The sequence below is a fragment of the Benincasa hispida genome, chromosome 9, assembly GCF_009727055.1.
Source record: "Benincasa hispida cultivar B227 chromosome 9, ASM972705v1, whole genome shotgun sequence".
Lineage (NCBI taxonomy): Eukaryota > Viridiplantae > Streptophyta > Magnoliopsida > Cucurbitales > Cucurbitaceae > Benincasa > Benincasa hispida.
This window is the reverse complement of record NC_052357.1, coordinates 45,653,007-45,725,095: the sequence shown is the minus strand read 5'-3', so window position 1 is coordinate 45,725,095 and position 72,089 is coordinate 45,653,007. Positions and strand designations below refer to the sequence as shown.

Sequence of the window (72,089 nt, the reverse complement as noted above, 5' to 3'; positions counted from 1 at the left end):
CACCCCGAGCTCTAACATTCATCGGACCACAGAGGTCTAAATGTACAAGCTTTAAGGCTTCCTTGGCTTTGTAACCTTTTCCAGTAAAAGTTTGTTTCGTCATCTTGCCTTCGAGGCATGATTCACATCCCAACAAGGAGTTTTCTTCTATACTCTTTAGAAGTCCACTTTGCACCAACTTCTCAATCCTATTGAAGTTGATGTAACCTAACCTAATATACCAAAGATGGGCGTTTTCCTTAGGAGAAACCTTTGGTCTTTTAGCTGTTGTTGTCGTACTGAATATTTCAGTATTAAACAAGGCTTTTATGACTAATGGCCTTAGTACATATAAGTTATTTTCCGTTGAACCAAAACCAATCTCCATTCCATTCTTGAAAATAAATACTTTATTCTCAGAAAAGGAGACCGTATAGCCTTGTTCAATGAGACAAGAAACCAAGATTAAGTTCCTCTTAAAATAAGGAACTACTAAAACATTATCCAGTAATAGATAATGTTTCTTATCAACAAATAACTTCATCCTGCCTATAGCAACAGCTGAAACAACCTCACTGGTACCAACTCGAAGAGTCATCTCTCCTTGTGGCAACGTTTGCCAAGAACACAATCCTTGGTAAGAGGAACTGACATGATTGGTAGCACCTGAATCTAGGATCCAGGCTGAATCATCATTCTTTACCAGACACGTCTCCCAGACCAATAAATCATATTTACTATCTTGTCTCCTCTTTTGGGGAGTAGTGGGATTGAGGTCGTTTGCCACGAAATTCGTTTCACACAATTTTTTCCACTGTAAGTAGTCGGCATTTTAAAAGCTTTAAACGGAAATAGTAACAAGTTGCTGAAAAGAAAAACACATTGACCTGGTTATGTTTTAAGCAAATACCCGTTGTAAAACAAAACAACATCCAATAAGGTTTTAGAAAAACTAATATGAACCCTGTGTGACATCTAGTTTCGCAATGACACTTCAAAGGTTTAGGACAAAAGGCGTCAAAGGGAGATCAATTATCCCTCCTCTGAATTGAGAAGTTCTCAACCAGTCATTAATACCAAAACAACTCTTACTCCTATAACGACTAGCCATCATTGATTTGGCCAAGAGATCATTAACTTACTTAACAATCTCCTGTAAGTGTGACCTGCCATTTTAGGCCCTAGAGGTCTATCCCAAAAGGCCAATCCAAAAAGAAATATCTGATTGGGGTAAAACCTAATGCAACCCTATCCATTTTTGGAGTTCATCTTGATCTTGACCAATTGCACAAAACCCATCTGAATGGGGACGCTTAAAGGCGAAACGAGGTAGTACAGAATGATCTCATGGTGTGAACCAATGATAGAGACCATAGGACGTGTTGACACACACCCTTCACCCACTTACTAAAAACACTCTCTCCGTCCACCTTGATATTGACTCATGCAAACACAATCCGAAGGGGGATGCTTCCAAGGCACAATGAGGCCAAGCATGAATCTCACGGTGTGAACATACAAGGAGAAACGTGAGTGGAATCATAGACATATCAGATACGCCTCTTCCTCCCACTGAGTATTTTATAACCTAGGGTTTAGCTTACTTAGAAAAAAAACGGCTAAGGATCTTAACTAAGTGACTTTTAGGTTTGCCCAAGAGTAACTTTTACCTTGGATAGTAAACAACTTTTGATCATCATCCATTAAACTCTTTAACGGAGTCTTTGACCAAATCATCGTATGCTTGTTGAAATACTATCTAATTCACCTTTCCAGGTAGGTTCCTAGGTAGGGGTGTTACGTTTCCATCAACTTAAGAACGCCAGCCTAGAGAGAACCCGCCTTAGACAAAAGGTCCTTTATAGATAGATGCACAACAAATTTAATCTTTTATTTCAACCAATTTAATCCTATTAAACCAATTTTAAAAGATTAATCTAGGTTGCTAAACTCTTTAGAACCATTTGAACTTAGGTCTATCTCAATCCAATTTTAAAACCCTTTTAAAAAACTTGAGTTCACCCTAAGTCCGCATGCAACTCTATCTTATTGATTTTAGGTCTACTTTCCTTTACAACACTTATAAACGGAAACCAACCACAACAATGCCAAGCTAACACATGCAAAGCATTCATAACGCTTGTAAGCAGCCTAAGTGTCATGCTCAATGCATCGTCCATTCATTGCTACTTCTTTTATATAACAGTTATACAAAACAGCAATGGAACAAGCAAAACATGCTTCCATTCACCCTTAGACTATAACATTTATAATAAAAGGATGATGCATGATAATGCTCACTGCATGCAAAATATAACTCTTATATTTCATGATGCATGCACATACTTTCAATGAATTTCTTCATGCTCGATTATAACAATTATAATACATAATGCATGAATAATTGCACAACCTAAGGTGGGTTTTAAACTATATGTCAAACACTTTGGCATATAAGCACCACATATCACATGTATAGAAAACCAATGTTTATAAACCAGGTAAAATTGCCTTAAAAACACAAAATTAAAGCTAACTATTACAAAGACAAGAAGTCTCCAGTTCAAACAGGCGAACCGGGTCTTGAACCGCTCGGGCAAAGCATCGCGTCTCCAACCATCGTGTACTAAACTTCCCATGATCGTCTACGCGATAAAACAAACGTTTCATTCTATCGCTTACCAACACTCCCAGAGCTAAACAATCGTTCAGCAAATACTACACGGTCTTTTAGCTATTACTACACGATCGTGTACCTTTTACTAAGCAATGAAGCCTGAGGTACACGATCTCTTAGCGCGCTCCGCACAAAGCCCACCTTCCACGATCGTCTAAATGATTATGATGCTGCGAAGCACCATCTCCTAAGCGATCGCTTAGCTAGCGCCTCTGTATCGCATACGTGTGGTCGTGTAGGTAGTAACTAAGCGATGAAGCTTGCTAACTACACAATCGTCTAGCGCCACCTACGCGATTGGGCAACCAACACGATTGAGCAACCAACACTACGCGATAGAGTAAACGATTTACCCCATCGCTTAGCATTAGCTAAACAAACGTTTAGAAAATACTACATGATCATTTAGAAAAATCTAACGATCGCTTAGTTAAATCCCAACGATCGTTTACCTGAGGCTAAATGATATGATCAACACTTGGTCTTCTTCTTCGTTGAGAACCGCATCTCCATGCTTCGAAACTTCATCACAAACGACTCGACTAACTCAAACTCTTTGAATTACAGACTCGATTGCAAAGTTAATTACACCCAAAAAAACAGAGGCCCTAACAAATTAACACTTTGTGAAGACAGAAAGCTTTAACCAAAAGCAATTAAACTCGAAACATTCATCAACTCATCACAAATGCAGAAAAAAATTAACCACAAATGCAGAAACTCAACGCGACTGTCAAATGAAGTTCAAAACAGAGTTGTAATTTGGAATATCAGAACAACCTGGCTCTGATACCAATTGAAGGAAATCGAACTCGAGATTTCCATGAGAGCAAAAAAAATATCATTCCAAATTACAATCATAAATGAACATTACAATTACAATCGTACATAAAACATACAGTTATGCAATCTATATAGAAATTACAGCATGAAACAAGAACTGAACAAGGAGAAAATCTACGAAAGTTTGTCGACTCGTCTCCACGCTTCTTGCTCACGAATGCTCGAACACAGCAACCTCGAACGCTCGAACAACCTGACCGCTTCGCAGCACGAACACCGCACACTGGAACCCAGGGATTGCCTTGATCACGAACACTCCAGCAAGAACACGAACACTCCAGCAAGAACACGAACGACCTCTACAGAACCTCGACGGTGTCGAGTTGAGTATGACACCACCAAGAAGGGTACCTTGGTACTGTCGGTGTGAGAATTCAGAGGGTGGGCTCTGTGTGGACTTGGTATGAGGCAGACGAAGAAGGAATGAACAATCGCGTACACGATTGGGCAAGTGGGAGAAGACAGAGGCATGTCATATAGGCCGATGCCTAATCGTTTAGCAAAAGCTAAGCGATCGTCTAGCAAAAGCTAAGCGATCGTTTAGCTCATCGTTTAATTCAGTGTCTGTCGCCTACAAAACACTACACGATCGTTTACTTCGCTCAAGTTGTCGCTTAGTAAAACGGTATTTACTTGACAATCCGTGAGATACGTTTTTCTGAGAGATATCTCAAAATAATTTTTGCCAAAAAACTTACGAAAATTAGGAAAACAATTTTTCTATTATCTCACGGTTACCATGAACCACCAATAACCTCCCACTCAATTGGTTATTAGAGAAAAAGATTTAATTATAAAATAATTAATATTATTATAAATATAAATGATAACTAACTTATAATACTATATTTATAACCTATAGTTTTAATATTTCATCTCATGAAATATATAGACCATAGTTCTTTTTCTATTCCATGATACTTAATGTAAATCTCATTTACATCAATCCTCCACTAGATGTATCTCATACATCATACCCATTATATCATATATAATCAAAATACCTCTTGTCAATTTGAACATTTCAAATCAACACCAAGAACTGATCCTCAACTGAATCCATTAAGCTACCAAGGGGACCTCATGGACCTGTAACTCGAAGCTCCAATGGTACATGAATAACTGACTAAACTCTTTAGTCACGGGATCCACCATCCATTAACTGCCAGGCACTCCACTAAAGACCGATAGCTGAACTCTCCTTACCACAGATATATTATGTGTCCATCTTAACCAATGAGCAGTGCGACAACCCTTCACATATCGCTCGTAAGTACAGTTGGGCCAATAACCATTATGCCCCTATAGTTACATCTGTCTTCTTAAGTACCACTGATCCCTCTAATGAACATAAGTCATAGTCCTACTATGACTGAGTATTCTCTTCCAAAGAGAAGTTGTGGCCACTATGTTTAAGCCCCGGAATCAGCCCTTAAGGGAGCAATCTCTCTACTTATCCCTGCTTTGGAAAATGAGTGAATTCTATCTTGTGGATTGAGTTCCCAGCTCCCAGATCAGACAAGTCCCCAAAAGGGTAGGCATGTTGAGTTGGCAATCTGGCCACTCTCACCCATACTAATCAAAGGATCACCCTCAAAGGAAGGAGTTCTCAAAAAACTTAGGATTGAGGTCATGTGACCTATAGTCGTTTAGGTGAGATGTAAGTCTTTAGTATCAACGGCGTTATATACAGAGTCTAGTCATCTCATGGTTCAGGTCTTATACAAACTCTTTGTATAGGACACCCCCGCTCGCATATCTCCACAAGAATGGTCAGGATCTACCATCTGTAGTAGTTTACAACACTTGCAAACCTCTATAAAGTGGGTCGTATCCATAGTGTCACTAGGATCAGGTATCCCACCTTAATCCTTGTACTACAGACCTATTTAGGTTATCACTTAAGGCATGATCCATTTGTATATCATATATACATGCTTAAGTTCACATAAGATAACCAAGGAGCTTTGTTTATTGGATATGAGTAAATGTCAGAATTAAATAACATTTATTTTATTCATCAAACAATGTGTATCTTTACAAAACAATGAGACTCCGGGAGAATTAGGACACCAAACCTAACTCATTGTGGAGATGATAATGATGAGTGTGGAAGAGTGGAAGGAGGGGATGAACACGAGCATTCTGAGCACGAGGATGCTGAATGTTGAAGGGTGGAAGGAGGGACATACACATCTAGTGATGATATGTTCCATGATGCGGTAGGGACGTACGCGATGAGGATGAGTTGAATCCACCTGATGTCCATGTTGCGGACTTCTACAGAGAGCAATCTATGGATGAGGAGTGTCTTAAGTGTTCTGCCCACAGGGAGGGAGCTAATCCCGACGATTCTATTTATTCTTACTTGTGGACCATTGACAACTCACTATCGAGGTTGGATGGCCGTATATCGAGTTTAGATAGGCGTGTATCCAATATAGAGGAAAACATGACAAACATGAAAGGACAATTGTTGGCTGTTCTGTCACTGTTGCAGTCTATGTGCAAGGTTTGCATTTACTATCATTTTATGTCTTTACATGTTTGTGAACTCATCATTTTTCTTTACTAATTTTAGGGTTCCACGGTTAATGAGGAGACGACAAGGTCGCCCATCCCATATTGGGATCCCGATACACTAATGTGACTATCTGATACTCTCATCCCCCTGTAGAGCCTCAAATACAACCACTTCACCTACTCCTATCCCCCCCCCTCTAAAGCCCGATACCACCACAACATCACCAAACTGACGTTGAACCTATAGAGGTCGACGTCCCATAAACAGAACCCGACATGTCTGCCTTACTCACCATGCCACATACAGAGGCTGACATGTCTGACATCCCAGAAGCCGACACTTCTAGTAGTGTTACGACCACAGAAGAAGTTACACTAGTGAGTAATTTATTGATCAGTAATCTTTGTTTATATTTTTATATTTCTTGATGAGTAACTTTTTGTTATCTGTTTATGTAGGAATCTCAAAGAACTACTCGTAAGAGGAAAGCTATTGATAAATATACACCTCCAACTCAAGTAAAGAAGAAAAGTGTGGTTAAGCATCCTCTCCCAGGTGTAGCTACGTCACTATCCAGAGCGATTATCACATACAACATAGCACATGATGTTTCGCACAATATCGTTAATGATGGGTTGGATCTCAGACGAGAATACTGACAACGAGGTTCGAGAGAATTCCTTTAAACCACTTGCCAAGCAATTCTTCAAGGAATTGATTTCCTCGAGTTCATGGGTCAAGTGTGATGTAAGTTTCCTAGTCTTGACTTCTTTACAGTTGGATATCTTGTACTTTTACTGACATTTTTTTGTGGAGACCATAAATACTTTATTTTATTTTATGAAAGAAAAATTTTATACACGGCTTGACATGTGCATACACAAGTTCACCATCTTGCCAATTGGTGTAACAGTAAATTTTGATATATTTTGTTGTGCAGAGTCATTTTACTATGGTATATTTCGTTACTTAACTTTTCATTTTATTTGGCAGAGTCACCTTAATGCTCGTGGCGACGTATTTAAACGAATAAAGAATAAGACACTTCTAGAGGTTGCCCTAGCATGGGAGGATGAAGACACGTACAAGAACTACGTCACCGGTAAATTTGATGTCAAATGGGCAGATGTGGATTTCATTTATACGGCAATGAATATCAGTGAGCACTGGATGCTCCTTGCAATGGACATTAACAGAGGCCACATATTCATGTTCAATTCACTTTCGTCATACACACCAATGACAAAGCCGGTGAATTGGCTAGAGCCATTGACTATCACAGTACCGTCCTTACTTCATTACTGTGACATGGATCGTTCAAAGTCGGATCTATCTGCAGCCCGTTGGAAAATCTCGCGACCTATGAACGTCGACATACAGCATGGGTCGCTTGATTGTGGCATCTTTACACTAAAATTACTAGAACACCTGGTGACTGGTGCTGATCCGTCCATAATCACTCAGGAGAAAATGAGCGAATATAGGATGCAGTTAGCGTGTCAATTGTGGGCGAACACTCTATATTTTTTATGTATATAGAACATGTATTTTTTATTGTATTTTTTGTGTATGTAAAAACATGTACTTTTTATGTATGTAAAACATGTATTTTTTATGTATGTGGAACATGTATAAAATAATTTTATCAAAGTTCAAAGTTCAAAGTTCAATATTATACATTTTATCAAAACATGTATAATTGAGCTACTACTCTTTTCATTATATCAATGGTATATAAAACATTATATCAAAGTTCAAGATTCAAAGTTCAAACATTGAGAGAGCGAGATTTTGAGAGAGAGAGAGATTAAGAGAGAGAGATTTTGATAGAGAATGAGATTTTGAGAGAGAGCGAGAGCGAGACTCTGAAAAAATAGAAAGTATGTTACAACATGAAGATTGCTATTATAGAAATACTCCAGCTTGTTATTGTTTCTTGTTTACAAGATGAAAGTATGAAGTATGAAGTGTTACAAGTATGAAAAAGTATGAAGTATGTTACAAGTATGAAAAACTAGAAAAATTGTTACAAGATGAAGTATGTTACAAGTATGACGTATGAAAAACTAATCGATGGTATTTATTACAAATTAAATGTTACAAGTTAGTTATAAACTAAACTAGATGAGAGGTGTTTGTGTCACGGTTTTTGGCATTTTCAGCACATTACATAGTTGTGAACGGTTCGCTACAATTTTGTCGGTTATGCCCATAATTCCCACACCGACAATATTTCATTTGTCTATGAAATTCTCCTCTGGATGGTATTCTTCTCACTCTCTGTCGCTTGGCTTGTGCCACAAACTTTGGAGGAAGGATAGTATTTTCTACATATCCAGGAGCTCTCTTCCATTCAGATATGTGGCCAAGTGGATTTATAGGCTCCGTATATGCAGACATTAGAGAGTTCATGTGAACCCTAAGCCCTAATTTCTCTACTTGAGTATGTTTCCTACTGAGACCAGTGTGTTGTGTAGGTTGATGTGGAAATTAATGTGTAATTGTAGAGAAAAGGTTGAAAACTTAAAAGAAAATTTTGAATTTGAAAGCTTGACTCTTGGGTAAAGCTTGAAAAAAATTGGCTAACTGTAAGCCATGCGTTGGAAGCTAGAAAATTGGCTAAGTGGTGTGTCATGCGTTGGCCATGCTCATTTTAGAGGTTATTTGGGCGTTGAAGGAAGCCAAAGTGTGGCCAAGAGAAAAGCTATGTGTGGGAAAGCATGCGGCAACCAATGTCTTGAGAGGTTAGCAAAGCAAGTAGCAGCCTCAAGTGTGCACAGGCAGGGGCGCTAGGTGTTGGAGTTGCACGCACTGGGCGATCATGTAGTAGTGAGCGGCACTACACGATGAGGTAGATGATCATGTAGCAAATGAGCAGCGCTACACGATGGGGTATGCGATCATCTAGTAAGTGAGCGGCACTACAAGATGAGGTAGGCGATCGTATAGTAAATATGTGGAGCTAAGCGATGTGGTAGGTGATTGTGTAGTAATTGTGCGGAGCTCAGCGATGCGGTAGGCGATCGTGTGGTAAAGTGTGGCACTAAACGATGAGGAGGATCGCGTTAAACGATAGCGCTATGCGTTAGATGATAGCATTAAGCGATGGGGCGTTGGAACTACACGATCAACATCAGTGCTAGACAATGACGTTGGGTGATGGCGCTACGCGATGGGCGTTGCGCTAAACAATAGTTGTGATGGGTTAGACGATAGCCATGATGTGCTAGACGATGGGCATCAACGCTACACGATGGGCATCAGTGTACTATGTGTTGGGCGAGATCAACGGGTGACAAGCATCAGCTAAACGATGGGGACGGTAAGCTAAACGATTGGACTGGTTTGATAGGCATTAATCACCGATTAAAATTACCAGATTTCCTTAGCACCGGATTTAACTCTATGAAAGTTGAAGGTGTCGGGCTAGCATTTCATGAGAGGCGGTGGAATGCAGTATAAAAGTTCTAAAAGTTGTCAGTGACTAAATATTTACAATGTTTTAAAGAAAGATTATTCTCATTCTAGCTAGTTTTACAAAGTAATTTCCAAGCAAACCATGAGTTATGTTTTAAACGCATGCCATGTATGAAAGTTTATTGAAAAATTATTTATGTGTGTTTAAATACACCAAGTATGCGTTAGTATTTTTAAAGACATGTTTTCTATGTGTTATGCTTTACATGTTTTAAAGAGAAAGTCATTTTATGACTAGTTTTACTTGAAACTCAATACCGAAGGACATTTGAGAAGGTATCCGACCAGCTCGATACTGAAGGACAAATTTTGAGAAGGTCTCTGAGAAAAAGTACCTAAGGTATGATGGTACTTAGTATGGCCACGTGCACATAGGTAGTTAAAGTGAGAGATTGAGCAAAAGGGTTCTCTCTTGACTAGTAGTTGACGTTGGGATTTAACCACAGTAGGGTTATTCTCAACTAAGGAACAGTTTTAATGTTTTTTTATCAGCTTTATTCTTGGAAAATGTTTATACTGTAGTACAAGGTTACTGTAGAAATTTATATTTCAGTTTAATCTCCTTGTTGAAACTTTTGAATGAGAATCAGTTTTCTTTCTTGAGTCACTCACTAGGCTAGCAAGCTCACCCCGTTTTCAAATGTTTTCCTTTCCCCCAGGTAGCGGTCAAAACCTCAGGAAGTAGCTTTACATCTGCTCTACCACTAAAGGACAAAGATATTGTAACCCATCTGTTAGGTGGTTACTGTAAATATTGTACACATGTTACAGTTGTTCATATAGGGACTAAGGTTTTGGGCATCGGAACTTGTGAAACTAGATCTCTCTAAATATGTTGTGTGTTTAAACTTAATGTATTTGGCCTAAGAGGCATCCGCTGTGTATGAGTTACATGTTGGTATCAGAATTATTTCTGCTAGAGTTATTAGGCAGTAAGTATCAATAAAAAGGATTGATAACTGCTGCAATCATGTTCTCTCATAGGCTTAGAGAGTAGTCTTGGACGGGATGTGATAGTTTGGTATCAAAGCATAAGTTTCTGGTATAGTTGAGGAATTAGTTTATACCAGCTTAGTATCGAAGTATAAGTTCTGGGAAGGTTAAAGAGTTAGTTGATACCAGTTGATATCAAAGCATAAGATTTTGGGTGAAAGAGAGAGTTCATGCATCAGATTAAGTCCCATAAGTAAGTCCCTAACATGTGTACTTATTAATTAGGCAAAGATGCCAAGGAAAAGTGGCAAGCTGAGCAGGCAAACTGAGGAGAGGAATGTTGACCCTACCAGTGGAGGCCCTAAAGTTAGACAACACCCAGATCCGAAGGGGAAGAGAGTTAGAGACCCAGCAGGGCAAGAGACGACTTCTGCAAATGAGTCGAGTACCTCACGGGTAGATGTAGATCCCCAAATGGAGGATCGAGTATTTGATAGAATCGCCCAGAGATTGGTGGCGAGTGTAGGATCGATCTAGACCGATCCAGAAAAGAAATTCAGCATCGAGAGGCTGAAAGCTTTAGGTGGCACGACATTCGATGGAGCCACAGATCCAGTAGATGCTGAGGTCTGGTTGAACTTGATTGAGCAATGTTTTAATGTTATGAGATGCTCTGAGGACCGTAAGGTCGAGTTAGCAGCATTCTTGCTACAGAAAGGGGCTGAGAAATGGTGGAAAGTAATAGAGGCCAGGAGAAGCAGTCCAGAAGCTATGACATGGCCTGAGTTCAGACAAGTATTTAAGGATAAATACTACCCTAGTGCTTTTAAAGAAGCAAAAAGGGAGGAATTTCTTAGGCTAACTCAGGGATCAATGACGATTGCTGAGTACGAGCAAAGATTTACAGAGTTATCTCAGTATGCCCTTCTGATCATTGCGAAAGAGAAGAAGAGATGTAGGAGATTTGAGAATGGCCTAAAAAGAAAGATACGTACACCCGTTACCTCTACGGCTAATTGGGTGAATTTCACTCAATTAGTTGAGACCGCTATCAGAGTTGAGCGGAGTGTAGCGAGGGTAGATATACTCTAGCCAGGTGTGGAACAGTTCAGGACTCTTGAAGAAACGAGAGGTAAGAGTTTTAGACCCCCGATCTCTAGACAATCAAGCATGAGAAGTTTTGGAGGCTCGAGCCAAAGGGTTCGAGTTGAAAAAGCTCAAGACCTACAGCTTCACCGAGTGGTAGATCGGTACCAGGTCATGCTAGCGAGTCAGTAGCTAGTACAGGAAGGAGACCACTATGCGCAAACTGTGGTAAGCACTATACAGGAGTATGTTATGACGACAGGAATGTTTGTTTCCAGTGTGGACAAGCGGGGCACTTCAAGAAAGATTGTCCCCAACTAGGTCATGGAGTACAGGGTGAACAAAGAGGAGTTACCCAGGTTGTAGACCAACCTAGAGCGACTAGAGCCAGAGGTGAGGGATCTGGCGCAGGTAAGCAAAAAGGGGTAGCTGAACGACCCTAACAGCAACAGCAATAGTAGCAACAACAGGGTAGAGTATACACTGTGACACACCAGGAAGCGGAAGAGGCTTCAGATGTCGTAACTGGTACGATAACTTTATATAATCAGTCCGCTTATGCATTATTTGATCCTGGTGCTATGCACCCATTCATATCTAGCATGTGTGCATTGCATATAGATAGAGTGCTTGAGCGTATGAATGAGGATTTGTTTATCTCTACGTCTGTAGGAGATACTCTAGTTGTACATGAGTATTACAGGAATTGTGAAGTAATTCTTGGGAATCAGAGTTTATGGGTTAACTTGATTCCACTAGAGTTACTAGAGTTTGATGTTACCTTAGGCATGGATTTCCTAAGTAAACACTATGCCACGGTGGATTGTTTTAAGAAAGAAATAGTTTTTTAGGAAACTGGGTGAAAAAGAGATAACCCTGGTAGGAAGTAAAAGAATACTTCCAAGAAGTTTAATATCAGCAGTGAAGGCTAGGAAACTGCTGATAAGGGATGTGAAGCTTATTTAGCCTATGTGGCAGTTTCACAGGATAGGAAGCTGAGACCGGAGGATGTACCTGTGGTACAAGAATTCTTAGATGTGTTCCCTGAAGAGTTACCAGGCTTACCACCTGATAGGGAAGTAGAGTTTACTATTGAGTTCGTTCCAGTTATAGCGCCTATATCCCAGGCACTAGGATGGCGCCAACAGAACTGAAGGAGTTAAAAGTTCAGTTACAGGAATTTGTGGATAAGGGATACATTAGACCCAGTGTATCGCCTTAGGGAGTGCCAGTCTTGTTTGTTAAGAAGAAAAACGGTACTCTCAGATTATGTATAGACTATAGACAGTTGAATAAGGTGACCATTAAGAATAAGTACTCGTTGCCTCGTATAGATGATCTATTCGATCAGTTAAAGGGAGCCACAATGTTCTCTAAGATAGATTTGAGATCAGGTTATCACCAATTGAAGGTGAAGGAAACAGATGTTCCAAAGACTGCTTTCAGAACTAGGTATGGACATTATAAGTTCCTAGTAATGCCATTTGGGTTGACGAATGCTCCTGCGGTATTTATGGACTTGATGAATAGGATATTTCATCCTTATCTGGATCAAGTTGTGATAGTTTTCATAGACGATATACTAGTATATTCTAGTAGTACAGATAAGCACAAGGAACATCTGAGGTTAGTGTTGCAAATGCTAAGAGAAAAGAAGTTATATGCGAAGTTTAGTAAGTGTGATTTTTGGTTAAACCAAGTCTTATTCCTTGGGCATATAGTTTCAGCTGACGGAGTCAGTGTAGATTCCCAAAAGATAGAAGCAATAGTTAAATGGGAACGATCCATGACTTTAACAAAAGTACGCAGTTTTATGGGTTTAACAGGTTACTACAGGAGATTCGTGGAGGGCTTTTCTAAGATAGCTCTACCATTGACAAACCTGACCAGAAAAGATGCGAAGTTTGAGTGGTCGCCAGAATGCGAGACAGTTTCCAAGAGTTGAAACAGAGGTTAGTGTCAGCACCGGTGTTAACTTTACTTACACCAGGTAAAGAGTTTGAGGCTTTTTGTGATGCATACCGACAAGGGTTAAGATGTGTGCTGATTCAGAAAGGAAAGGTAGTGGCCTATGCTTCTCGTCAGTTAAAGAAGCATGAATGTAACTATTCTACGCACGATTTAGAGTTAGCAGCAATTGTGTTGGCTCTAAAATTGTGGAGACATTACCTGTTTGGTGAATGTTGTCATATATTCACTGATTATAAGATTCTGAAGTATATCTTTGATCAGAAAGAGCTAAACTTGAGACAGAGAAGATGGTTCGAGTTGATAAAATATTATGACTGTACAATTGACTACTACCCAGGTAAAGTGAATGTGGTGGCTGATGCTCTAAGTAGAAAGACCAGATTAGCTAGAGTTGTTATCTATACAGTAAGAGGTGTACTGATACATGAGTTGTATAGTGCTAAAGCAACATTATCAATGGGTCAGACAAGAGGTTTGATAGCTTCATTTCAAGTACGTCCTACTCTCGTAGATGATATTCTACGTGAACAGTTAAAAGATTTTGATCTTCAGATGTTAGCTGAAGAAGTAGGTAAAGGTCTGAGGACGAACTACCAATTAAGAGCAAACAGAGTGCTATTAAAAGAAGGTAGGGTAAGTGTACCTAATACCTTAGCACTTAAACAGGCTATTCTAGAAGAGGCACATAGTTCGACTTATGCTATGCATCCAAGCAGTATGAAGATGTACAGAACATTAAATAAATCGTACTGGTGGCCTGGTATGAAAAGAGAAATAGCAGAGTATGTTGACAGATGTTTAGTATGTCAACAAGTTAAGCCTGAACGACAAAGGCCAGCAGGATTGCTTAATCCACTCCAAGTACTAGAGTGGAAATGGGAGCATGTTACGATTGATTTCCTATTTGGGTTACCTAGGATACCAGCAAGCTATGATGGTATATGGGTAATTGTTGATAGATTGACAAAGACAGCTACGTTTTTACCTGTTAAAGTTACTTTTACCCTAGACCAGTTAGCTAAGCTGTATGTTGATCAAATTGTGAGTCAGTTTAGGGCTCCAGTTTCGATTGTATCAGACCGAGATTCCAGGTTTACATCGAAGTTTCGACCTAGCTTACAGAAAGCTATAGGTACCAAGCTATATTTCAGTACAGCTTTTCATCCACAGACGGATGGTCAGTCTGAGCGGACAATTCAGACAATAGAGGACATGCTAAGGGATGTGTATTGCAGTTCAAGGGCAGTAGGGATACACATCTGTCGTTGATCGAATTTGCATATAACAACAGTTACCATTCAAATATCGGAATGGCACCATATGAGGCTCTATACGGAAGATCATGTAGAACTTCGATATGTTGGAATGAGGTCGGTGAAAGGAAATTACTAGGCCCAGAACTTGTTCAGCAGACATCAGACAGTGTTAAGATTATAAGGGAAAATCTTAAGACAGCTTGAGACAGGCAAAAAAGTTATGCCGACAAGTAGAGAAGAGAATTGGAATTTGAAGTTGGTGATAAAGTATTTCTTAAGTTGTTTCCGTGGAAAGGAATACTCAGGTTTGGTAGGAAAGGGAATTTAAGCCCGAGGTATATTGAACCTTACAAGATAATAGAAAGAGTTGGCCCAATGGCATATAGGTTGGAATTACCTCTAGAGTTATCTCGTATCCATGATGTGTTTCATGTGGCAATGCTAAGAAAGTATGTGTCAGATCCTACCCATGTGTTGCCTGAGCAATCAGTGCAGTTGAAAGAGAATTTGTCCTATGAAGAGGAACCAGTGGAGATTCTTGATAGAAAAAAACAAGTCTTAAGGAATAAGACAATACCATTGGTAAAGATACTATGGAGAAACCATAGCACTGAAGAAGCTACATGGGAAGCTAAAGAGAAAATAAGAAACAAGTATCCGCAGTTTTTTAATTGACGGACTTGTAGCAAAATTTCGAGGATGAAATTTTCATAAGGGGGAGGTAAATGTGAACCCTGAGCCCTAATTTCTCTACTTGAGTATGTTCACTACTAAGACCAGTGTGGTGAGTAGGTTGATGTGGAAATTAATGTGTAATTGTAGAGAAAAGGGTGAAAACTTAGAAGAAAAATTTGAATTTGAAAGCTTGACTCTTGGGTAAAACTTGAAAAAAGTTGGCTAACTATAACCCATGCATTGGAAGCTAGAAAATTGGCTAAGTGTTGTGTCATGTGTTAGCCATGCTCATTTTAGAGGTTATTTGGGCGTTGAAGGAAGCCAAAGTGTGACCAAGAGAAAAGCTATGTGTGGGAAAGCATGCGGAAGCCAATGTCTTGAGAGGTTAGCAAAGCATGCAACAGCCTCAAGTGTGCACGGTCATGGGCGTTGGTTGTTGGAGTTGTGCATGTTGGGCGATCATGTAGCAATGAGTGGCGCTACACGATGGGGTATGTGATCGTCTAGTAAGTGAGCGACACTACACGATGAGGTAGGCGATCGTTTAGGTGGGCGTTGAGCGATCGTATAGTAAATGTGCGGAGCTAAGCGATCGTGTAGTAATTGTGTGGAGCTCAGCGATGCAGTAGGCGATCATGCGGTAAAGTACGACGCTAGACGATGCGGAGGATCGCACTAAACGATAGCGCTATGCGTTAGACGATAGCGTAAAGCGATGGGGCATTGGAACTACACGATCGGCAACAGCGCTAGAAGATGACAATGGGCGATGGCGCTACGCGATAGGCGTGTGTGCTAAACGATAGTCGTGCTGTGTTAGACGATAGTCGTGCTGTGCTAGACGATGGGCGTCAGCGCTACATGATGGGCATCAGTGTACTATGCGTTGGACGAGATCGTTGATGCGTTATTTTATACGGTGGAAATATGGAATGAAATACGGTGATGAAAATGCATTGAGCAATCAAGCTTTCTCAGCAGAATCCAAGTATAAACTCCACTGAGTTTCTTGGTAAGTCCAAGGTCGAACTCAAGGACTTGGGAAAATGGTATGCGGTGATAATTTTTCAAAAGACTTTACGGTAACCGGTAACTCAAATGCGGTAATGAAATAAATAACTGTGGCGGATTTAAGAAAAGTTTAATTATGCGATAGACGCATTGAGTATGAGGATGAACAAGTTGAGAAGGTCTTCAAGTAGCGTTACCTAGGAATGCGTCAGACTATGTGTTCATGCTACACCCATGCACAGCAAGTCATTTTCCAATGCAAATGCAGCACTCCTAAGTCTAGAACGCATGTGTTGAATGCAAAAGTGTCCATAGAGCTTATTTTTAAGTCTCTACTCTTTTCCTATGCGATTATGCAAAACGCACACAAAGACAAAGTGACCGCACATAATCATATCCTATCTCTAAGATGCATGCGATGCGGTAATAGCAAACAATGCTTATTCCTAAGCTCCTATCTCTTGATTATGTGTTCTAATCTGACTCTCTCAAGCCTAGATTCTAACCTGACTTTCCCAAGCCTAGATCCTGTCCTTAGACTACCCGAGTATCTCTAATGGATGAATGAAGCATACATAATACAAGATAACCGCATAGAATGAAGATCCCCAGTTATACTAGCTAAGTGCTTCTCAACCCATTCAACAGATTTAGCTACTCAAGCATACTAAATAGAGAGTGAACAAATATAGAGAAGGAAATTCCATTTCCATAAATGAGTTTGAGTACACAACAACAATGGAAGATAAAGGTAGAGAGCCTGGTAGCATTCCCTTGCTGCCCAAGGCCTTTACACTGGCAACTCTATTCGTTTCAAAAGATATTCCTGCTTCCATAGGAGTTGGCCCTCTCTCTGATCTTGATGCTCCCGTCACTCTCCCGAGCTCACCAGGATGATCTACCGGCACAACCTCTTTCTCTCGCTTCCGCCTTAAAATAAAAGAAAACTATGAACAAAAACTTGTTGAACCAGCCGAACTTGTGAACCCCTTTTCTGAAGGATGCCCTTGGTATTTATAGAGCTTCAGGGTGAAGGGCGGCTTCTCTCTTATGATTGCACAGATGGGATGGCTTTAATTCTCTGATTGATGCATCGATTATTTGTCACCGAAAAGCTGTGTACTTGCTACAGTAGATCGTTAGCGGCTTGTCAACTTAATTCGGATTCGACCATCATTAGCTTTCTGTCCCATCGTGATTAATTATGCCTTTCACCTAGATGCGCCCACCAAGTTGCAGTGACTCTAGGCGGCAATCCTTCTTGAGAAGATGTTTGCGAGCACAAATCACCACAAATCCTTGCGATAATGCTGCACTCGACCGTTGATTTCTTGTGATCGCGTTTTTTTCCTTGCGTCAATGCATATTCTGCATAAAAATACAAAAATTAACTGTTTCTATGCGATGACTGCATGCGGCTGCAATGTTATGAATTTTATGCTTTTTGGACGCAATCTAACATATTTTATCAACGCAAGCCAACATTGTTTAAGAACTTAGCACTGTAATAACGTGCATTTCTGCCCGTTATCAATCGTCGAGTGACAAGCATCAGCATGAAGTCACTAAATGATGGGGGTGGTGAGCTAAACAATTGGATTAGTTTGATCGGCATTAATCATCGATTAAAATTACCAGATGTCCTTAGCACCGGATTTAACTCTATGAAAGTTGAAGGTGTCGGGCTAGAATTTCATGAGAGGCAATGGAAAGCAGTATAAAAAGGAGAGGTCAAACTTCAAACGATGAGTGTGATCAATTCCTCCATGCAAATTTAGAGTTCTTGGTGTCGTTGGAAAGCTCTGAAAGTCTACTTTCAGAGGCGATGCTGCTGAAAGAAGTTATCATCGGATTAAGGCCGGAGAAGGAGAAAAAGGACTAGAGGTTCTGTTCTTAGGTGAATCTGGGCCATCTTTAAAGAGTTGAGTCTCTAGGACAGACCACGAGTATGAAGCTGAAATTTTCAAGTAAGATTTCTAAGACGATTCTTAACAAGTTTTTAGAAGGAAATTTCTTGAGATGAGCTCCAGAATTCGAGTTATTAATTTCGTTAAATGAATCTAAAATTTTATGAACAAGCAGGCAGCTACTTAAGTTGAATAAGCTGACAGCTCGAAGGAAACGCTTGGACAGACCAAGAGCTGAGTTTTTCCATGCGTTGGGCCTGCTGTGTAGGCTGGGGAGAGCTTGTAGTGGAGTCTTGGATGCATAAGCAGCCTTAAGGATGACCATATGCAGCTGTAAGAACACTTAGAGAGAAAAGTGTTGGTTGCATAAGTGGTGTTGCGTTTGTGAAGAGCGGTTGGAAGCTTTGCATGAGCCAAATCTCAAAGAAATTCCTAAGTATCTAAACCTACATCAACGTGCGTTGTTGTAAAATTCTTCAAGAGGAAGGCTAAATACAAAGTTTACTTAAGGGTTCGTCTCAAAAGGGAGACTTATGGTAGTAGCTAATATATACTTTTGCGTCCACAGGATTGACACCAGTAATAGAAGCATATCAACCCTTGAGGAATAGTTCTAAAAGTTGTGAGTGACTAAATATTTACAATGTTTTAAAGAAACCATGTTTTAAAGAAGGATTATTCTCATGCTAGCTAGTTTTACAAAGTAATTTCCAAACAAACCATGAGTTATATTTTAAATGCATGCCATTTATGAAAGTTTATTGAAAAACTATTTTTGTGTGTTTAAATACACCAAGCATGCATTAGTATCTTTAAAGACATGTTTTCTATGCGTTATGCTTTACATGCTTTAAAGAGAAAGTCATTTTATAACTAGTTTTACTTGAAACTCGATAACGAAGGACATTTGAGAAGGTATCCGACCAGCTCGATACTGAAGGACAAGTTTTGAGAAGGTATCTGAGTAAAAGTACCTAAGGTATGACGGTACTTAGTATGGCCACGTTCATGTAGGTAGTCAAAGTCAGAGATTGAACAAAAGGGTTCTCTCTTGACTAGCAGTTGACGTTGGGATTTAACCACAGTAGGGTTATTCTCAACTAAGGAACAGTTTTAATGTTTTCTGATAAAAACAGCTTTATATGATTTATGCTTGGAAAATGTTTATACTACAGTACAAGGTTACTGTAGAAATTTATATTTCAGTTTAATCTCTTTGTTGAGACTTTTGCATGAGAATCAATTTTCTTTCTTGAGTCACTCACTAGGCTAGCAAGCTCACCCAGTTTTCAAATGTTTTCCTTTCCCTCAGGTAGCGGTCAAAACCTCAGGAGGTAGTTCTGCATCTGCTCTACCACTAAAGGACAAAGATATTGTAACCCATCTGTTATGTGGTTATTGTAAATATTGTACACATGTTACAGTTGTTCATATAGGGACTAAGGTTTTTGGCATCGAGATTTGTGAAACTAGTAATGTAATCTCTCTAAATATGTTGTATATTTAAACTTAATGTATTTGGCCTAAGAGGCATCCGCTGTGTATGATTTGCATGTTGGTATCAGAGTTATTTCCACTAGAGTTATTAGGCAATAAGTGTCAGTAAAAAGGATTAATAACTACTGCAGTCATATCCTCTCCTAGGCTCAGAGAGTAGTCTGGGACGGGGTGTGACAGTCCACTGTATAAAATCGACTGCAAAGATTCTGGATGGGTATATTTCGTTCCTTGGCAACAACAATTGCATGCGAACACGAGATACCAAGTGAGTCGAATTCCTTACACATGCATTCCTTCGTGTGAAGATTGACAATACCGTCCAATCGATTATCTCGCACGTGGACCCAATAACAATCAATAGGCTCAACCCATTATCGTCTGTCCTTATCGACCTCACTTGCCAATCGGGTTTCAAAGTAGTCAGAGTGCAATGTCATTCGAGATGCCTAGTAATTCCTCCATTCGTAGAACCACGATTGGAGCATTCCTCTAACATGTTCAATTAAGCATACTATAGACAATAGTCAATACTCTTTAGTTAATGAATTGAAACACTCTACACTGTTGGATGTCATGTTATCATATCTTCGTTCTATTTGGTAAACTCGTGCCCACCTTTGAAGACCGATGTCTTCCAGATATTTCGTGACAGCACCATCTTGAAAACTGCGGAGTTCGTCCCAATTTGTCTAGAACTCTATCATGCGAAATGCCCTTACTGCATCTCTAAATATCCCAACAACCATGCTATCCTTAAAGTTTGTAACAAGATTTTGTTCTATGTGCCATGTGCACAATCCATGAAATATCATGGGAAAAAATGCATGAATAGCATTGCTGATAGATACCATCCGATCAGACACAAACACCAGATTATCGGGTTCTCCAATATTGCATTTCAAGTTTGACATAAACCATTTCCATGATCGATCAGTTTCATTGTCCACTATTGCATATGCTAGTGGGTATAATTGATTGTTCTCGTGTTGGGATTGATGTCCTAATTCTCCCGGAGTCTCGTTGTTTTATAAAGATACACATTGTTCAATGAATAAAATAACTGTTATTTAATTCTAGCATTTACTCATATCCAAAAAACAAAGCTCCTTGGTTATCTTATGTGAACTTAAACATGTATATGTGACCTACAAGTGAATCATGCCTTAAGTGATAACCTAAATAGGTCTGTAGTATAAGGATTAAGGTGGGATACCTGATCCTGGTGGCACTACGGATACGGCCCACTTTGTAGAGGTTTGCAAGTGTTGTAAACTACTACAGATGGTTGATCCTGACCATTCATGTGGAGACGTGGAGTGGGGGTGTCCTATAAAAAGAGTTTGTATAAGACCTGGACCACAAGATGACTAGACTCTGTATATAACGCCATTGATACTAGAGACTTACATCTCACCTAAACGATCATAGGTGACACGACCTCAATCCTGCGTGTTTTGGGAACTCCTGCCTTGAGGGCGGTCCTTTGATTCGTATAGGAGAGAGTGGTCAGATTGCCAACTCAATTATGCCTACCTTTTCAGGGACTTGTCTGATTTGGGAAGCTGGGAACTCAATCCACAAGATAGAATTCACTCTCTTTCCAAAGTAGGGATAAGTAGAGAGATTACTCCCTTAAAGGTTGATTCCGGAGCTTGAATATATAGTGGCCACAACTTCTCTTTGGAAGAGAGACTCAGTCATAGTAGGACTATGACTTATGTTCATTAGAGGGATCAGTGGTACTTAAGGAGACAGATGTACTACAAGGGCATAACGTTTATTATGGCTCAGCTGTACTTACGAGCGATCTGTGAAGGGTTGTCGCACTGCTCATTGGTTAAGATGGACACATAAATATCTTTAGTAAGGAGAGTTCAGCTGTTGGTCTTTAGTGGAGTGCCTGGCAGTTAACAGATGGTGGATCCCGTGACTAAAGAGTTTATTCAGTTATTCACGTACCGTTGGAGCTTCGAGCTATAGGTCCATAGGTCCCTTGGTAGCTCAATGGATTTGGTTGAGGATAAGTTCTTGGTGTTGATTTAAAAATGTTCAAATTGACAAGAGGTATTTTGATTATATATGATATATATCGGTATGATGTATGAGATACATTAGTGAAGGATTGATGTAAATGAGATTTGTATTAAGTACCATAGAATAGAAAAAGAACTATGGTTTATATGTTTTCATGAGATGAAATATTAAAACTATAGGTTATAAACATAGTATGATAAGTTGGTTATCATTTATGTTTATAATAATATTATATTGGATAATTAATTCTTTTTCTTTTAATAACCAAAGTAGTGGATGGTTTATTGAATCATGGTAACCGTGAGTTTAAAAGAAATTGGTTTTTCTATTTAAAAAAAAAGGAAGTTTTTACAAAAGATTGAAAAAAAAAGTTTTGAGTTTTCTCCTCCACGCAAAAGAAAGTCACGAAGTCATCAAGTAAATTCGGATTTACTAAACGACGGCTGGGCGAGCTAAACGATCATGCAGAGTAGAGTTAAACAATCATGCAGTATTTACTAAAAGATCGCATAGTTTTGCTAGACGATCCCTGGCCCAAGGTAAACGATCGTGTAGTGTCTATAGGCGACAGACCGAGCTGAATGATGAGCTAAACGATCGCATAGCTTTTTGCTAGACGATCGCTTAGTTTTATCTAAACGATTGGGCATCGACCTATGCTATAGGTCTCCGCCATCTCCCACTTGCCCAGTCATGTACGCGATCGGTGTTTCCTCCTTCTTCTGCCTCATACCAAGTTCAAACAGAGCTCACCCACTCAACTCGACACCGTTGAGGTTTCTTGGAGGCCGTTCATGGTGCTGTGGAGGCCATTCGTGTTGCGGAAGAGTTCGTGGTCGAGGAGATCATTGAGAACGAGCGTGAAGTGTTTGTGTTGTGTTCGTGCGGTGTTGCGGTCGTGTAGATCGGGCGTTCGAGATTGCTATTGTTCGAGCGTTCGTTCGCAACGGAGTATGGAGACACTTCTACCATTGTGTGTAGAGTTTGATCTCTTTATGCATTTGTAGTTGTTCATGCTGTAATATCTGCATTTGAATTGTATAACCGCTTGTTTGAAGTCAACTGTAAATATATGTTCATTCATGATTGTAATTTGGAATAGTCTTGTTCCGTTGCTCATGGAAATCTCGCTTCCGACTTCCTACATCCCATCCATAGAAACCACAACCAACATGATGCCTTTGTATTTTTCTTTCTAGTGCGACCCATCAACAATTATCACAGGCTGACAGCTTGTGAAACCTCTAATACAAGGCCCTAATGCCATAAACATATACTTGAAATGTACCTCATCTTCAAGTTCGATCTCAAAGACTGTACTCGGATTCTCTATTTTTAACGCTTCTCCATAAGCATGTAGTATGGAGTATGAGTATTCTGGAGTACCTCTAGTGAGATTAGACGCGGCTTCCCTTGCACACCACGCTTTATCATAACTTATGTTCATGCCATAATCTCTCCTCATATCCTCAATGATATGACAAGGTTTATAAATACGTCATATTCCCTAAACTTATCTTTAATCAACTGACCAACAATTGTAGTAGTTCCTTGTCTATGGTCATGATTCAGAATTCCAATGGAACATGTGTGCGAACTGCAGTACTTTATGATCTTGAATATATCAGACCCTTTCATTTTCACTGCACGAAGGCTCCACTTACAAGTCTCCCCAATACATTTGACAGTGAACATAGATTTGGTTGACTTCCTGACCCTAAATTCAAAATTTTTGTTGATGGACAAAATAGATAATCTCATTTTCAAGTCCTTTTTGCTCAAAAATAGTTGACCAACTTCAACATCCTCTGTCCCAGATGAAGAAGTACCAGGCATAATCAACTCTGCCCTATGCTTGAAGACACGGATGGTGGAACCACTGAAGCTGCTGTAGAACGACGTCACAATCCATTTCATTCAATCATGTTGGTTGCTCATTAACATCCACTGAAAGACCATAACTTTGCTCTGGATGACCATAATCCATATAATCGAATCTAAATGGTCTCTCATTACCAACAACTGAAGTACCACCCAATTCTAAATTCAATCTTGCTGGATTAGTGCAATCATTGTCTAGTGATAATGTTGATGGTACAGTGTTGTAGACAATGGAATATCATCCTCTTCCTGACGAAACTGATATGATTCCTCGTATTGTCTGTTCACAGTCATATCATTATAACTCACATTTCCAAACCCCATTCTAATATTTTCGTCCTCATTCGATTTCAGCGTTACAGATAACTGAAGTCTACTAAGGTCTTCTCAGAAAAGAAGGAAGCAAACATCATTATCATTCCTTTTTTATTGTGGAAGGGCTTCATATTCAAGCTTATATTTAACTCTCAGTATAAGATCAAACTCTGAAGTGACATTTGTAACCCTGTAAATGTAAGATTTAAGTTCTTCATACTTCAATGAAACAGGCACAATGATTCCTGTCAACTGTCCCCCAATATACGAACTTTCATTCTCATCTCAATCACCTCCATATCAAATAAGTAGACACTTTTCTGTCATCCTACAAAGCAAGAGAACATTTGTCATTAAGTTGTACAAGCAATTGAAGTGTACTCTCGCTCTCTCTTAATCTCGCTCTCTCTCTCTTAATCTCGCTCTCTCTTAGTCTCGCTCTCTCTCATAATCTCACTCTCTCTCTTAATCTCGCTCTCTCTCATAATCTCGTTGTCTCTCTTAATCTCGCTCTCTCTCTTACTCTTGCTCTTTCTTACTCTCGTTCTATCTCTCACTCTCTCTCTCCCAAAATAATTAAACAGACTCAAAATAATGAAACACCTTTCTGAAAAACCTATTCCGTTATAAAAAAGTCTCGTCTTGGAAATCCCCGTTCGAAAAATCACCGTTCAATAAAACAACGTCGAAAACCAGAGAAGTAATCACCGTTGAAATGGAGTTTAGAGTTTAAAGAAATCACCATTGTATTATGTTTAGGTATTATTGATTTGAGGCTTCCGTCGTGAAATTGTCAAATCATTCATACACTGACGAGCAATCACATCAAACCAGGGAATCTCAAGCGTGAGCGAGAGTGTTTAATCAGACGAGAGCGAGACTTACCTCGTGAGACTGGTGTAAGGACAATTTACGTAATTTGGTATGGTGACGAAAAAAATGGGTCATCCATGAAAATTTCCCAGCCTTCAACCGCAAACCGCCCTTCACATTAAACCCGCACTTACACCTTTTCTCACAGTTCTCTTTCTTTCTCTCTCTTTCTCTAATCAGTCTTTGTCAAGCAGGCCACAACGCTGGCGTCGCGGCTTCCTTCTCTGACCAGCAGCGGCACCATCGTACTTTGTCGCTAATAGCCACTGCTTAGGATGGGGAGTCCATTCCTCGCTCTCTCGTTTTGTTTCTCTCTCTACCCAATCTCCCTCACAGTTCCCTCTCATTGCAAACAGCAATTGTTGCCACCCTTAGCCACCGTGCCACCGCCATCCATAGCCATCACTGTCGCCGGTTTGTGATTTTATTCTTGGCAGCTTAGTTAGCTTAGTTAGTTAATGTTTAAATTGAACTTTCAATTTTGTTGAATTAAATGCTGAAATGGAGCCGGGGATGGAAAAATATTTCTGAGAGTTTTAGTTTCTTAGGTCGTGTTAGATTATTTGTTGCTGACATTAGTGGTGGTGTTGTTTACCTTGAGCAATTTTTTCACATGGCTTGATGTTGTTGTTAAGTTCGAGAATCTTTATAATTGATTAAAGTATGTTTTTCACCTGATTTTGAGTGGTTGATTTTTATATAATTTTTTTCATATAGGTATTTGGTGTTGTCCACCTATTTAAATTCATAGGTTTGTGGTATGGAATGAAATTTAAAGTTGCAATGTTATCAAACTTTCATAAATGTCGTTTCAAAAGTACTCATAAAATAGAAATCTTTAAAAAGTTGTACAGAAAATTTACTTGTAATGATGAAGTGATGAATAGTGCAATTATGTAAATTGACTTCTAATGATTATTCTACACCAAGAAAAATTTTGGAACCTTTATAGAAGTTCAAAGGTAGTGTTGCAAGTCAACATTTAAAAGAATGGGTATTTTTTTTTTTTAATAAAGGACATAATTCGGGAGTATTTTTTTTAAAAAAAAAAAAAAATTGAGCCTATATTTTGGTACACTTGGAAACCACATACAAGTTGAGGCTTTGTAGCTTTCAAGAGGCGACCCTTATGTTAAAGGTTTGAGTTTTGGGTGAAATTTTAACCTTTGCTCCTCGTCTTACCATAAAAAGTGGTGTCAAACTCAATTCTGACACCACAAATTATATATATAATTTGAGAATAATCTTGTAGTCCACCTTATGTAATAGGCTAATCATTATAGCTATTGTCTAATTTTTCAATTAAGAGTGTAAATTAATGAAAGAAGTTGTTGTACATTGAGTAAATAATGATAAAAAAAGAATCATATTTGTATGTGGTTGTCAATGTACACCTTAAATTTGGCACATTTTGCAACTTGTTCCAAATCATAGTTGACTCATGTGGGGTTCAATTTTGTTGCTGATTTTCTATTGTATGATCCTGATTTTCCTATTATTTTATTGTTTGAGCATGAATTTTGCTTTCTATTTTCTAATTCTTCATACCAGTTCCAACCATGGCGAACACACTTGTCACTAAGGCTATGAGTTCTTAAGGTAAGGCTTCTAAACTTTCTAACTCTATTGATGAATCTTATGAAATCAAAATTCCACTATGAAAGGAAACTTTTTAGAGCTCTCAAATCATTACTTAACTCGAGAGACCTATTCATATAAGATATAGTCATCGCCTCTTTGGTAATATATCTTGCTTGAACGTTGTTAATCTTTAGTTTCATCTTTAAATCTATTTTCCCTTCTTTGACTATACAGATCTTTCCCTTAGTCTTAATTTTTGTTTTGGTTTTTTTGTAATAGATGGGATAATAGTGCTTCATCTTTGACTTGTTTGTTTTGATTTTGGCTGCTTAGAGCAATTGTTGTTGGCAATTTGCCTCCTTTTTTGTTGTTTGGTTCTGGCAAGGGAGGGCAATTGAATTAATCTTTATGTTTAGTGGCATTTCAATGAAATGAACTTTTGCTCTGAACTACATGAATTAGTGGCCTTTTAATGTTCTTAATGTTTATGCAAATTTTTACTTCACATATGTTCTTTGCTATCTAAATAATTTGTGGTTAGGATTTAGGCATTCAATATATTATTGAGAAGTGTAGTAAGAAAATACGGTGTGCTTAAATGCTAATGGTTCTAATGTGGAGATAAAATTTAGGTTTTAAAGAATCAACCAGAGTTGGGGATCGTAGTCCTAAAAACACGTGGACTATTCATTGATCCAAGTTGGTAGTGAGTTTGTCTTTCTCAATGGAAATTATTTACTAGTTCTATCATTTCTTAATGGCTAATCTTTTCAATCATGCAAACAATTTTCATTCTATATAAAGTATTATAGTTCAATTAATTTAGGGCTAAAATGTTTCTATTTGATCTTTTCATAATATGGAAAATTGTAAACAATTTTCTCCTACCAAAAGATTGAGAAGAAGAAACACCTTAACGTGGTTAGAGAGGAAAATGGTCACGTATCAGATAACACTAAACCAAATTTAACTCATCTAAAAGTAAGTCACATTTTGTTACTAAGTTTCTCTTGGCTAAAATTTTATTTTACACATATCTTCTTGCAGTAAGACCTCTCCGAACTTTTTGTTTCTACTTCTACTGTTACTTATACCTTCTTTATTTGATTTTTTTCATGGAAATTAACACATTGTTTCTACTTTCTTAGGGCCCATTTGTATTGACTTTCTAAATGTTTATAAATAATTTTTTTTTGCACTTATAAACACTTATTTAAACACTTGGAAAGTCAATCCAAACACACCCTTAGTCTTTTCAGAAAGAAATGAGATGTGCAACTTATTTAATTTGTATTTTTCTTTTAATCTATGTTATTTTTCATTCATGAATTGTAATACTTTGATGTTTAATTTCTAAATTTGAACTTTGAGATTAAAGTGTGGGAGGGGAGTATCTAAAGTATAGTTTCTAAATTTAAGGTTGAGTTTGAAATTGGTTCGAGTTGAATTTTAAAGTTTGATGTTGAGTTTTGACATATTTATGACTCATAATTTCTAAATTTAAGTTTAAATATAAATTGTGTCTTGAAAAGGGGGAGGCGGTGAGTAAAAGTGAGTGTTTAGGCTTTATTTGAAGTTATTGAATATTACTATGTTTAAGTTTTATATTGAGTTTAAGATTGATATATATAGATAGATGCATAGTTATCTTTAAGTTTTGTTTTAATTATTTAGTAGCACTGAAACTATTTAAATTTGTACTTTGTAGGTATCTCAGGGTTTATGTTCAAGGAAATAAGTAGAGAAGAATCAATATATGGTTTGTGGATATTATGTAATTGTAGATTTGTACTTTGTAGGATATTTCAGTTTTGTGGATATATGTTATTGTAATTAATTTTGTGAAACTAATTGTATGTTATATAAGACAATTAATTAAAAGTAAAGTTGTTGTTTGGCAAGAGTTGTTGATTTGTAGTTGTGTTACAAATTTTATGTTAGTGATTTGGTGTATTCTGTTGTTTGTGTATAAAGTATAGGTTAGATACCATGAGTTACTTCTTAAAATAAATGAAATTTCAAGTTGAAAGCTTGTTTGGGATCGATTATATGTTGCATATATGAGGGGTCCCTAATGATCCAGATTTTTTTTCTCACATTGGTATAGTTGATGGGTAAAATGTGTCAAGAACGTGTATGGTTGATATTAAAAATCGTCAATGAAAACATATGTTCATAGACAATAAAATAATTTTCTTGACATGCAAAAATGTCAATAAAAAAAGCCTTCTTGACGTTTTTAAAAATAGTTGATGGACAAAAAATGTCAAAAACAATATTTTCTTGACGTTCGAAAAGTATCAAGAAAATGAGTTTTCTTAACGATTTTTTCATATAATTGTTGGGTAAAAAAGGTCAAAGTATCCTTTCTTGATGGTCAAAAACGTTAAGAAAGGGTTTTCAGTGACGTTTTTAGACCACTTGATGGTCAGACTTTTTTTCTATTAGCTTTCTTGACCTTTTTTCAACATCAATGTAGACATTTTTAGACATTTTTTGTCCATCAACAAAAACCAAATTTGAAGTAATGGTTTTTTATATAATAATTAATTATTTTATATATGCAATATTTAGTTATTCATTACGTGAAAATCCAAAGTTATTTCATGACATTTGAACAGTATGTAATAGACACACAGTTGGATCATGTTTCAAGTAATAACCTAAAGGGTCTATAGTATATGGATTAAGTTTGGATGTGTCTTATCCTGGTAACACTATGAATACGACTCACTTTGTAATTGTTACAAATGTTGTAAGTGTTACAAAAGATCTGATCCAAATCGTTTATGTAAAGACATGCGAGTGGGGATATCTTATACAATGAGTTTGTATATGACCAGACTACGTAATCTCTCATTGTAACGCTATTAATTGAAGTGATTAATATTTCATAGGATAATCATGTGGCTCTATCTCAATCTTAAGTGAGTTATGGACTCTTGTCTATGAGGACAATCCTTTGATTTGTATGAGTGAGAGTGGTGCAAGACATCGACTTAATAAGCCTACAATTTTGGGGATTTGTCCGAGTAGGAAGCTTGGAACATAGCTACACAAGATGGAATTTGCACTTTCCCATCTTTAAGGTAAGTAGAGGAGTAGTTCTCTTAAGTGTTGATTCTGGGTCTTGAACAAAGGGTACCCGCCCTCTCACTTGTCCGAGAGGGACTTGATTTATGGTAGGATAATGAACAAATTGTTCATTAGAGGGATCAATGGTACTTAAAGAGTTAGAGATAATTATAGGGGTGAAACGGTAATTTATATGGGTCTTTGCATTTATCATAAATAGATTATTCATTAGAGGGTTCAGATTGCTTGGGAAGGATCGACTTACTAGTAATAGTTAAATCCCTGGATGCAACATGTTCAACAGTGCAAAGAGTGCAACTATAGGTCTTAGTTCATGAATGTTGGTTAATTTAATTAATTGATCTAAGATCATTGGACCTTTTAATCTATAGGTCCATTAAGTCCCCTTCTAACTCACAATAGGTAAACAAAGACCAATAGTTTTGAAAGAACTTGAATTGTTCAAGTTTATTAAGGGAACAATATTAATTGTATATGATACAATTAATATAATATATATAGGTGCATTATAATATAAAGTTAATTTTAAATAAGAATCAAAATTAAATTATATGTAATAAATTTATTGTATTTGAATAAGATTCAAATAATAATTAATATGTATAAGCAAATAATAATTAATATGTATAAGATTCATATTAAAATAATATGAATTAGATTCATAATAAAACTATAGATTAAAAGTTAATATCAATAAGATTCATATTAAAAAAAAACTATAGGTCATGAGAGAGAGATATATTTGAATAAGATCAAATATTTAATTAAATATTAGGTATTTAATTTTGTAAATTAATTAATTATTTAATTAATTTAAGTTAGTTATTAATTATTGTAATTAATAATTAAGTTAATTAAATTAAATTAAATTAAATGGAAGTGGGTGGTTTTATTTTTTTTTATTTTTTTTATTTTTTTTTTTTTGAAAAATTCATCCCACTTCTCATTAAAAGAAAGTGGTCAGTTTTTCTCTTAAAAAAGTTAGTTTGTAGAGAAAAAATAATGCATCAAATTGATACCTCTCTCAAGTTTCAATAAAGAAAAAATGTTCTCTCTGCAAAATTCTTCTCCACAACAGAAAAATTCCCTTTTTCCTTTTCAAAAGAAGTTCTCACAAACTTGTTATTGCCAAGAGAATGGCGGGGAAGACATTTTGGAGGCGTCTCTGTACGCGAGAGATTGGTTGCAAAGAAGAATGACGACATATAGAAGATTTGAAGAAGTGTTCTTTAAATGTATGTTTCTTCTTCCATCTAATTTCATGCTTAACTTACTACACATCAATGTATGTTTCTTCTTTTCTATGTTGTAATTTTTAAAACAAAATCAAAGTAAAGCTATTACTAGCTTCCACTATAGAATTCGATCCCTTCAATTGGTATTAGAGTCAAATCGTACTTTTGACTTTATTTTGAATTTTACACAAAATTGAAGATGGATGCATTATTTGAATTTTACACAAAATTGAAGGTGGGTGCAGTTTACTGTGCATATAAGTTGTATGGTTTGTTTTGCATAATAGATGTTTACAAGTATTGGTACATTAGATTTACAACTTTGTTACATTGATTTGATCAATGTAAGGGTCGATGTATTGGGCATTTGTTATGTAAATCCAATCTATAAGTCTGGGTCGTTCTTGATGAAGTGTTTGCCATGAAAAAAGCCAAAATATAGGTGAAAGACGGACTTCGAAGTGCAAACCCAAGAGGTTTCTATGCAAATTTCTTCCATCCATCACCTTTTGTGTGTCATTAAAAGCTTCTGACAATCATTCGTCATTGTTTGTACGTCATGGAAAAATCACAGTTTTCAAATTAATGTAATTTAATTTTTATTTTTATTAGGGTGTCAATTTTTGGTCTATTATTGCTATAATATATTTTTAATATGCATGAGATGTTTAATTATATTAACTATATGTTGCATAGCCATACAGATTTAAATCTCACCATAAGTTAAGCATGTCATGCATCATATTTAAATATAAGTGTTAAATTATATGATAACATGTTTTATATCTTTCATTAGTTTCAATATAAGAGTTATATTAATTAATGAAAATGTATGATCATACATTATTCTTAAATATAAATGTTATATTTAAAGTTTAGCACTTTAGTTTATTTCCTAAAATATGTATATGCATGATTATACTATATAGTTTGCATGTTTATAATATAAGAGTTATATTATATGGTTTTAATGTATGATTTAAAACATGTCTACTATATAGTTTTTCATTAATATTTATATAAGAGTTATGTATATTAATGAAATTGATATACATAAAATATGATTGTTATTATTTAGCATATAATAGTTATATTTAGTAATAATAATATCAAGGTAATTCATATAATAATTTCTAATTCATTAGTATAGATATAAAAGTTATATTGTATGTTTAATTAATGAAAGACTTAGAATAAAGTTGCATGTTAACCTAATAAGATTAGAATAAGATTAATAAAATATTACCTATAAAAGAACCCTGTATAGAAAGGTTCTGTCTAGGATTAGGTACTTAAACTGGCCGTAAGAGAACATCCCTAACTGGGAACTGACCTAGGAGTTGAATTAGTCAATATTTTATTAAACGTGCAATAATGGTTTAATTTACTGAAATGTTTAATGAATTAAAATATTATAGTAAAACTATCCAATATAAATGTTATATTGGGAAAAAAATATTCACTTAGATAAATATGTTAGCTTAATTTACCTAAGTATTGACCCTCAATTTTAAAATAATTAATAGGAGGAAAAAAAATATGTATATGATATATCATTTTCTCTTACACTCTCTGTATAAATTCATATTGTGAGATTCATGTTTGGGCTCATGTGGGCCAAGCGCGACATCCCTTCGAAAGGTGTTTGCATGGGTCAATATCAAGGTGAATGGAGAAAGTATTTATAGTAAGTGGGAGAAGAACATGTGTCAACATATTCTATGGTCTCCTTCAATGATGGACAACGTGAGACTTCATGCTCGGTCTCATGTCTCTTTGGGCGTGATCTCCCTTCGGAAGGTGTTTGCATGGAGTCAGTATCAGGGTAAACTCCAGAAATGGATAGGGTCCTAAAGTTTTTGCACCATTATTGTCCTTCCCTTCGGCAAGCTTATTGGGCAGAACTATAGGATCTAAAATGAAGGGTCACAATTACAAGAAATCATTAAGCAAGTTAATGATTTTTTGACCGAATAAATGATAACTAATCGTTATAGAAATAAGAGTTATAATAGTGTAATGATTGGTTGAGAATGTCTCAATCCAGTGAAGAAATAATTGATCACCCGTTGGTAATGTTTATTCTAAAACACTAGACTATAATAGCAATAGAAATAATTAATTAATATAAATGAGATCCATATTGAATCTACATGTTTTTTTTAAAAAAAATTTATGTCGAACTGAATAATTGACTGCATACTATCAAATAACATATTTTATATATTTTAAGATTTTGTCTATTTCTCTCACGTGTTTTAATTTTTTTTTACCAATATAAGTCAAATAAATAGATAAAAATTATTACTTGGAAAATGTCATTGACACTAAATGGCAATTCAATTCTTTAAGTTTGTCTTTGAGTTGGGAAATGTTCTTAAAATACTATTGTCAATTCATTATATGATTGATGAATCATAAACTGAGAGAACTTATATTTATCTTTTAATAGGCATATTAAATGTAAAATTTAGAGGATAAAAGATCAGACAACAACATAGGATGTTGAAGTCAATATAAGTTTAATTTAGATAATTATCTAAATACTCTCAAGATTAAGTATTATGATAGTCCAAGAAAATATAACTTCTGTAATTGAAGCTTATAAGGAAATTGTTTCCAAATTAACCCGAGAAGTTGTACTATGAGGAATTTTAGAAATATCTAAAAATAGAAGAATATAATAATAAAGGTAAATTTGATTTAATGAGTTCTTGGTGGAGAATAAAGATTTGCACCAAGATAGATGGATATGGATTCACTATTAAAAATTATATTCATTACAAGTAAATTGTATTTTATTGGAAAATAGGTAGAATAGTTTCTACAAGTTGGTACCAGGAAGCTCATCTCAGTTAAAATAGTGAGATATATTATAATATCATTACTTATTTATGTTGAAAATTGTGTTTTTATCATTATATGAGAAATTCAATTTCTCCTAACTTTATTACTACATAATTTATAGAGTATGAATGGTAATAAAGCATATTTTCAAAAGTTGATTGAAAATATGTTCAGTCTTAATAAGTACAATTTCCGTTTTAAAAGTTAACTTGTCTATCTACTATACTGAGAGATTAAGGATTTAGGAATCCAGAACGAAAGACAAATTCTTTTCTCCTTAAAGATACTTTTGTTGGCACTTAAAGTTGATTATGATCAATTTTAATGACTATTACAGGTAATTCTATAAAGGTTAGAGTTAAGCTACTTTAAAGATCTTGTCTTTCATACATGAGTAGTATGAAGAATGTAAGAGTCATCTTAACATCATAAATATGCCATCAATATGATTGATGAATGTTTTATGTATAAGTATCTTCATTTAATGCAAGCTTAAGTCTCATTCTCTTTGAAATGTTCAAAAAGAAATAGATTAAAGTTTAAATCAATTAGGTATGTCTATCAAGACATTATGATCAGATAATAATAGTTTGTACAGGATTTTATTGTACTATGCCTAATTGAAAAAGATGGGATTAGATCCCAACTCAAGTATTAGATGCAATTTTGGGTAAAATTGTCAAGTAATAGGAGAAATTTGACCTTGTTATGATGAGTACTTTGTTAAACAAGTCACATCATTTAGAATTTACACACTGATGTCAAGCTCTACTTAGGACATGCAATAGAAATTGCATTTTGAACATTATTTCTTTTAAACTATTTGAGAAATAATTTTGGATTATAGAAGTATTGTAAAATAGTTTACGACGTTTCAGGATTTGGGTATTTCAATATATTTGTACCAAAACAAACCCAATAAATACATAAATGTTTAAAGATATGCCTAAATATAGGTTGTCCTTTAGGAGTTACAAAATGGTTTTTTGTTCAATTTCAAATAAAATAATGTATTTGTGTGACAAATACTGTTTTATTAGGAATGACTAATAAAAGGCTAGAAACCTGTAAAAAAATATTAAATAGTGTTGATGAATTGATTCCAAGTAAGCCACTTGATCGTTAACAAGTGATGTTAATCATTTAATTACATTTGAGAGTAAAATGAATTCTAATTGTTAACTAGAGAAGTCTTCATTGTAGAGAGAGTTATGAGATGATTCAACCCTTACAAAGACTTACTTGTAGTCAATATTGTCATGTTGATGACAAGATGAAGACTTATTAACATCAAAGGTAGTGGGAGAGTTATGAAATAACTCAACCTTTACAATAACTTAATGGAAGTTAAAGTTGTCATATTAGATGACAAGAATTAAAGGGTGTTGACATGAAGGCAATATGTCAAAGTCATAAATCATGAGATAAAGTCTGTGTACTTCATCTCAGTCTGGATTTGTGGATTTTTTTATGGGGTAAAACCTATAGGATATGAATTGCTTTACAAAAGAGACTTAAAAGTGTAGAATATGAAGATACAAATTTTCAAAGTGAGATTTTTGGCAAAAGGTGAAAATTATGGCTCAACTAGTGAGAGAAATTAGACTCTGAGTCAATTTTTTCACTTGTTGCTTTAATAGTCTTTATGCATTATTGATTCATTGTTGCATGTGAGATATATAAAAATGAATTAATTATTTTATGAAAAAAGTTTAATGCGTCTACACAAATCAAGAAATTTTTCAAAGAATGAATTGCAAAAGGTTTTCAAAATTGTACATATTCATAAGAGAAATGAATTATATATTTAGAATCTTTGAATATAAAGGGTTTGATAAAAGTATCATAGCCCATGAATTTGATAAATAATAATGTTCTTGTACTGACAAGAAAATTTATTAAATGATAAATGGGAAATTTTTCATATTTAATATTGATGTCTTATTGCTCATTATGAATGAAGTAAAATTTCAATATAAAAGTTTGACTACCTAGCCAATTTTAAATGAATGATTTGAAATAGTATTGTATATTGGATGTCCAAATAGAACTTTTATAAGGACATAATGTTAAACTTGTCTCCAGCATTTTACATTTACAAAAATTGTTTGTTAAATGTTTGATGCATTAACTTCAAATAGAATGATAGAGTGAAGTTGATAAAGTCTAAGGAAAAGTTTCTTATGACACCTCAAGTGTTGAGAATATATGATTAATTATCTTCTTTAAGTTGGAGAAAATTAATAAATGAGACTAAATTTGTTGGATTTTATGCCCTAAAACTCGTAGATAGTAAATACAATTAATTGACTATCATCAATAAGGAGATATCAATATTATTTCAATAAATGTTATTGATTGTGTTGTATTCTATTTTGTCTTAATAACTTTAAATCCAATAAACTAATATCCTAGACTATCTTATGAGTCTTGAACTGTATATGGAGACATACAGGGATCAATGTTCAAGACACGACCTAAAAGGTCTATAGTATAGGGATAAGGTTGGATACCTTATCCTAGTGACACTATGGATACAACCCACTTTGTATTTGATACAAATGCATGATCCAACGCATTCGTGTAGGTGGCATGCGAGTGGGGGTATTCTATGTAATGAATTTGCATAAGACTAGACCGCGAAATAGTAACCACTAAATGTAACACCGTTGACTAATTAGGTTTCTATTTCAATAGGATGATCTAGGCAACTTAGTCTTAATCCTAAATGTATTATGAACTCCTGTTCATGAGGGATTATCCTTTGATTTGTATGGGTGAGAGTGACCAATTTGCCGACTCAATAAGTCTACCATTTTGGGGACAAGACCAAGTGGGGAGCTGGGAACATAGTAATACAAGATGAAGTTCACTCCTTCCTGACATTAAAGTAAGTAGATGAGTGTTCCTTTAAGAGGTATCTTCGGGACTTGAACAAAGGGTCATACCCTCTCATTGGCCCGAGAGGGATTCCTGTTTAATGGTTAGACCATAAACAGGTTGTTCATTAGAGGAGCACCGGTATTTAAGGATACAAGATACAAAGGTAACCCAAGGGTAAAACGGTAATTTGACCTAGTTGATGTTGCGAACACTCGTGAAGGACTAACTTGTTGTTATGGTCTATATCTGTAACTTGTTGTTATGGTCTATATCTGTGGATACAGAAATATATCTGCAGTGAGAAGAGTATGGTTGTGGGACTGTAGTGGAGTGTACTCACAGTTAATGAATATTAATTAATTTGATTAATGAGTTTAGCCAAATAATCTCATATTGTTTGAGCGGATATTAATGAGGAATGATTTGAATTGTTCAATAAGAAAATTTATATCAATATGATTAATATATAATTAATTATAGATGTGATCTTTAATTGAAATTATATTAGAGTGAAATATTTGAATGAGATTCAAATATTTAATTAATGTAAATTAGATTCATGAAGAATTAATTAATTATAATGTTAGAGAGATGGAAGCATATAAACATGTGATGTTTATAATATTAATTAATTAATTAACTATATATTAAATTAGATTTAATATATGATTTAATAAATATGCCGATTAATCAAATAAGAAGTTATTTAATTAATTAACATCAATGGTGAAAAGGGAAATACTTGGAGAAGTGGTAAATCCTTCAACATATATACTCATCCTATTAGCCCATTTAGAGCCAACATTCAATTTGTGTTTACAAACATACTAGAAAATATAAATATACATAACATATATTGAGGCCAATCTTAAACATGGAACCTCAAATGTTGCTGTCAGTCCAATTTCCCTTAAAATATTTACATTTTTGGAACGACAGGATGAATGTCTAATTTTGAAAAGTAATTTTGAATTATATTCCAACCTAATTTTTATTCCAAAAATGTCTAAATCTAAAATATTTGATTGAAATACATTATAATTATTTGAACATGCATACCGATATATCCCTAACTACGATCAACAAAATGACACCAAATATGTATATACTTAAATATAGAATCTAATAAAAAAAAATCAAAACTAACCAAATCAAATCTACTAAAAACTGAGAAAATAAAATCTAATAATCTAAAACTCTAAATCAAAAACATAGAATCATTGACAAACAATATTCACTTAAATGAAATATACTTTAATTCTAAAAACCAATATTTAAAATAATATCTCACAGAACAATATCTAAAAACGCAAAGGCATCTTCAAAATTTAGAAACATAATTACAAGTTCATTGAAGCTAGAAAAGTAGGTTAATTTCCAAATATTTAATGAGAATAACAAAAATTTAGATATTAAAAACAAACAAATATCTTATATTTAAAATCACCATCAGATGAACTTTGACTCACAAATACATATATTATACTAAAATATAATATTAAACATAACTTAAATACTCGTTAGACTAGACCACACAAATATCTTAAAATGTATATCTCTTCTTTAAATTGAGTATACAAATACTGCAAATATCAAAATAACCAGATCTTTTCATGGGGATTTTGTAGGAACAACATTCCTATACAAAATAATTGGCACACTCTCAAAAATAATTTTTTCTATCTTTGTTTAATTATAGATACTCAATACGAAAAAAATCATTTGAAAATTCATGAAGATAAAAGGTAATGTTAACTTTGTATAGATTGAATTTTTAAAGTAAAAAATAATAATAATAATCTCACAACTTAATGAGCAAATATAATAATGAACTTTGAATTGAGTCTATCCTTAGTTTCAAACTCTAATTGCCTCCATAACTAAATTCTTGGTGATCTAGGATTTCTTGCACTCTTTTATGCATCCATCATGCTCTTTCATTTTCTCAATCGCATAGTGCTTTGTAATTTCATTGAGGAGTACAATAACAACACTGGATTATAAATTTTTTCATTTCGTTCAACTGTACGAATATTGTTATTGCTCGTGTTGAGCCCTAACTTGTGGGGTATGGAGTGTTGCATTGTGAGGAAGAAGTGAAGAAGGGAGGGAGTTTGAGATTTCATTATGGGACATCAAATAAAGGCATTATTTTAGGGACACAAAAATATGTAAATACATATTTTATAGAACGAGAAGAAACTAACAATACTAAAATATATAATTATAGATTCCCACTTAAATTGTGGTTAAATAATGTAGAGATAATAATTAAGTTATTAAATAAAAGGATATAATATTTAGTTGAGTGAATCTCAATACTAAAATTAAATAAGATTTCCTGATTTTAAGAAGAAAAAAAAAAGCATCAAATAGTTTAAAAACCTAAAAATTAGGCAGGCAAATTGGACTATTGAAGGTAGGTTTGGAAGAAGCCATCAAATAGACCATGGCAATGGAAAAATTTAGAAATTTTTCAAAGTTATCCTAAGCATAAATACAAGATACAAGTATGATTGGATACGATGATACATCAGTTTCTAAAAAACTAGTATAGGATACGTTGAGAAAAATCTAAGATATAGATAAATTTAGAATATAAGTTAATAAAAAAAATTACAAAATACACTTCAAACACTGAAATACAATACAAAAAACAACATCTAAGATGTTGAAGTAAAATAGTCAATAATATGCAATAAAAGAGTGACTCTTATTGATCAGAGAAGAAGAAGATTAGAAAGATAAGTATGAAGATAAATGAAGAACTTATTCATTGAATTGTTGAATATATTTAAATGGGTTATATTTTAGAGGACTTTGTGCAGACTCAAATGTGAAAATGAAGATTAGATGATAGTCTAGGACTTGGTCTTCTATTTTTTTTTTTCTTTTTCTTTTAGTTTTAAACTCGAGTAGTAAGCTTTTTAAATAAACCGTCTAGTTTTAGTTAGGAAAGATTAGATGGATTGTTTATTTTTTTTTTAAAAAAAATGTAAACGTAAAAATAGATACGTCAAATCGTAAAAGTATCTGAAAGTATGATATTTTATATGTATCAAATGAGAAGTATATGTGCTTCATTACTTTTCTTTTTTGACCTTTTCTATAATTTCTCAAACATTTTTCCTCTTATGGGCCTACAGGGGCCAATTTGATTGGGCCCATTGTGTAGTATGATCCGGCCCGACCCGATTAGTTTTGATGTCTGCAGATTCCGATTAATTTCAGATCTATTTTCTTCTTCGTCTTCAGATTTTTCGAGATGCTTTATGATTCGCACAATTCTTCGTCTTGTTTCTTGGTAATCAAACAAATCGCCTTTTTTGTATGTTCTCCTCTTTTTTTAGATTCTTCTCTTCATCTTTTTTTTGTTTAATTCAAATTACATCTTAATTTGCCAGTTCTTCTTTTGATCGCAGAGTTTTTGATCTTTTGATTGCACGGTCGAGGTCGAACACAGGGGATTGACAATGGGATTCTTGGTGACGTCCCTGATTTTCGCCGTGATTGGAGTCATCGGATGTTTTTGCACCTTAATTTGCTGTAACAGAGGCGCTTCGACTAATTTGTAAACACCCTTGTTCTTTATTGATTCTCTTACTCTATTTTCATACCTGTGTTGGGTTATGGATCTAGAGGAAATTAATTCAGCCGATACATCATCTAACTCGGTTATAAAGTATACGTTTTTGTTTTGTTGCTCATAATCATAATCATTAGGTTGTACTGTAGCCAATGCGCTATTGATTCTAAATCCTTGTGTTGTTGGAGTTTAGAAATTTAATATGTTGTTTGTATTTATCAAATGACTGCCATTTTTTTAACACTGAAGATTCAGGCGCTTGTATTTAGCTTGGTATATAGTACTACTAAGATTGTAATATCAGTTTGTAGGATTTAAGGTAAATGCACAAAATTGGGGAAGTTTTGTGGGATATTGAGTAGGATGGAACAATGCTGTTGACTAGAGATGTGAAATTTAAAAACAGTTTGGTTGGGTCAATGGAGAATATGAGAAATTTTATAAACTTTAGTACTTTAGCTGAAGAAAAATAACATCATTCTGAAAAATGTTTGATTGAAATATCTTGTCGAACTATGTTGTTCTTGATTTAAGTATATACAAGTGTTTTCTATCTTGGTGTCGAGGGTAAGTCATCAGTAAGCTTGATGATAAATTTGCTTCGTGGTTTAAGTTTTAACAACTGTCCGGAACCTAAAATGTGCCTACTAAAACACTGTTGTAAATTACTTGCCTTTCCCAGTTTGAAGTATTGGCTCTGCTTCTGCCTTATTTGTAAATGAATGCTTGTTTCTCTAACCTCTCTCTGGTTGCTCGTCTTTGCAACTACATCAATACTCACCCTTGGAGTTATGTTGATACTAAAGATTGAAAGCCTCTTAAGAAGTCATACCAGTCTAATTTTGTTCAGTGACCTTTACTATTAAAAATGTTATATATGGGTAGTCTCTGAAACTTCATATGTAGACTTTGCGTTACATGGTTAAGTCTGCTTGCTTCATCAGGCACTGTATGGTTCACAACAAAAATTATGAAAGACTGATCATGCATCTGACTTCCTTGGGATCTTAATACTTATTTGAAGACCTCTTGCCCCTTCAAACAATTGAGTAGCTATGTTGCTTTTGCACCATTAATACCTTATATGCATAACTTTTCGAAGTATATTTATAAGTTATAACTTTTCATTGCACTCATGTATTGGCTAATGTTGCTATTCTTCAATGCAGGTTTCACCTTACTTTGATAATTACTGCAACAATATGCTGCTGGATGATGTAAGTTTTTATGCCCAACGTTTGATAACCACTAATTTCCTTTGTGCAATAAATTTTGCTTGTTATGTTAGAGGACAAATTATTGATTTTCATTGAGAAAAATGCAAGTGTATAAGGGAATTCAAAGCTCACAAATGGAATTTTCACCTATTTCGACTCCAATTCAAAAGAACACAACCAAGTTGTTAATTACAAAAAATTCGAATGACAGACACCCATTAGGACGCATTAAATCTCAACCCCTCCCACATCTCTATTGAAGGCTTCTCCACCTCTCTAAAAATTATACTATTCTTCTCAAGCCACACTCTCAAGTCGTCTCAGATCTGACAGGATAGCAAAACAATAAGCCAAGCTCAAAACTCTTCCCTTATCTGGAAAATGAGAGTTCATCAAATTTCCTCAACCAAAGAGCAACTGTCCCTATTATGCACCAAAAGAGCAACTGTCCCTATTATGCACCACAGCAACCCAAATACACAAAACTCTGAACAATTTCAAGTTGCGGTCTTAAGCAACAAACCTTTTCTTTCTTGGAGCGAGAAGCTCTAGTAGGATTTTGCTTTAGTGAAGAAAGATGAACTAGATGGAGAAAATATATTGTACATCTGCAATAATGTATGAGTTGATTAATGAAATATATCCTTAGAACTTGATACAAGTATTTTTCATAGGATTGATACTTTTACTTACTGATGTGCAAATAAAGAGTCATAAAAATAAGGAAACAATCTAGATTATAATGTCCACAAAATAGATACTGGTTAAGATATTTCTTATATCAATTGCTTGCAAGATTTTGGAATCATGCACCAATCAACCCTGTGGTTAAATCATGTATTTGGCTACTTCTTGATTCTAAAGGTGTACTAATAAGCCAATTGTCCAACTTTTTCTTTATGAAATGTCTATCGGTAGATCACATTGAAAGATATCGCCCCCCCCCCCCCCCCCCCCCCCACCATGCTCCCCCGGTCGCACTCGCTCTAATCACTAGAATAGGAGCAGGTTCAAGACTTTATATACACAATTTTCAGTCAATAGTCTGACGAGGAATTTTTGCCTTACCTATCCCAACAAGTCCTACCAGCAGCCTATCCTTTAACCTGAGAGTGGCTCAAAGCCTTTTCAGAGTTGTGCACTATATTATTTATTGACTTATTGACAGACCTCCATATGCCTCTTAACAATATGTTCAAATCTTTGATGAAGTTTCAATCAGGGCAACTTACAAAATCCTTGACGTGATACTGAACTAAAATTGACTGGCTACCATTTTTTGTTTTTGTCTCCATCTAACCAAAATTTCTCCTCAGAATGTACAGTATAGAATATAGACTTCTTGTTATCAAATGATCCATCGTAGCATCAAATAGGCATCTAGGTTTAATTTTCACCAGCCTTGATTTTTCCAGATAGTTTTGCTGAAGAATCTCAAAATTAGGGAAAGAAAAGCCTCTGTAGTATCCTTTCAGATAATAAAGATATCAAATTCACCATATCTTCAACATTTAGTGATACACTGGAACTTTCAGAAACCTGTTACCGAATCTGTGAACTGGGCTAGTCTTGTTACATCATCTATTATTACGAAATAGTAAATATGTATAACGTATTATGTATACTTACTACTGAATTTTTATTTTGCATTTGTTGAATTTAGGTGGGCAATTGTATATCTTGCACAAATGAAGCCACTTATTGTTCCCATTCTGAATGACTCCGAGTGAAGTGATTATTTTGGGAACTTCTACTAGTTGTCTTATGAATTAAAATCATCATGGGGGTTGCTGCTGATCAACCCTAAGATATGTAATATTTTTCAGATTCCATGTACCTATGTTGCATTTCCAGGTTGAATCTGTGCAATTCATAATTTGAAGAAAACCTTCAATTGGGTTCTGTATTTTGTGTTTCCTGAGTGTTGTTTTTTCTGAATTACTTTCCGTTCATTTTTTTGGGAAGATCGACAGCTATTTATTACAGATCTCCATTTGTGAATTAGATACTTTGTGGTTGGGGCTGTTTGTTTCATTTTTCAATTTTTATCAATAATATCATTTATTAATAAAGTGATTGCTTGCTTTAAAATATATTCTATTCATCTAGTTGTGATTAACGAGTTCTATTCTATTCCTCTACATTTTCTTATGAATTTAGTTTTCTAAATGAAAACATGGATCGTAGAAGAGAAATTAAGAAAGATTAGTATAAAAGCCCCAATTCCAAAATAATTCTACTCTTACTCTTGCTTATATAATCAGCCAATTTTACAAAATTTACCCTTAATTGTATAAAAGGCAATTCCCAGTCGTTTTCTTCCTTCCTCTCCATCTGTTTCGGGAATTTTCTTCTTCGTAGGTTTTCTTCTTGAGTTTTCCTCGTGAGTTTTGATCTCTATGATTTGTGTTACAGTGCAAGAGCATGAGAGCAAAAAGGTGAAAGGAGTTCAATCTACGTGAGAGAGGAAAGAGAGAGCAAGATAGAGGAGAGCCTAAGGCTCAATCTTCGTGTGCAAAATTTGATTTTTGTAGTTTCATTAGAATATGATGTCAACAAAAGGTCAAAAATCTCAATTTAAAAAAGTAGGATAAATTTCATTTTTCCCTCAAATATTGAGTCATCTATCCATTAGACCCAAATTAAGACAACCCAACTAAAATTCATTTCATCAAGTGAAAGAAATTGTCTCCTAGCTGTGAGCATTGAAACTTTAATTTAATCTCAAAACACTAATACTTTGTAGCAAGAAGAGGATGAAGAGTTGGCAATCACAATAGTTGCTTAAACTGAAAATATACAAATCCAAAATCGCCTCAATCTCATGGAAAGAAGGAATCTTACACCACATCAAGTGAAAGAAGGAAAAAGAAAACACAAATTCACAAAGAAAAACAACAGATATCAGAATCTTACACCACAAGGTTATGTTTAAGCCAATTCACACCAAGACAATGAATTACAAATACTTGATGAGTAGCCATATGACAGCAATAAGAACCACAATCCCAACAACTGCTAAAATCATTGACATGCAAGTGCAACCACCCTTGGTCCGCTTGTTCAATATTGCCAGCCTCTTCTGCACTCGCTGTTTTAATCAAATGCACAAGTTTATAAGTTAGAGCAATGAAATATATATTTAACCAATCAAAAAAGGAGAGCGAAAGAAACGGATTCACAGACGTGAATACATGACATGATGCCATAGTCTTAACATCTGTTGTTACCAAGCTCATTAGCACTCCCAATTTATATTCAAAGTGTTCCAAACAGAAGGATTGGGATTTATCATTTATCGAAAGAATAGATCCCGTCCACTTTTGAAGGATGCAGTCCAATTTGAAAAATCTTCTTGGGAAAAAGTACAATAATGATAATCTAAACTTTCGAGGAAGTTTGAACCGCTGAAATCCAATCCTCGACACCAGGAACGAGCCAGAAATTTTCACAAGGGGCAACATTTACAATCTGACTTTCTAAGTATAATCTTTTGAATTTGAAAATTTAGAAGAGAAAACGACTATCTATTGCCCCTTTATTCTTCACTCTGCCCATGTCTCACACTAAAAGTTCTCTTTCCAACACGGTGAACCCTCTCGCAGTTATAACTTATAGTACACAACAGATGTCAGAACAAAACAACCATCGTGTGAGAAAAGATTTAGAACAAGAGATTCATACCCGTAATCGGGAATCCGTAACATCGACATGTTCATCCAAATCATCCTGCACCGTTGAACAGAGTTAAAAACAAAACTACAACGATAAGAATTAACTTCATGAGAAGTATTGTGTTAGCGATCAAGTAAGTCAACAAAATAAATTAACATAACAAATGATCAAAAGACATACAATAAGTCTCGTGTGAAGGTTAAGTTCTTCATTGACTGCCAATGCAATATGTTTTGTGCTAATTATAGTACCTTCCAGTTTCTCAAGGCCTTCATCTTGCTCTGCTCCAAAGATCACATTTTCACATTAACAGAGATTCATAGTTGTGAAATTTTTCGAGCGAGTTAAAAACTTAAAACAAATAAACCTGCCTCTCATAATTTGTCGTTGAAAACCAACTAGGCCTCGGTTATCTAAGCCTTCTGTTCTGTTCATGACATCAGCTGGCTTTATTTCTGGACCAAGTAAGCTATCCCGGTTAGCAAAGTTAGACATGTTCAATGTTGAAGCCATCTGCTTAGCTTTTGTTCTCAAATTTGCAATCATGTCCCTGCGACGATTCATCTCTTTCTCTGGTCTACAAACCACGAGATACCGATATAATATAAATATACCATCCAGAACATAAAACCACCCAATTCCCAGAAAAGTTACCACAAAAGTGCAGAGTTAGATATCCACACGACATATACAGATATAAATTTCAGCACATCTCATATTGAAAGCATTATTTTCTGACTTAAACTACAATGAATTACACATACGTGTTGATATTCCTGTCCCTGTCTATTTGGAAACGGTGGAAAAGGGAAACCATAACCACAAGTGACATGGCTTACATTGGTTGCTTTCCTTGAAGCTTGGGTAACTGAGTCTGCAAGGTATCAAGTCTTGAACCCAATATTGTGATCTTCCTGCGTATAGCTGAGCCATGACGCTGAGCTTCCGGTCCAGATGCAGCAAGTGAACTTCTCTCAGAAATCATGCCATTGATATCTTCAGAGAGTTTCAAAGCTTCATTGTATTCCTTCGTCCATGATTCCAAAGTATACGCCATTGACCTTCAATCCAAATACCACAAAAGTCAAGAAAATTAGCTGTTTCACATTGTCAATCATTAAATAACCAGCTAGTTCGTCCGAGCAGAAGACAAAAGCTAGATTTAAAACTAATCCAGGCAGAGATAAACCCTTCTAATGATCTAGAAGAATCACCCACAAATTGATCGACGGAAGGATCAAACATTTCCGTCCATACACAAACCAAGGACAAACAAAACCGGCGAATTGAGGTAAAAACCATAGAATCAAACCCTGAAATCAACAGATATCATAGAACAAACCAACAAACACACCGAAAATTGCCCTGGAGAAGAAATTAATCGAACTACAAGACGATACAGAAATCATAATCAAAAGGAAAGGGAATTTACCCGTTCGGAAAAGACAAGAATTCAACGGGCGGCTGTGGCCAATTGTATGGGGAATCGATTGAATACAAATGGAAGACGATACAAATCCTCCACCGCCGGCGACCAACTTTCGTCGATCAATCGGAATCGGAAACCAGAACGTCGGAATTTGGCAATGCGCAAATTGGATTGAAAATCAATCCCTAAAATGAAAAATGATAATAATAATTATAATAATAATAATAAAGGTGTTCCTTGGGATTATTGGAACCCAACTCGCAAGGTAAACCGTGGGTCCCTTCGTCCACGTGTAATCATCATCATGGTTCTAAAAAGAATTATATGATTCAAATTTAAATATGTAGGATTGTTGAAGACTTTGATTAATTATTGATAATTTGACCCATTATTCTATGTTATTATCTCAACTATAAACAAAATTACTAGTTTTATAAATTTTCAAGTTTGTGTTGAGGAAATTTATTGGATACACAATCAAAAGTTAAAATGTATTGGACTTTTTTTTAAGTTTTGGTATTTGATGGATAAACATCTAAAAGTTTAGGGACATATTAGATATTTTTTTAAAAGTTTAAAGACCAAATGGACTTGAACTTAAAAATTCAAGTTCATGGACTAAATTTGTAATTTAATCAAGAAAATATTTAGTTTCACTGGTCAAGCTTACTAATGGATCTTTGTTACATTCTTTGGCATTGAAGATTCAATTCTTCGATATTTGTCGAATTAAAGAGAACTTTCTTGATTTTATTATTAATTAGTTCACGTGATAGTTAAACCGATCTAGGATTGAAGTAGAAATTTTTACAATATAGAACACAATTTTATATTGCAATGGGTAAACACATCTTTACTAAAAAATTTTTTTTTTTTTTTTAAGTACAACAAATTAGTGTATAAAATTTTATCTTAACGAAAAAGTATGTATTAATTATCATTGAGTGACGTCACTATGTCCCTCCTTATATTGCTCCACCTTTCATATCTTCTATTCAATTTTTTTCTTTTTTCTTTTCGCTAATTTGTCCACTATTTTTTTACAACAACAATAACAATAATTAATTAATTAAAAGATTCTGAAATAATATTCTGTAAACTCACTCATTTCAAGATAAATACAAAATTATACACAAATTTAAGTACTAGTATTCCACACATTAACATTGGTATAACTTTATCGAAATTCACAATAATCTTTTAAATATATATATATAGCTTGAACGTCACTTTTTATTATAGTAGTCATTAATAGTTGCGATGTCAATAGAAATTTTTAATTTTATTTCGAAATATAAAAAGTGAAGTTTCATGAATTTAATTAACGCTAAAAGACTCTTATTTAAATTTAATCAAGTTTAATTTGTAAACATCTAGTTTCAATTTTGCAACAAATTAGTTTTAATTAAATTTCTTAGTCCAACCATTTTAGATTCAAGAGGATTACTTATTACTTCCATGCTTAAAGTTTTAAGGATGATTGTACCAAGTGACTGAATTTACTAAATCCACTAAGAGATTTTTAAGAGACGAAATTGAAAAAGAAAGAACAATGCAGGAAAGTATATTTTTCCATATACACAAGTTTATTTATCACGTATATATTAAAATAGAATGTTTTGGGAGGTTAATCCAATAAACAATATGCAATATCAAGTGATAGATGAAAGATTTCAACACGATGCACACTTGCCTTCTAAAATGTGTCGTGGCAAGATGTGTGACATTTTTCAGATTCCGTACTCTCATGCATGTGCAGTGTTGAGTAAGAAGCAGTTGTCGATTAAGGACTATGTTTCACCATATTATCTCAACAACACTCCTTCTTCAATATACAACGATTTAATCAACCCATTAGGTGATCAACATGCTTAGAACGTATCTGAAGATGCTAGCTCCATAAATATTCAACCACCCAATGTCAAGCGCCTAGTTGGTAGACCCAAGAAGGTGAGAATTCCTTTACAGAGAAGACGAGGATACAATAGAAAGAGGTGTAAATTTTCACTTATGTAGTAGGTTTTCAATTATGCAAGAGGTGCAAAATTTCAGATTTTCATTTCATTTCATTTCATGGATAATTTTCTTATATGTTTATTTACATTACTATCAAAGACGTTCATTTTGTATTGTTTATAGAAAAGTTTTTCATTTATGAAAATAGTAAGACGTTTGAGGAGACATTCATTTTGTGGAATTTTGGTAATATGTTTAGTAATATCGTAAATGTTTGTTTGTATATATTAGATAATCTACTATATATTAGTACTTATATTTCATAAGATGTAGGTTAAAATTAAGTATGAATACTACACATTATCACCAAATAGGCTTAATGAAAGAATTAGTGGTGTATATATTAAAAACTAGTATATGTTAATACCTATATATCAAATGGCTACTAAATATTTTTTTAATCAATATTTGGTTGTATATATTAGATAAACTAGTAAATATTTATACTTATATATCAAATATACTATAGATTATAACCACATCCACGAGACGTATATTCATAAGATTAACATTGTATTATATATACACATAATTTAGATTGCTTTACAGTTTCATAAATGAATTGTGTCTTCAAGTCAGGCGTCAATCAAAAATTTAATAATCATATTCCTCTTATGTTACATGTGTGCTGGATATATATATATATAGTGAAAGAAAGTGAAAGTTTGGTAAAGATTTGAAACATAAAATGAATTTAATTGTGTAGATTAAATTCATTGTTTAGAAATTTTCAAATCAGATTGAACTTTCAAATTAAAATGATGCTTCATGTACAAATTTAACATGTATGAAAGTTAAATTTGTAGTTTCTTCAATTTGAATGATTTATGTTTGATTTTTATCAAGTAACAACTCATTAAGTTAAACTTGACAAATGTTTCAATTTTTTTTTTATTTATTTGATTTTATTTTGTATTTTGGAGAGTTACTAAGTTGCTAGCCTATAATGGCAACTTGGTTCTTCATTTGTGGCATCCATTCTAAATTGAAAAGTTCTCTCCTTTATTTCATTTTTTTTCTTTCGTTCTTGAGTTGAGTTGAGAGCAAGTATCCAAGAGTTTTACCAGATCCGAGTAATTTAAAGTTGCAGTTCTATCGAAGTTAGTTGTTGTATCCTGTTGAGACGATAGTTATAGTCCGCTTGCAATCCGTACAGAGCGAATAATTTTCTTTAGGACAACGCTTATCAGAAGCATGCCTCAACTAATTTTTTAGTCTCCAAAGGATTTTGAGGTTCTTTCAAGTTTTTGATTATTTCCATATCTAGGCCTTGTTGCTTCATCTGGCTTAAGTTTGAGTTTGAATATCATTGAGTGTACCGTTTCTAGTTGAGTTGTAGTTAGTTTACTAGTGTATTTAGTTCTTATATACCATTTTTCATAACAATCTGAAGACAATTAAGTATCTGAACTGATGGTTACAAACTCTTCCACCAATATTTACATTTCTACCATGATGGGATCACCCATTGTCAAACCCCATGTTGAAAAACCAGAAAAATTTAAAGGAGACAACTTCAAGAGATGGCAATAGAAGATGATCTTCAATCTCACCACGTTGAATCTTGCTCATATTTTGGAGGAAAATTGCCTAATTACCCCACCAGAAGCTATAACTCTAGAAACGGAAGTTGCGAAGCAAGCATGCATACATTCGGACTTCCTGTGTCATAATTATATACTTAATGATCTTGAGGACACTTTGTATAATGTCTATTGCAATGCTTATAATACATCAACACTATTCTGGGAGGCATTAGATAAAAAGTACAAATTGGAAGACGTTGATTGTTAGGAAGGATTTAACGTCGTTTTTTTAAACCCTAGCCTAAAAAAATATTAGTTACAATATTTTCATTCCTTCAACTTACACTAAAAAAATGTAGCATAAGCAATAAGTACGGGACAGGTCCACAGAGAATCATCAACTAGCCCTAAAACAATTAACAAACTCTATAATGATTGAGGGGAGGGGAGGGGAGGGGGGAGTTCTATAAAGAAATTAATAAAATTGTGCAAGAATGTAAATGTGAAAATGTCAAGATAGAAACTCGATTTTTATTCATTGATTTAGTTTAGTTAGGTTTCCTCTTAATTTTTTCTTGGTAATCATAGGCATTTAACAAAACCAAGATTCCTACTAGTTATTCACTTAGTCTATATACCCTAAAAGCCTAGGAATGTATAACCTTAATTTCTTGATTAAACAAGTAATCATACCTAAATGACTCAATTAATAAGAATCGATAGCAACCTAATTAATTGTTCGTTTGCATTAAGAGAAAACAATTCTTGACTAAAATTGAATTAGTAGTTCGGAAAGCCTAGATTATTAGCGTAATTGTTCTTGAATTACTAATCATGCATAATTATGAAGATTATTAATCCCTATAACCTAAATTTATACATTTGCACTTTTCAGTTGTGGTGCCCTAAGAAATTAAGCATGTAAACATGCTATTATTTCTAGCATTATTTGAATAAAAGAAAATTTACCAAAAATTATTAAATTCAATGCATAGAAATTATTTCACATTTAAGCGTCAATTTTAGCAAGAATTTATTATAGAAATTCAAGAAATTACATAAAAAATTATTGAATATTCAATTTAATTCCAAGAAAATTAAGAATCTAACCCAAAATAAAAGAAAAAGTGCAGAAATGTAAGAAATTTGAGAGAAAATTGAGTTTACATCTAATCTCCTGCGTGAAAATGCAAAATTTTATTTTTATATCAAGGGTTTAGCATTGCAACGCTGAAGAGAGCATTGCAACTCTCTTGTCGATTTCAAACCTCAAGCGTTAGGGCAAGGCTGCAACGGTGGTTCGATGCTTGCTTGCGATGAGCTGCGAGCGCAGAATTTTGAGTTTTTCCATGAATCTTCATAGTGTTGCGACGCCTCAGGGTGGCATTGCAACGCTGTCCTGTTTTGAAACTACTGCCTTCAAGTGTTGCATTGAAGTGTTGGACGGGGGATGTGACGCTGATCCTGTTGCCAAATACTTCAAATGAGTGCCATTTTTGTAATTTTGGTGACTTCTTTGAATTTGATGATTTTAGGCTTCATTTTGAACCAATTTAGGGTATTTTTAACCTAAGTGACTCCTTTGGTCCTTGGGATGATTTTACCTTACAAACATTTTATGCATAAGAATTGTACAAAATAGGGTTACCAAAAATCCTCGCGAGGTTGGGTCAACACCTCGAAATATTTTTTTATTAATATTTTTAAATTATATATATATATATATATACTTTTATTATTATTTAATATATATAACATAATTAACTTTATATTACAGATATAAAGCAATAGCTAAGCATTGTTTCTATTTTTTAAACTTTTTAAATTTCATTTAAATAAATAAAACAATAATAATATAATTTGTTATCTAAAATATTTACAATTTTAATATAAATATCAAAATTTTAGTTGATTTTGAATAAATAAAAAATTAAAATATAAACGGGAAATTTTTTTCCATGGGGACTTGATCCCCAAAAGATGATTCCTCGATCCCAACTCAACTCCCCAAAACAAGGAATGGTGCAGGGTCGATGATTGCAAATCTCCACTATTAGGATTGATGCCCTAAATCTCGTAGAGTCCTATAGTTTGTAATTGTATTGTACAAACTTATTGTTTATTTGATAAAATATATGATGTTTTATTTCTAAATTAGTTGCACTAACCATAAACCAATAAACTAACATCCAAGGTTATCTTGTAGAGACATATAGGTAAATCAAGTTTAAGTGATAATCTAAATGATCTGTCGTAGATGAATAAGGCTGAATACCTTATCCTAGTGACACTACGAGTATGGCCCATTTTGTAGGTATTACAATCGTTATAAAGTGCTACAAATGATTTGATCCTGATCATTCATATTGAGACATATGAGCGGGGATATTTTTTTAAGATCGGACCACGAAATGTTTAGTCTCATTATATAACGTCATTCATAATAGAGACTTACATTTCACTCGGATGACAATAGATAACATGACCTAAATCCTGATTGAGTTGTGAACTCCTGCCTATGAGGGTGGTCCTTTGATTTATATGGGTGAGAGTGGCCAGATTGCCGAAATAATAAGTCTACCATTTTGGGGATTCGTCTGATTAGGGAGCTGGGAACACAGCTACATAAGAAGAAATTCACTCATTCCCTAAGGTCGGACAAGTAGATAAATTTTTCCCTTAAGGGTTGATTCAAGGCTTGAACAATGTGGCGTCACACCCTCTCCTGGCCCGAGAGGGGTTTAGTCATAATTGGACTATGATTTATTATTGCTCATTAGAGGGATCAGTGATACTTAAGGAGTTAGATGTAACTACAGGGGCAAAACGGTAATTTTGGCCCAACTGTACTTACGAGCAATTTGTGAGGGTCATCGTACTATTGATTGGTTATATCCAATGGACACTGAAATGTATCTGTAGTGCGAAGAGTGCAGCTATCGGTCTTTAGTAGAGTGTCCGACAGTTAACAGATGGTGAATAATTTAATTAAAGAGTTTAATTAATTATTCACGTACCGTTGGAGCTTCAAGTTACAGGTCCATGAGATCCCCTCGGTAGCTCAAGGGGATTTAATGAGGATCGATTTTTGGATTAATTTGAATTGTTCAAATTAATTGAGGGAATTAATTATATATGATATAATTGTTATAATGTATTTGATACATTATATTATTTATGAGAGAAAATAATTATTTGAATATGATTCAAATATTAATTTTGTGAATTTGATTCATATAATTGAACTTAATATAAATGTGAGTTATATTAAATGTCATTTGTGAGAGAAAAGAAACTATAGGTTTTATTGCATATGATATAATATTGAAACTATAGGTTATATGTTATATGTGATATAACATATAATTATATGTATAATAAATTAGTTATTATATATAAAATGATATCATATTAATTTAAATGGTTTTTTTTAAATTTTAATTAACGGGAGGGAATTAACTTTCCTCCCCTCTTTTCTTTCCACCCACGAATAATGTGGGTGGTTGATAAAAATTGATAAAAGATCTTCTTCATCCTAAACATGAACAGAAAGGTTCTGTGTTTTTTTTTTTCTTAGAAAAGAAAATTTTTATCTGAGATCTCTGTTCCTCTCAATCTCCTCCCTTCCCTCACCAAAATCACTAGCCCACCACCCCTAGATCTCTCATTCTAGAGAATACCAAGGACGCGTTTAGGGTTATATCAATTGGTCATCTAAGGATTCCCATATCTTCAAATTCTTGATCTAGTTCTTGTTTTTCTATAAAATCGTTTTTCAAAACAAATGGGATTTTGGATGATCCCGCTTCCGCTACGGGTCCCTTCACTTTGGATTCTTCAATTGGTATCAAAGCCAGGTCATGATCCCAAATTCTATTTTTTTAAATTAAATTTACAATGCTGGTTGGTTTTTCCTTTCCGCATTATGTTCATAATTCATGTGATGAATGACTTTTTAATGATGAATGTGGTTTGTTAATAGATCTTTTTGGGATAGGATACTTGGTTTTATGGCTTATTCATTTACAAATTGATTTGTAAAGGCCCCTATTTTGGGCATATTTATGTGCAATAAAGTCTGTATATGAGTTTCCTTGTGTCGTTCATGAATTTTCCGATGCGGATCTGGAGAAAACGGGACTTTTTGAGGTGAAATTTCGATGGAGTTTGACGTTGCCCAGAAGGGACTGTCTCGCAGCGTTGTAATGTTGTGCCCTAACGTTGCAATGCTGCGACAAAGAACAGTGTTACGTTCTTTCTGTAGTGTTTCAATATTTTACATAACATTGCAATGTTGCAATGAGGGGAAAACCAACTGATTCTGGCCCAGTTCAATTCATGGTTTAGTAGTTCGACCGCAGTTTAGCCATTTCGGGCAGTTCAGGTTTGGTTCGGTGGCTGGTTGGTCCAATTCGAGCGGTTCAAGGCCCGATTCGCTTATATTTGAACCCGCTGACTCTTATTCTTGTAATAATTAGCTTTTAAATTCCTTTTTGGTGTCCTATACCGGTCCATTAACTATTAATTTTAAATATACATCTGATGCAAGTTTTTTCTTATATATCATATTGTATGTCATATAGATTTAAAACCCACCATAGGTTATGCATTTATATTCATGCATCATTTATATTATAAGTGTTATAATATATGTATATGCATGATTTAAATTATATAGCATGCACATGCATCATATAGTATAAATGTTATAGTATATGTATGCATGCATTTATAGCATATCCATGCATATATTATAATTGTTATAATATATTATTGAATGAATGTATGGATGTATGCTATAGTTTGATTCTTTACTTTATTATATAATTGTTATATATGTTAATAATGAATTGAAATTGCATGAAGCATGACACTACCTTAGATTAATTTATAAATGTTATGATTAATTAATGTATGTCAAGCATGCAATGAATGTCTTAATTGTTTCATTTATTTATAATTATTATAACTAAATGAAATTACAATTAAAATCAATAATTAAAAGTTGCATGCAAACCTTAGGTTATAATCATCTTTTAAAATTGTTTTAAAACATGATTCAGATAAACCTAATATTACATTTCTAATAAGATTAGAAATCTTAGATAAATATTTTAATTGGTTAATAGGATTAAATTGATTGTTAATAAAAGATTAAATATGTGACAAATGTATCTATAAAAGACCTTTTGTTTAAGGCGGGTTCTGTTTAGGCTAGGGTACGTAAGATGACAGAAACATCGCACCTCTACATGGGAACCTACCTGGAGAGGTGAATTAGATAGATTTGTTACATGCATGCAAGTTTGGTTGAAGTCTATTAAAGTGTTTAATGGACCTTAATCAAAATTATTTAACTATCCAAAGACAAGTGTTGTTTTTGGGCAAATTAAACAATCACTTAGTTAAAAATTAGTAGTCGGATTTTAAGTTAATTAACTCTAGGTAAAATGCTCAGTGGAAGAAAAATGGGTAAATGATACTTCATTTCATCTTCTTCACGTTTCTCCCTTAAAGTTTACATCGTGAGATCTATACTCGGCTTCGAGGCACCATGGGTGTCCCCTTACGGGTGGCATTTGTATAGATCAATATCAAGGTGAATAGAGAGAGTCTTTATAGTAAATGGGAGCGGGATGTGTGACAACACATCCCGCGGTCTCTCTCATTAGGTTGAAGTAAAGTTTCATGCATCGCCTCGTAGCATTGTGGGTATCCCCCTAAAGGATGACAGTTATGCAAGATGCTTTATTCAATCTCCAGAAATGGATAGGGTTGCTTTAGTTTCATGTCCCAATCGGTTTTTCCCTACGGTTGGCTCATTGAGGCAGAACTCTAGAACCTAAAATGAGGGGGTTATACTTACAAGAAAAGTTAAGCAAGTTAACAAATTCTGGACCGAACAATGGTGACTGTTAGTTGTAGTGACAAGGTGTTGTTTCTATGTAATAGTTGATAATGTCTCATTTCAGTGAAAGGGCACTTGATCGCTCCAAGGTGACTTTTGTCCTGTCTCACTGAAACATCATTGCAAAATAGATGTCACTTAGGGTACATTAGACTATTTTTCTTAAAACTGATTGGTTGTTTAGTGGTTTTATTGCAAGTAAACTAATTATAAATAATTTGTATGATTTCAGCAATTTTTTATTACAATGGCTACCACTACTCTAAACTTGCTTGCCGCTGATAAATTAACTGGCGAAAACTATACATTTGGGAAAAATACGATCAACAAAATTTTGATCATTGATGATCTTCGATTCGTCCTAATGGAGGATTGTCCTCCCATTCCTAGTCCAAATGCTCCTCGAAACGTTCGAGAGGCATACGAGCACTGGACAAGGGCGAACAAAAAGGCCCGAGCATATATCTTGTATAGTCTTACCGAAGTCTTGGTCAATAAGCATGAGCCCATGCTCATGGCCCGTAAGATCATGGAGTCCCTGAAGGGAATATTCGGAGAACTGTCTGCACAGCACAGACATGACTATCACACCCCGCCCCGAGCTCACATTCCTGAGCCTGAGGAGAGGCATGATATTAACTGATGCTACTTTGGTTAACTTACTAGTTTCTTTTTAATAACCTTACTTATAACAGCAACGGAAAAATATTACATGCTTTAATTAGAAACTAGTTTACAAATTCAAGTTACATTTACATGAAAGACATTATCCCAATAACCAATCTCATTTAATATTATTTCTAGACTTGTGCACAAACTGGACTCGTCAGCTACTTGCAAGAGAAACACAGAGACAAACCATGAGCTTTACAAAGATCAGTGAGTGGTAAAACAAATACAAGTATTTTACAAGCATTATCACGAGATTCCCACGCGAACCTCTACCATACCATGAAGCTTTCACAAACTCACCTACACACATGGTAAATGGTTAACATTTCATTACTAAAAATATCAACCTATGTGCACATAGTTCTCCCTTTCATGAGCTCAGAAGCTAGGCCCGTCGGCCCTCTGACCATGCCATTCAAGGTTTTCTATCCCACAAGCTCAAGAACTAGACTCCTTGGTCCCCTGACCATTCTGTAAGGATTGATTTTGGGCTTAGGCTCTAGGTCCACAAACCCCCTGACCATCCCAACGTCGTACTTATCTCATAATATAAACTATAGCATATCAACTCAAAATATGCTTAAAAGAGTAAAAGAAGTAACCTCTCATAGTGATCTGTTGAGATCTTTCTTCCTAGTTCACCTGGTTTCCCTTGTTCCTCCGTTTGACCCTATTTCAGGTTTAATTTTATGCTTAGATTACTCACTCTTTCGGGCCTTATCTCAAGACATTCCCTTCTTAAAAAATATGTGAAAATGTCTCTTAAAGTTTTGCCTTGAAATTCCTTGGCGAAAGTTTCGAGTATCAAGTTTATTCTTCCTGGCCCGACTGTCTCCTCACTAGTGAGCACCTCTCGGTTTTCCTTGAATTTGACAGCCTTAGATTTAGAATTATGTTAAGGCAGCCCTCACACTAAAACTACACTTAATTTAGAAACTTTTGGTCCAAAAATCACCTAATTTGCACGAGTAATTTGGAAAAGCTTCTTGTTTGAAGTTAGCCTATGCGTCTGTCCGTACACCTGTCTCTTATACACATCTAGATGTGTATAAGAGACAGGGAAGAAACCACTCATAGTGATCGAGAACTTCCTTCCGAGTTCACCGGTTTCCCTTGTTCCTCCGTTGGACCCTATTTCAGGTTTAATTTTAAGCTTAGATTACTCACTCTTTCGAGCCTTATCTCAAGACATTCCATTCTTCAAAAATTTGTGAAAACTACACTTAATTTAGAAACTTTTGGTCCAAAAATCACCTAATTTGCACGAGTAATTTGGAAAAGCTTCTTGTTTGAAGTTAGCCTATGTGTTTGTCCGTACAACCCTGTTCCCTTCGAAACCTTTGCTTGTACCTCCGCCCGAACACTGCCTTCCTTCCTTTGAATATCTCTTATTCTTGCCTTTCTTTGTGGTTTTTATGTACTTAACTGATGTGTGGGTTGAAGTGAGGCGTTCTGTCCCTTTTATAGGCGTTCAACCCTTCTCCTTTGCTCGATACCTCTTTCCTTGATCTCATCCAAGTGTTTTCCTTATCTTCTGCCAACTCCCGGCCTCTTCCACCTCCTGCTTGATGTGTCTTCACCCTACACTATCAACGCATCCCTCACATCAATGCAATCTTAACTGTCCTTATCCTTCATAGCCAACACTTAAAGCTTAACTTTGTATGTCCGCTCATGCACCCACCTTATTTACTTAAGGCCTAAAACTCCTTCCTAACAAGCCACATGTTTGGATGACGTCCTTGGATGCGTCCATCCACCCTTATATGCGTTCGTCCAACTTCATATGTGGTCATCTAGCCACAAATGTGCCCATCCAATTGCCGCAACATTTCTATGTCTAGACACCATCAATTGGCACATGCATCCATCCTGGCTCGTCTTACCGCCGCATAATTCATCGCCTAACGTTGTTGTCGCATACTACCAATGCATAACGTTGCCGCATAGCGTTGCTGCATAACGCTGACGCATAGCATCACCGTGTGACACCAACGCATAGTGCTGTCGTATACCGTCGATGCATACCTTCAGCCGCACGATGAATAGCACCGCCATATGACACCAACGCATAGTGTTTCCGTATACCATCGACGCATACCTTCAACAGCACACCTTCGCATCATCGTATGCGTAGCATCACCACATGCCCTCGCACCACATGCCCTCGCGTAGCATCACCGCATGCCATCGCATAACAGCCGCGTCCATTACCGCATGCCTTCATTGCCGCATGCCTCTATCGTCGCATGCCCCTATCGCCGCATGCCTCTATCGTCGCATGCCTCCATCGCTGCATGCCTCTATCGTCGCATGCTCCCATCGCCGCATGCCTCTATCGCCGCATGCCTCCATCGCCGCATGCCACTATCCATCGCGCCACATGCGTTGTTCTAACCTCTCAAGACATTGGCTACCGCATGCGTTGTTCTTGGCTATACTTCAGCCTCTATCATTGCTCATGTAACCTCTCAAAACTTCATGGCTAACGCATGGCACCACACCAATGCATTGTCAAACACTTAGTCATTTTTCTCCTTGGCTTCCAACGCATGGTCATACTTAGCCAAATTTCACTATTTATGGCTTATTTCCAAAGTTATTTAACAAATCCTTTTAATCACTTAGAAATTTCATGTTTTCTAACTTAGGATCTAACTCATACTTAATTAATCTCTTTTATTTCCTTCTTAAAAGGGAAAATGAAATTCTGGGTTTCACAATGACGCTCTGAAACACATTTTCAATGCCCATATGCAAAAAGGGGCATCCATTCGAGAACATGTTCTCAACAGATGGTTAACTTCATCATGGCGGAGATGAATGGATCTAGCATCGATGAAGCTAGTTAGGTTAGCTTTATTTTGCAATCTTTACCTGAAAGTTTCCTCCACTTTTGTGGCAATGCTGTTTTGAACAGGATTGACTACAATCTGACCACCTTGCTTAATGCGCTACAGACCTTCCAATCATTGCATAAAAACAAGGATAAGAAGGGTGAGGAAAATGTTGCTCCATCTTTCAAGAAGTTTCATAGAGGTTCGACCTCTAGAATAAAAGTCTGTACCTTCTTCCTCCGACACCTAAAAGTGGAAGAAGAAGAAAGGTGGGAAGGGGAAAGCTAACCTTGCAGTTGCTACACAAGGAGGCAGAAGGCCAGTCAAGGCTACAAAGGGAATTTGTTTCCATTGCAACCAATATGGGCATTAGAAGAGGAACTACCCCAAATACTTGGCAAAAAAAAAAGAAGGCCAGACAAGGTAAATATGGTTTACTTGTATTGAAAACCTGCTTAGTGGAGAATGATGATTCTGCCTGGATTATAGATTTTGGGGCCACTAGCCACGTTTTTTTCTTCATTTCAGGGAATTAGTTCCTGGTGGAAACTAGACGCTGGTGAGATGACAATGTAGGTTGGAACTAGGCACGTCGTCTCGGCTATGGTAGTGGGAGGTCTCCAATTGATAACAAATTTCTTATTTTAGAAAATGTATATATAGTTCCTGATTTAAAAAGGAACCTTGTTTCTGTAAAGTGTTTTCTTGAACAAAGTTATGCTATCAACTTCATTGTTAATAAAGTGTTTATTTCCAAAAATGATGTTTATATTTGTTCTGCAAAACTGGAAAACAACCTTTATGTGCTAAGATCATTAGCTACTAAGGCACTCCATAACACTGAAATGTTTAAGACTGCATTAACTCAACATAAAAGACTTAAAATTCCTCCCAAAGAAAATGCCCAAATTTGGAATCTAAGACTAGGACACATCAATCTCAATATGATTGAGAGATTAGTGAAGAATGGACTTCTAAGTGAGTTAGAAGATAATTCTTTACCTGTGTGTGAGTCTTGCCTTGAAGGCAAAATGACTAAAAGACCTTTTACTGGAAAAGGTCACAAGGCCAAAGAACCTCTAAAGCTAGTACATTCAGACCTCTGTGGTCCGATGAATGTCAAAGTAAGAGGAGATTATGAATATTTCATCACCTTTACTGATGATTATTTAAGATATAGGTACGTTTATTTAATGCAACATTTGTCTGAATCTTTTGAAAAGTTCAAAGAATTCAAGGCTAAAGTTGAAAATGAATTAAAAAAAGATTAAAACATTTCGATCTAATCGAGGTGGAAAGTTTATGGATTTAACATTTCAGAACTATTTGATAGAATATAGAATAGTATCCCAACTCTCAACACCTGGTACACCTCAGCAAAATGGTATATTAGAAAGGAGAAATCGAATCCTATTGGACATTGTTCGGCCTATGATGAGTTACACTTCCTTACCTGACTCGATTTAGGGTTATGTAGTAAAGACTGCAGCGTACATCCTGAACTGTGTTCCATCCAAGAGTGTTGCTAGAACACATTTGGAATTATGAAATGGTCATAAAGCTAGTTTACATCACTTCAAAATCTAGGGTTGCCAGCAGATGTGCTTGAGGCAAATCCTAAGAAACTGAAACCTCGTTCAAAATTGTGCTTATTTGTAGGCTATCCCAAAGGAAGAAGAGGTGGTTACTTCTTCGATTCTAAAGAAAACAAAGTTCTTGTGTCGATAAACGCTACTTTTCTTGAAGAAAACCACATAAAAGAGCACAAGCCCTGCAATAAAATTGTGTTGAATGAACTTCCCAAGGAAACTACTAAACCTTCAACAAGAGTTCTTGAAGAACCCAACACCTCAACAAGAGTTGTTGAGCTTAGGTCATCTAGTGGGTCAAATTCACCTCAAGTGTTGAGAGAACCTCGACGTAGTGGGAGGGTTGCAAACCCATCTGTCCATTACATGGGCTTAACTAAAATCCTAGCTATGGTAGCTGACAGAGATGTTGAGGATCCATTGTCTTCCAAGAAGGAAATGGATGATGTTGATAAAGATTAGTGGATCAAAGTTATGGTTCTCGAAATGGAATCGATGTATTTCAATTATATTTGGGATCTTGTAGATCTACCTGATGGAGTTAAACTTATAGGTTGTAAATGGATTTACAAGAAAAAAACGGGGTGTTGATGGGGAGGTGCAAACCTTCAAGGCTAGACTGATGACAAAGGATTATACCCAAGTTGAAGGAGTCGACTATGAGGAGACTTTCTCATCTATTTCCATGTTGAAGTCTATCCGGATACTTTTGCCCATTGCCTCATATTATGACTATGAGATTTGGCAAATGGACGTCAAGACTGCTTTTCTGAATGGCAATCTTGAGGAGACCATCTATATGGAGCAGCCTGAAGGATTCATAACCCAAGGTCAAGAGCAAAAGGTTTGCAGGCCTAATCGGTCCATTTATGGACTGAAGTAAGCTTCTCGATCTTAGAACATAAAGTTTGATACTACGATCAAATCTTCTGACGTTGATTAAAATATTAATGGACCTTGTGTATACAAGAGGGATCAACAGTTCAGTAGCTTTCTTAGTGTTATATGTAGACGATATCCTACTCATTTGGAATGACGTAGGTCTACTGACTAAAGTTAAGAGTTGGCTAACGACCCAATTTCAAATGAAAAATTTGGGAGAGGCTCAGTTTGTTCTAGACATTAAGATCTTTAGAGATCGAAAGAACAAAATGCTAGCACTATCTCAAGCATCGTATATTGACAAGATGCTTGTCAAATATTCGATGCAAAACTTCAAGAGAGGTTTACTACCTTTCAGGTATGGAGTTACATTGTCTAAGAAACAGTGTCCTAAGACACCTAAACAGGTTGAGGAAATGAGACGGATCCTCTACGCATCGGTTGTTGGCAGCCTGATGTATCCGATGTTATGTACGAGACCTGACATCTATTATACGGTGGGGATAGTCAGTAAATATCAGTCTAATCTAGGATTTGGTCACTAGACTGCCGTTAAGAATATCCTCAAGCATCTATAGAGAACGAGGGACTACATGCTCGTGTATGGTTCTAAGGATCTCATCCTTACTGGATACACAGACGCTAATTTTCAGATTGATAAGGATTTTAGGAAATCCACATCAGGATTAGTGTTCACTCTTAATGGAGGGGCAGTAGTCTGGAGAAGCACTAAGCAAGGGTGCATTGCTGACTCCACTATAGAGGCCAAGTATGTAGCAGCTTGTGAAATTGCTAAGGAAGCTGTTTGGCTCAGGAAATTCTTGACGAATCTGGAAGTTGTTCTAGACATGTCAAAACCCATTACACTTTATTGTGATAATCATGGTGTTGTGACTAATTCCTAAGAGCCTAGGAGTCACAAGCGCGGTAAACACATAGAGTGGAAGTATCATCTTATCTGAGAGATTGTGCATTGAGGGGATGTGATCATCACGCAGATAGCTTCGGAGCATAACGTTGCTAGTCTATTTACAAAGACTGTCACAACAAAGGGGTATGAGAGTCACCTGTAGAGTATGGGTCTATGGGACAGGCCACATTTAGACTAGGGAAAGTGAGAGATTCGTACTGGGTGATTTGTGCCCTAGTTTATTGTTTTGTGTACTTTTTATTATAGTTTGAATTTTACATTGTGCATCCCGCTAGCTTTAAGTCAAGTGGGAGATTGCTAAGGTTGATGCCCTGAATCTCGTAGGGTTCTATAGTTTTTTATTGTACTATAAAAACTTATTATTTATTTAATAAAATATATGATATTTTATTTCTAAATTAGTTGCATTAACCACAAACCAATAAACTAACATCAAGAGTTATCTTGTAGCTTAAACATGTATGTAGAGACATACGGGTGGATCATGTTTAAATAATAACCTAAATAGTCTGTAGTAGATACATAAGGTTGGATACCTTATCCTCGTGACACTACGAGTATGACCCGCTTTGTAGGTGTTATAATTGTTGTAAAGTGCTACAAATGATCTGATCTTAATCATTCATATGGAGACATGTGAGCAGGGATATTCTATACAAAGGAGTTTGTATAAGACCGAAACACGAAATTTTTAGTCTCATTATATAACGTCATTCATAATAGAGATTTACATTTCACTAGGATGACCATAGGTAACATGGCCTGAATCCTGAAAGTGTTATGAACTCCTGCCTATGAGGGCGGTCCTTTAATTTGTATGGGCGAGAGTGGTCAGATTGCCAATTCAATAAGCCTACCATTTTGGGGATTCGTCTGATTGGGGAGCTGAGAACACAGCTACACAAGAAGAAATTTACTCCTTCCCCAAGGTCAGGACAAGTAGATAAATTTCTCCCTTAAGGGCTAATTCCATGACTTAAACAATGTGGTGCCACACCCTCTCCTGGCCCAAGAGGGGTTTAGTCATAGTTGGACTATGACTTATTGTTCATTAGAGGGATCAGTGGTACTTAAGAAGTTAAATGTAACTATAGGGGCAAAATGGTAATTTTGGTCCAGCTATACTTACGAGCAATTTATGAAAAGTCATCGTACTGTTGATTGGTTATATCTAATGGATACTGTAATATATCTATAGTGCGAAGACTGCAGTTGTCGGTCTTTAGTGGAGTGCCCGACAGTTAATGGATGGTGAATAATTTAATTAAAGAGTTTAATTAATTAATCACGTACTATGAGAGCTTCAAGCTACCGGTCCATAATGTCTCCTTGGTAGCTCAACGGGATCTAATGAGGATTAGTTTTTGGATTAATTTGAATTGTTCAAATTAAATTAGGGAATTAATTATATATGATATAATTAAGTTAAATTAATTATATATGATATAATTGTTATAATGTATTTGATAGATTATATTATTTATGAAAGGAAATAAGTATTTGAATATGATTCAAATATTAATTATATGAATTGGATTCATATAATTGAATTAAATACAAAAGTGATTTATATTAAATGTCATTTATGAGAGAAAAGAAACTATAGATTATATTGTATATGATATAATATTGAAACTATAGGTTATGTATTATATGTGATATAAGATATAATTATATGTATAATAAATTAGTTATTATATATACAATTGTATTATATTGATTAAAATTGTTTTTTTTAATGTGAATTAATGGGAGGGAATTAACTTCCCTCCCCTATTTTCTCTCCACCCACGTATAATGTGGGTGGTTGACAGAAGTTGATAAAAGATATTCTTCATCGTGAACATGAGCAGAAAGGTTTTGTGTTTTTTTTTAGAAAAGAAATTTTTTATCTGAGATCTCCGTTCCTTTCAATCTCCTCCCTTCCCTCACAAAAATCACTAGAGTTCACCACTCCTGGATCTCTCATCCTAGAGAATACGAAGGACGCGTTCATGGTTGTGTCAATTGGACATCTAAGGATTCCCATTTGAATACAGTCTTCAAAGGTAAGGTTTTTGGAAAAAAACCTTTTCTTCTTTTCTATTTAATTAAAAGCATGTTGTATATTATTTTCACATGCATGATCTAGTTCTTCTTTTTCTGTAAAATTGTTTTTAAAAACAAATGGCATTTGGGACGATCCCGCTTCTGCTATGTGTCCCTTCACTGTGGATTCTTCAATTGGTATCAGGTCAGGTCATGATCCCAAATTCTATTTTTTTAATTAAATTTTACAGTGTTGGTGGGTTTTTCCTTTCTGCATTCTGTTCATAATTCATGTGATGATTGGCTTTTTAATGATGAATGTGGTTTGTTAATGGATGTTCTCGGGATAGGATACTTAGTTTTATGGCTTATTCATTTATAAATTGGTTTGTAAAGGCCCTTGTTTTGGGCATAATTATGTGCAATAGAGTCTTATAAGTGTCTTTGTGTCGTTCGTAACTTTTTCGATGTAGATCTAAAGAAAACGAGACTTTTTTTCGATGAAATTTCGATGGAGTTTGACGGTGCCCAGAAGGGACTATCTCGTAGCATTGCAACGCTTTACCCTAACGCTGCAACGTTGCAACGAAGAAGAATGTTACGTTCTTTCTGTAGCATTGCAACACTGGACACAACGTTGCAACGCTATGATGCGGAAAGAACCAATCAGTTCTAGTCCGGTTCCATTCATGGTTCACCTGGTTTGACAACGGTTTAGTCATTTCAGGTTGTCCGGGTTCAATTCGGTAGCTGGTTGGTCCGTTTCGAGCAGTTCAAGGCCCGGTTCGCTTGTATTTGAACCAGTTGTCTCTTATTCTTATAATAATTAGCTTTTAAATTCCTTTTAGGTGTCTTATCCTAGTCCATTAACTGTTAGTTTTAAATATACAAGTGATGTATTTTTTTCTTATATGTCATATTGTATGTCATATAGATTTAAAACCCACCATAGGTTATGCATTTATATTCATGCATCATTTTATATTATAAGTATTATAATATATGTATATGCATGATTTAAATTATATAGCATGCACATGCATCATATAGTATAAATGTTATAGTATATGTATGCATGCATTTATAGCATATCCATGCATCATTTATATTATAATTGTTATAATATATGGCTGAATGAATGTATGGATGTATGTTATAGTTTGATTCATTACTTTATTATATAATTGTTATATATGTTAGTAATAATTTTAAATTGCATGAAGCATGACACTACCTTAGGTTAATTTATAAATGTTATGATTAACTAATGTATGTTAAGCATGCAATGAATGTTTTAATTGTTTCATTTATTTATAATTTTTATAACTAAATGAAATTAGAATTAAAATCAATAATTAAGAGTTGCATGCAAACCTTAGGTTATAATCATCTTTTAATTTTTTTTAAAACATGATTGAGATAGACAATTAGAAATCTTAGTTTAATCTTTTAATTGGTTTAATAAGATTAAATTGATTGTTGATAAAAGATTAAATATGTGAGAAATGTATCTAAAAGAGACGTTTTGTCTAAGGTGGGTTCTGTCTAGATTGGGGTACTTAAGATGATGGAAACGTTGCACCTCTACCTGGGAACCTACTTAGAAAGGTGAATTAGATAGCTTTGTTACATGCATGCAAGTTTGGTTGAAGTCTATTAACATGTTTAATGGATCTTAATCAAAATTGTTTAACTATCAAAAGACAAGTGGATTTTTTAGGCAAATTAAACAATCACTTAGTTGAAAATCAATAGCTGGATTTTTCTAAGTTAATTACCCTAGGTAAAATGCTCAGTGGGAGGAAAATGGGGTATATGATACTTCATTTCATCTTCTTCACGTTTCTCCCTAAAATTTCACATCGTGAGATCTATACTCAGCCTCGAGGCACCATGGATGTTCCCCTACGAGTGGCATTTTTATAGATCAATATCAAGGTGAATGGAGAGGGTGTTTATAGTAAGTGAGAGCGAGATGTGTGACAACATATCCCTCAGTTTCTCCCATTAGGTCGAAGTAAAGTTTCATGCATCGCCTGGTGGCATCGTGGGTGTCCCCCTAAAGGATGGCAGTTATGCATGACGCTTAATTCAAACACCATATATGGATAGTGTTACTCTAGTTTCATGTCCCAATCGGTTTTTTTTCCTACGGTTGGCTCATTGGGTTGGAACTCTAGAACCCAAAATAAGGGGGTTACACTTACAAGAATTGTTAAGCAAGTTAACAAATTTTAGATCGAACAATGGTGACTGTTAGTTGTAGTGATAAGGTGTTGTTCTGTCTAATAGTTGAGAATATCTCATTTCATTGAAGGGGCACTTGATCACCCTAAGGTGACTTTTGTTCTGCCTCACTAAAACATCATTGCAAAATAGATGTCACTTAGGGTACATTAGACTATTTTGCTAAAAACTGATTGGTTATCTTAGTGGTTTAATGCAAGTAAACTAATTATAAATAATTTGTATGGTTTCAACAATTTTTTATTACAATGGCTACCACTACTCTAAACTTTCTTGTCGTTGATAAATTAACTGGCGAAAACTATACATCTTGGAAAATACAATCCACACAATTTTGATCATTGATGATCTTCGATTCGTCCTGATGGAGGATTGTCCTCCCATTCCTACTCCAAATGCTCCTCGAAACGTTCGAGAGGCATACGAGCGTTGGACAAGGGCAAAAGAAAAGGCCTAGGGTATATCTTGGCTAGTCTTACCGAAGTCTTGGCCAAGAAGCATGAGCCCATGCTCATGGCTCGTGAGATCATGGAGACCTTAAGGGGAATGTTCGGACAACCATTCGTACAGCTCAAGCATGACGCTCTGATACACATCTCTAATGCTCGTATGCAAGAAGGGGCATCTATTCGGGAACATGTTCTCAACATTATGGTCCACTTTAACGTGGCAGAGATGAATGGGTCTAACATCGATGAAGTTAGTCAGGTTAGCTTTAATTTGGAATCTGTACCTGAAAGTTTCCTCTACTTCTGTAGCAATGCTGTTTTGAACAAGATTGACTACAACCTAACTACCTTGCTCAATGAGCTACAGACCTTCCATTCCTTGCATAAAAACAATGATAAGAAGGTTGAGGTAAATGTTGCTTCATATTTCAAGAAGTTCCATAGAGGTTTGACCTCTAGAACTAAGTCTGTAACTTCTTCCACGGGCAATAAAAAGTGGAAGAAGAAGAAAGATGTGAAGGGGAAAGCTAACCCTGCAATTGTTGCATAAGGAGGCAGAAGGCCATTCAAAGCTGCAAAGGGAATTTATTTCCATTGCAACCAAGATAGGCATTGGAAGAGAAATGCCCCAAATACTTGGCAAAAAAGAAGAAGGCCAAGCAAGGTAAATATTATTTACTTGTATTGGAAACCTGCTTAGTGAAAAATGATGATTATGCCTGGATTATAGATTCTGAGGCCATCAACCACGTTTGTTCTTCATTTCAAGGAATTAGTTCCTGGTGGCAACTAGATGCTGGTGAGATGACGATGCGGGTTGGCGTCGTCTCAGCTGTGGCAGTGGAAGGTCTCCGGTTGACTTTATAGAACACATTTCTTATTTTAGAAAAGGTATATGTAGTTCCTGATTTAAAAAGAAACTTTGTTTCCGTAAAGTGTTTGCTTGAACAAAGTTATGCTATCAACTTCATTGTTAATAAAGTATTTATTTCCAAAAATGGTGTTGATATTTATTCTGCAAACTGGAAAAAAACCTTAATGTGCTAAGACCATTAGCTACTTAGGCATTCTATTAAACTGAAATGTTTAAGACTTGAGTAACTCAACACAAAAGACTTAAAATTTCTCCTAAAGAAAATGCTCGACTTTGGCATCTAAGACTAGGACACATCAATCTCATAGAATTGAGAGATTAGTGAAGAATGGACTTCTAAGTGAGTTATAAGAAAATTTTTAACTTGTGTGTGAGTCTTTCCTTGAAGGCAAAATGACTAAAAGACCTTTTACTGGAAAAGGTCACAGGGCCAAAGAACCTTTAGAGCTAGTACATTCAAACCTTTGTGGTCCGATAAATGTCAAAGCAAGGGGAGGTTACGAATATTTCATCACCTTTACTGATGATTATTCAAGATATGGGTACGTTTATTTAATGCAACATAAGTCTGAATCTTTTGAAAAGTTCAAAGAATTCAAGGCTGAAGTTGAAAATGCATTAAACAAAATGATTAAAACATTTCGATCTGGTCGAGGTGGATATTTTATGGATTTAACATTCCAGAACTATTTGATAGAACATAGAATAGTATCCCAACTCTCAGCACGTGGTACACCTCAACAAAATGGTGTATCAGAAATGAGAAATCGAACCCTGTTGGACTTAGTTTTGTCTATGATGAGTTCCGCTTCCTTACCTGACTCGTTTTGGGTTTATGTAGTAGAGACTGCAACGTACATCCTAAACTGCATTCCATACAAGAGTGTTGCTAGAACACTTTGGAATTATGGAATGGTCATAGAGCTAGTTTACGTCATTTTAGAATCTGGGGTTGCTCAGCACATGTGCTTGAGGAAAATCCTAAGAAACTGGAACCTTGTTCAAAATTGTGCCTATTTATAGGCTACTCCAAAGGAACGAGAGGTGGTTACTTCTTCGATTCTAAAGAAAACAAAGTGTTTGTGTCGACAAACACTACTTTTCTTAAAGAATACCACAAAAGGGAGCACAGGTGTTCGGATTGAGAATCGATGTTGTTGATTTGACTCTAAACCGAAATAAAAGAAAATTTGTATATATCGAAACACTCATATTACTACTGAAACGTAGCAACAATGGTAAATCCAAGTCGATTCAGAGGGAAGCGCGATTTGTTTCCTTATGTTAATTTACTAACTAGAGCGGTAAATTAAGAGTTTTGTGTGGAAGAGATATATGCATGAAATTAAAATAAAAAGGTAAATGTAATCTTGAATAGGAGTCTATCTAATTTCTAGAGCAAGAGAGAGTTTTCTATGCAATTTCTTTCATTAGGCATCAATTAATTACATTGAATCTATCAACCTCTCAACCTATTAGAAAATCTAATAGCCTAATTAGCCAAATTTGATATTAAACCAAATTAGCCCTAATTCAATTTACAACTCTTAATTCTCAGCGACATACAAATTAAAATTGAATTGCATTATGAAAGGGTTCAATTGTTGAGACATACTACAAGCCGGAAAAGCCATATCTTATAGCATGATTTATTTGGAAAAGATTATATAAGCGCATACATACATTTGGTCAGAAAAATTCTAGACTTTACACATGCGATCCTAATATGTGCAACTAAATTAATCAATATATACATAGGCTATGACGATTTTGCAAACAAGAATTTCAATAAACTAATTTGTCAGATCAATTTATAAAAATTCCATTAAGATTCAATCAAATCATCCCAAAGAGTTCAAAATAATTCAGTTAAATTAATTAGAAAACCTTCAAATTAATAAATATAGGGTTTTTGCACAAAATAAAATAGATAAGAGTTACCTCTTAATTCATAGGCAAATCCGAGATACACATCCAATCTGTCGATTACAACCCAAAATAAAAAGAAAAACTAACCTAAAGATACTAAAATCTGAATGGAAAAAAGAAGATTGAAGGTTAACTTCAGCGTCTATTAGTTCAGCTCGCAAAAGTTAGCATATTTTAACCTAAAGATGAAGGGAAGTTTTTATAGAAATTATCGCAGCGTCGCAACGCTAAGAAGAGCATTGCAACGCTGGCATTGTGCAAACTTTGGAGCATTGCAACGCTGCACATTCTGTCTTATAGTGTTAGACAAGTGTCAGGCAAACACTGCAATGCTACCTGCAGCGTTGGGCTAGCGTTGCAACCCTATGACAGTGGAATTTTCATAATTTCTGCTCTTTTGAAGCCCAAATGCTCAAATCACCTCCAAATTGCTTCAAATAAACCCTGTTCTTAACCAAATCGTCAATTTTGCCTCTTTATTGCTTGATACCTACAAAATAGAAAAATAAACAAATAAAATCCAATAACGAGCCTAAATTAAGCTGGGAATAATATCTCTTTTTGAGAGCTATCAACAGGCCCCACAGTAAAATTTGTTTAATGAACTTTCCAAGAAAACTACTAAACCTTCAACAAGAGTTGTTGAAGAACCCAACACCTCAACAAGAGTTGTTGAGCTTGGGTCATCTAGTGGATCAAATCCACCTCAATTGTTGAGGGAACCTTGACATAGTGGCGAACCCACTTGTCCATTACATGGGTTTAACTGAAATCCTAGCTATGGTAGCTGATGGAGATGTAGAGGATTCATTGTCTTACAAAAAAGGCAATGGAGGATGTTGATAAAGATGAGTGGATCAAAGCTATGGATCTCAAAATGGAATCGATGTATTTCAATTCTGTTTGGGATCTTGTAGATTTACCTCATGGGGTTAAACCTATAGGTTGCAAATGGATCTACAAGAGAAAACGAGGTGTTGATGGGGAGGTGCAAACCTTCAAGGCTAGACTGGTGGCAAAGGGTTATACCCAAGTTGAGGGAGTCGACTATGAGGAGACTTTCTCACCTGTTCATTGAAGTCGATTCGAATTCTTCTATCCATTGCCGATTTGGCAAATGGATGTCAAGACTACTTTTCTGAATGGCAATCTTGAAGAGACCATTTATATGAAGTAGTGATGCGTTATTTTATGTGATGAAATAATGGAATGATTGCGTTGGTGGAAAATGCGTTGTGCAAACAAGTTTTCTCAACAGAACCCAAATACAAATCCTACTGAGTTTCCTGGTAAGCCCAGGGTCGAACTCAGGGACTAAGGAAAACAATATGCGGTGGTAATTTTAGATCACTTTGCGGTAATAAATAAATTAATGGTTTGGTTGGTTTGTTGTTTGAAGTATAAAAAGTATGTGACGGATTTGTGATAAGAATAATTATGGAATAGATACACTGAGTATGCAACGAAACGGGTTAAGAAGGTCTTTAGTTAGCGTTTTCCGAGAATGCGTTCAAACTATGCAATCATGCTACACTCATGCGACAACAAATCATTTTCCAATGCAAATGCGGTGGCTCCTAATTTTAGGACGCATGCGATGAATGCGATAGTGTCTATAGAGCTTATTGCTAAGTCTCTACTTCTTGTCTATGCGATGATGCAAGATGCACATAAGAACAAAGTGACCGCATACAATCGTAACCTATCTCT

General features: G+C 35.3%; 2 protein-coding genes and 1 long non-coding RNA gene across 4 annotated transcripts; 2 read left to right on the top strand and 1 right to left on the bottom strand.

The window, feature by feature from the left end:
- The first annotated feature begins 26,409 nt into the window (after positions 1-26,409).
- Positions 26,410-28,409, top strand: LOC120085478. Its single transcript, XR_005483963.1, has 2 exons — positions 26,410-26,541; positions 28,232-28,409. It is a non-coding gene; the product is annotated as an uncharacterized LOC120085478 (long non-coding RNA).
- An 11,337-nt stretch (positions 28,410-39,746) lies between these two features.
- LOC120087125 (V-type proton ATPase subunit e1-like) lies at positions 39,747-43,391 on the top strand. 2 transcript variants are annotated; one of them, XM_039044015.1, is made up of 4 exons: positions 39,747-39,888; positions 40,007-40,155; positions 41,340-41,387; positions 43,051-43,391. In XM_039044015.1, exons 2-4 carry the CDS (start codon positions 40,058-40,060, stop codon positions 43,115-43,117), a joined length of 213 nt encoding a protein of 70 aa, XP_038899943.1. In that variant the 5' UTR covers positions 39,747-39,888; positions 40,007-40,057; the 3' UTR covers positions 43,118-43,391. The 2 variants fall into 2 exon arrangements, with proteins under 2 accessions (XP_038899943.1, XP_038899944.1); XM_039044016.1 differs by having other exon boundaries at positions 39,756-39,912.
- Positions 43,392-44,144: 753 nt separating this feature from the next.
- LOC120085085 (syntaxin-51-like) lies at positions 44,145-46,695 on the bottom strand. The gene is made up of 6 exons (XM_039040938.1): positions 46,495-46,695; positions 45,902-46,123; positions 45,434-45,639; positions 45,243-45,343; positions 45,072-45,116; positions 44,145-44,478 (listed from the first exon to the last, which is right to left on the bottom strand). Exons 2-6 carry the CDS (start codon positions 46,117-46,119, stop codon positions 44,347-44,349), a joined length of 702 nt encoding a protein of 233 aa, XP_038896866.1. The 5' UTR covers positions 46,120-46,123; positions 46,495-46,695; the 3' UTR covers positions 44,145-44,346.
- Between the last annotated feature and the right edge of the window lie 25,394 nt (positions 46,696-72,089).

Excerpts from the sequence above, each read along its gene's own strand:
- LOC120087125 (XM_039044015.1), top strand. The coding sequence starts at position 40,058 with ATGGGATTCTTGGTGACGTCCCTGATTTTCGCCGTGATTGGAGTCATC. Across the intron at positions 40,156-41,339 it reads AGAGGCGCTTCGACTAATTT|GTTTCACCTTACTTTGATAA; the intron begins GTAAACACCCTT and ends TCTTCAATGCAG. Across the intron at positions 41,388-43,050 it reads ACAATATGCTGCTGGATGAT|GTGGGCAATTGTATATCTTG; the intron begins GTAAGTTTTTAT and ends TGTTGAATTTAG.
- LOC120085085 (XM_039040938.1), bottom strand. The coding sequence starts at position 46,119 with ATGGCGTATACTTTGGAATCATGGACGAAGGAATACAATGAAGCTTTG. Across the intron at positions 45,640-45,901 it reads CTTCAAGGAAAGCAACCAAT|ACCAGAGAAAGAGATGAATC; the intron begins GTAAGCCATGTC and ends CGTGGTTTGTAG. Across the intron at positions 45,117-45,242 it reads ACCTTCACACGAGACTTATT|GATGATTTGGATGAACATGT; the intron begins GTATGTCTTTTG and ends TCAACGGTGCAG.